The 72,089-nt window shown below is 39.1% G+C and overlaps 1 protein-coding gene and 2 pseudogenes across 3 annotated transcripts; all 3 read right to left on the bottom strand.

Moving 5' to 3' along the window:
• Positions 1-32,112: 32,112 nt before the first annotated feature.
• On the bottom strand, positions 32,113-36,174 carry LOC148694039 (uncharacterized; annotated as a pseudogene). Its single transcript, XR_015966866.1, has 4 exons — positions 35,116-36,174; positions 34,552-34,787; positions 33,638-34,372; positions 32,113-33,084 (listed from the first exon to the last, which is right to left on the bottom strand). The product of XR_015966866.1 is annotated as an uncharacterized LOC148694039 (transcript).
• On the bottom strand, positions 35,353-35,988 carry LOC148694040 (pentatricopeptide repeat-containing protein At3g12770-like). The gene has a single exon (XM_088700118.1). It carries the CDS (start codon positions 35,986-35,988, stop codon positions 35,353-35,355), a length of 636 nt encoding a protein of 211 aa, XP_088556244.1.
• A 9,998-nt stretch (positions 36,175-46,172) lies between the features above and the next one.
• LOC137739348 (pentatricopeptide repeat-containing protein At1g06140, mitochondrial-like) lies at positions 46,173-48,387 on the bottom strand (annotated as a pseudogene). Its single transcript, XR_015966306.1, has one exon. The product of XR_015966306.1 is annotated as a pentatricopeptide repeat-containing protein At1g06140, mitochondrial-like (transcript).
• Between the last annotated feature and the right edge of the window lie 23,702 nt (positions 48,388-72,089).

Here is a 72,089-nt window from a genome sequence, read left to right as displayed (position 1 = left end):
ATGCTTTATGAATCATGTACTATGGATTATATGTATGTTTAGATGAGTTTATCTTAATTTGCTCTAATCTTACAAGTTCGGTAGCCCATGCAATATGAGCTCTTTCAATTTGTCACAGGCATGAAAAAGTGCTGCAACTGCACTTTCACAAAATCCTTTCAAATATTGGTACGACTCAGTTGCAATTCTCACAGAACAAACCGAGCATGGTGAGGAGAAAGAAAACACATTTGTGGGGACCACTATCCTACCTTGTGCTGTTGGAAAGAAAATTAGATGAGTAAGTGGATGAATTTCCCACCTTATGCGTGCTTTTAAAGAAAATTAGTTGTTGAATTTTGATCCAACAACTACAATTATTATAACTTTTAAAAAAAATATTCTGTTTGTAACTGTTTGAATTAAAATCTAACGGTCTGTATGTGTTGGTCTGCAAATTAAGCCCAGGAGAGGACTCAAATCCTATTCCCTAAACCACAACATATGGAAGTCCACGGGAGCTGTCAGTGGGGCCATGTCATCATTACCAAATTGCGCTGACCAAGATTCGGAATTTTAACTTTCAATTGTCACGCCCACTTGGCAATTGCTTGTTATTAGACTTTGCTGAGTGATATTACAATCTAATCAAAATTCATTACATTATAAGTGTCAATTATAATATTTTATTATTTTATAATACTGTCATAATTATTTTCCATACTGATTAATAATTATAAGATTAATCCATAATTCATTTTTTTCCTCTTCTCCTTGTCCTTGTTCTAATGTGGTTACAATTGTAAAAACAAAATCAAGTGCGATAAGATATGCTAAATGCCAAAGTAATATAGAAGGAGATCCCAAATTAATTCCACAGGTGGATTTGTATATCTTGGAATTACAAGAGTTGTGTCTTATAACGTAAATGTGCAGTCAATTTGTGGAACATTTCTACAATATAATTTATATTTGTTATCTTTTCCCTAATAGTTTGTCTATATCGTATTAAAATATAAAAATTAATTTGATCACTGTTTGGATATGAGAAATTATAAACATATAAAAGCAATGTATGTAGAACATGTACGAAGTGTTTTTGTAATAAACATGTTTTTATGCATGTACAAGTGTGAAAATAAAAAGTCAATTGGTACTACAGTTTAGTGATATTTTTCTTCACTTATAAATTAGATGTCTTAGGTTCGATTCTCGTAAAAGGAGAATTTGAACCACATTATTATTAGCATATTATGAGACTTAACTTACTCTCTCACTCCCTTAGTATAAATAATATTGTTTGTTTAAAATTACGTAGCACACGGTCTTTATATGAAGTCAATAATATTTAATATAGTAATGCACTCATAACACAAATATTTAATGAGGACCTTAGGAAAGCATTTATGATACCGCGTAATGACTAAACTGACGGTCAACCTAGCAGTGAGGCCCACGAGACTTAGGAGAAGGGCCAAGAAGTCTAGAATTACCACGTTGAATCCCATGTTCGCCATTTGATGTGACAATCATCAAAGCGCGTTGTGGATTCGATCGCGAGGGCTTACATATTTTTTTTACAATTTTCACATATGTAAATTAATTATAATGAATTTTTCAACTATTTTGGTATTTTGTACGAAAAATTAATTACATTAAAAGATTCATAATAATTACTTTACAAGTGTAAAAAATGTGGAGAAACATGTAAACACTTATAATAGCATCTTCTATGCTTTGTTGTTGATTATATCGTCTATTAGATTTTTCAAACCGTAAAAACTCTAGTGAATTGTGTTTTTAGGGGAGTTAAAAATGGTTAATATTCATAATTGTTAATTTAAAAGTGCGAAAATGGTGAAAAATTATGATAATGCTCGTGATTGCATTCTCTGTGATTTGGCGATTGTACATGGTCATTTGAATTTTTGGTAAGAGCTGGAAATTATTAAAAAAAAATCATAATAATTAGTTTATAAGTGTGAAAAGTGTAAAAAAAAAAATATATATACAAAGGCTCATGATCGCATCTTACATATTTTAACGATAGTTAATCGTAGTTTACATTTTTTAAACATCAGTTCCACGTTGTCATTTTCCCTTTATGACAACTTGTGCATGATGTCATTTTACTCTATAACAACTTTTACATGTTGGCCCTTGATTTATCAAATATCTTTTCATATCCATTTCAATCTCACCTTTTATTTGTTTTGATTGACAAAAATAGAAAGAAAAAAAATACAATCATCCATAAATGGAAGCTTCATGAATTATATCTAAGATTTTGACACTTGTTCAAAATGAAAACGAAATCCAAAACTTAGTTAATGAATTCCGACTTTCTATCAATGAATAGATTAATACATAACCTCCAGAAGGGGAAAAAAAACTAGTCTAAAATAAAATCTAATGAAAACAAAAGGGGGAAAGGGGAATTCACTGAATGGATTGGCCTTCACTTCCTGACGTACCAGCACCTCCTTGTACCTGCAAAAAAGGAATGACTTCGCTAAAAAGTGACAAATAATAGCTTAATGAGGCTTGCCAAGTTCTTGGAATAAACCTAGAACAGTTTGCTAAAATTGGATGATTACAATTTATTTCAGATTGGTCAACTCTACATACAAGCAGACTGGTCAGAGCTCATATATTAGGATGCATACCAGACTAGATATGACCCAAATTTGAAAACAGAAGCTAAGCTATCAAGCATTTTGTGAATCCCAATTCTCCATCTAGAACATGTTTGATTACCCAATAAAATGCGAATGAAATATCAAAGACATTGCAAAAAATAGAGAATGAAAAGTATGATTATCCCTTGGAAATATTAGTAAAGCAGAGCTGCATGTTGGTCATGATCAACTGGTCTAACTCACATTTAATGACCAAATATACTTACCATAGGTAACATAATGTGCAAAAGTTAATAGCATCGTACATATAAAGCCTCATGCCTTTTGTTTTTGGCCAAATAAACAAATAGATCCTTGCCCGGGTTGTCCAAATTTTGGAAGAACTGTATAAAAAGAAAGGAACTTGTCAAAAAAAGAAAAAAAAAATTGTAAGTTTATACCGCCGTGTTAGTTTCTTCTTTTTAATTTTTGATTTTCTAGGGCTCAAGATGGAGAACAAAAATTTAGAAAGACCGTGCCCAAAGCCTCAATGTTTAGCAACTACAAATATTTACACTAAAAAGCCAAAGGTTTGTTAAGGTCGCCAACCATACTACCTTCAATATGCTTTCACTATTATTATTTTCTTCGTTATTGTCGTTGTTGTCGTCGTCGTTGTGACGAAGACTTCTCAACACGCTTTCATTTACTTATACTCTGCCGTGTGCGTTGGCAATACATTATCAGCTTGCAGGACATTTCCAAGAACGATACATCAGCGGCTCTGTTGCTACCATTTTTTATTAGAAAAGTTATAAAAGGTGTGTTTGGCTTTTCTTATTCACGACGCGTTAATCCGAAGGGGTATTTGAATATAGGTCAAATTGATAGGGCTCAATTGGGTGCAGTCCACTGTAAACCTGGTTCCTAGTATTTAGACTCTTAAGATGCATTTGTTTGCCCTCCTTAGTTCATCTTCAAAGAAAATGTCAAATTCTAAAAGTTAAATTACAATTGATGGTTGATATGATAATCTGAAACCTTATGTTAAATTTTGTAATTCTTCAACCGAATTGTCAAATGTTATTTTATTATTTAAATATAAATTGTAATTATTAAAAAAATGTTGAAATAAAAGTTTTATTGGTTGAAATGTTAGTGGAATAAGGAATCCACTATTAAAATGAATTAAAAATAAATTTGACATTGATGTCAGATTTGACATCAAATCACTAAACCTTCAAATCCAGTCAGCAAATAGCACTTTGGCTAGAGAGATTTTCGATGTCAAATATGCACAATGGCATTCCACCTAGGCTTTTGATATCTCCCTTAGGGATGCTCTTATCTTTTACTAGCTTAGATTGGAGTAGATATTAATGTAATCCGGTGCAACAAACACATCCTTATAACCTCGAACCATGTAAGCTATTTCACATCCCTAGTTTTTTTTATTCAACAGTTCAATTTTGTTTGAATTCAAAGAAATTGAAGAAACAAAATATTTATTTTGAATAAAGATAAAATTTCATTCTATTAATATGAAGTCAACATGGAATATTTGTTATGTCTAGTGAGAAAGGTAGTTAATATTTGTAATATGTGATCATAATTTTTTTTTTTTTTTTTTTTTAACTATGAGAAGTCATTGAGGACAAATCCATATGTATTGAAATGCTTTATGAATCATATACTATGGATTATGTGTATGTTTAGATGAGTTTATCTTCATTTGCTCTAATCTTACAAGTTAGGTAGCCCATGCAATATGAGCTCTTTCAATTTGTCATAGGCATGAAAGAGTGCTGCAACTGCACTTTCACAAAATCCTTTCAAGTATTGGTACGACTCAGTTGGATTTCTGTTTTGAAAACCCCCTAGTTCCAATTACCGCTCGATTTCTTTTCTGCTATTTCTAGTTTACTAAACTTATTTTGGTAAAATATTTTGCAGAAGTCTATTTTTGGGGTACCATTTCAGGAGAAATGAGGCTTTCTTCGATATTGAAAACCAAAAAGAAGGTTACGCAGAGTATATACCGAGCTGGGTCCATAATTTCTGACTGCTGCGAGCTGTTTGCTCCCGTTTGCACCAAGCAAACGCGCTCCCGTTTGCACCGCAAACGCCCAATCTCCTGCTGCGCCGTGTAAGGGAGCAAACTCCCAATCTCCTGCTGCTCCCGCTCTTTTGTAGATGAAATGAGAAAAATTTATAAGATTTGCAAGGAGGGGTGTTCCCCTCCTGCTGCTTGCTCGCCTGCTGTTAACAGCAGGGGTGTTCCCCTCCTGCTGCTTGCTCACCTGCTGTTAACAGCAGGGGTGTTTGAAAAAGTTTTACTCTCGTAGGGTTTTCACTCAAAACTGCATGCCCAGTTAAACATGGGATGCATGTATTTATATTAGCATCAGGATTACAACAAGAGTTTGAAAACCCTAGATACAAGGAGATACAAACAGAAAGAAGATTACATGCTCAGTGTTTGGCTTACAACAAACATCTGAAACTAAACAATCCTATAAACTAGGGACATTAGAAAAGATCACAGTTTGAACTAAAAAGGATTCCTCAAGTCGCGGGAATCACGCGTGGATCTTGACTTCGTCTAACACCCCCCCCCGCAAGCTAACAGGGGGGAAACCACTGGGAGCTTGGACACTAAGAATTTGAATCTAGACGAAGACAAGCCCTTGGTAAAAATATCAGCTAGCTGATCCTGCGAGCAAATATAATTAACAAGCAATTCACGACGAACAACCTTCTCTCGAACATAGTGATAATCAACTTCCAAATGCTTTGTCCGTGAATGAAACAAAGGATTCGAAGCAAGGGAAATGGAAGAGTGATGCGAGATTTATACGCGCATAAATTAAACCCTCTTTTTATCGATTGTAGTATATGTATAAGTAGGGATCGTTCTGGACCGGGGATTAGGAGGGATTGCAAATCACTTGGAAACTTACTCAAAAACGTAAAAACAATATAAAAAACTAAACTAGACTCAAAGAATACAAAACTAAACTTTAAAACACTAAGACAAACCAAAGAATCAAAACGCTTAGAAACATAAAATAAATGTATTTCTAACTAATCTAACACTTTAAAATAAATGGGGGATTGGTTTTGACGAATTTAAATAAAATGCACAGATTCAAATTAAAACAGAATGTAAAAACGAAATTGATGAAATAAAATGATGAGAAACTAGTTAGAGGGTTCCTTATCCACACATGAACATATGCATATAATGTAATTCCCAGTTATGACTTCAACAAACGATGAATGACAATGCTCCAAGTTAATTAGGTCCGCTTAAATTAACTTTCAGATTTCCCTAGATTCATTGAATTGAATGGGATACGCATTACAACCAAATTATTCTTAATCAAAGTCCCTAACCATGGAATACGCATGATAGAGACATTCAACAAAGATCATTAAGTTCAACGGAAATCATAAACATCGAATAGGCATTCATAACTATGGAATACGCATGTTAATCCCGCCTAGGGTTTACTAAACACAATCGTGACTAGCGATCTTTACTACTCATGAATATAAGTTCATAACGATTAGGTGAAATTCCCTTATATCCTAGCATCAAGTTTAGGCATGCAAATTAAGTGTCGACCCTCAACCCACATACATAAACAAGTTCTTAATCAAAACAGAAAAGTAAACCACATCTAAAGTTCATGAATTCATAACTGGAGTAAATCAAATCATAACCAACATATGTTCATGGCTTCAAATTCGCCTCTAACTAAAAAGAAATTAATGAAAACAAAAACAAAAGAAGAAAAAACTCATGGATGATGGAATAGAATGGATGAATGCTAGCTAAGGGGTTCATCTCCACATATGTTATAATTGCATAATAAAACGATTTCCAATTGCATTTCAATAAACCATGAAACTCAACGCCCCGGGTCAATTAGGTCCGCTTAAATTAACCGTCAAGTTTTCCTTAAGTTAATGAATTGGATGGGTTAGCGCAACGCAATTCACAACATTCTCCAAAAGTTCTTTACGTGAAAAGCACAATAAAGATACAATCAAAGATCATTAAGCATCATGAAAACTATAAGTGTTGACGAGGCATTCGTTACTATGGAATACGCATGAAACTTATGCCAAGAATTCATTTAACGCGATTGTTTATAAGCAACCTCCACTACTTGTGAATATAAGTTCGTAACTATTAGGTGAAACTCACTTATATTCTAGCGTCATATTCATGCATGAAAATTAAGCGCGCATTCTTAATAAACATTCATAAATAAGTTATCAATCAAACGGTTAAACAAATTGAATCCACAACTTATGAAACGCAATTAGAAGTAATCAAATCAAAATGCAAGCATAAACATATATTTCGAATCCCCCCCTAGCCAAGGGGGGGTTTAGTTCCTCATACAAAACAAAGAGAATTAAAATTAAACATTGAAATCAAAGAAACACCTAAACATTCCAACAACTCAAACTTGAATTGTATGAATGTTTAAGCCCTCTTCTCTTCCTCTTTATTGTAGCATAAGGTCTAAGGGATGTTGTTGGTGTGTTGAATGGATTGGGGAATGATTGAAATGGAAGAGGAATGGTGTTTGGATTATAAGGGAATGGGGACTCACGGCTAGGAAGAAGTGGATGTGTTTGTGGTGTGGTGTTGTGTATGAAATGAGATGTGTTTTGAATGGGGAGTGAATGAATGACAAATGAATGAAGTGTGTGTGGTTTATATAGGGAGAGATTGGGTGAGAATGTGGCTGCAATGCATGTGAAAAACAACTAGGAAAGTGGGTGGAAAGCTGGAATTGCACAAGGGGAATGCTGGAAAGGCAAGGGAACCCACGGCATTGAAGGTTTTGGTGCATGTGTTTGGTGAAATTGTTTGTTGGGAAAAGCTTTGTGAATTAGGTGGATTGTAGGTGGGTTATGATGATGAAAGCATGTGGAATTGCAAGGAGGAAAGGTGCAGAAAATGGAAGGGAAAGGCACGGCAACAATGGAAGTGTTTGGTGATGTATGCAATGATGAAGAGTGAATAAAAAATGCATGTAGGGTTAGCTAGGTTGGCTTTGTTTGGGTGCATGTGTTTGGTGGGAACAAAGGGGGAAGCACGGCTTTGATGGTGTTTTGTAATTGCATGTATGTGAATGTGATAGCTAAGGTGAATTATATGTGGAATAAAGATGGAGAAGGTGGTGTAATGATGCATGGTTGTAGTTTAAGGTGTTGAATATGGATTTGCATGGCCTTTGAAGTGATTGTGGGTTTTGGAATTGGAAGGAAATGCATGGCCTTGGGGTTGGTTTAAGAGAGAATGGGCTAGGCCCTTTGTTTTATGTCCAAAGTGAAAATAAGGCCTTCAAATTCGTCCAAACTTTGGCTCCATGGATAAGCTATCCAATCCATGCCCAAAAATGCTCCAAATAGCCTCAAAATGCACTTTCTTGCTCCCTAAGCCCTTAGAACCTGAAAACACACAAAAGAAGCATAAAGAACTAAAATAACTAAAGAAACATAACGTAAATGTACGAGAACAAGCCATTTAAGTCGCATGAATATGCTCCTATCAAAGAGACATTGTCACACCAAATCTGGGGACACACAAGATACAAATGCAGGTCTTTGAACAAAGAGCGTAACCATGAAAGCTCGGCTGCTGTGTAGGCTAACTGCTGGTACTCGGCCTCAGTGCTCGATCGAGACACAGTTTTCTGCTTTTTGGAGCTCCAAGAAACGAGATTGGATCCCAGATAAATACAAAATCCCCCAGTCGAGTGTCGAGTGTCAGGATTCCCTGCATAGTCCGCATCAGAATATGCTGAAAGTTGCGCAGATCCTGGTTTATACAGAAGACCATGACTAGGCGTGGCCTTCAAATAATGAAGAATCCGTTTCACAGCCATCCAGTGATGAGTAGTGGGGGCATGCATAAACTAGCATACTTGGTTTACAGCATAAGATAAGTCAGGACGAGTAATTGTGAGATATTGTAGGGCCCCAACCACACTACGATAAAGTTCTGGGTTGTCGAACGGATCACCAACATGTGCACTGAGTTTCTGACCAGAGACAGCAGGTGTTGAAATTGGTTTGGCCTCTGTGAACTTGGTACGGGACAACAAGTCCAACGCATATTTTGCTTGGCAGAGATGCATTGTCGTGCCATCATACTTGACTTCCACACCCAAAAAATAATTAAGGTGGCCTAAATCCTTCATCGAGAACAAGGTGCCGAGCCTCTTAATCAACCGAGTCATTTCATGAGAACTGTTGCCAGTGATTAAAATATCATCCACATAAATGAGAAGGATTAAGTAGACATCGGAATGATTGTAAACAAACAAACTATAATCACAAGTTGATTCCTGAAAACCAAGTTGGAGCAAGAAATCCAAGAATCGCTCAAACCACGCCCTTGGTGCCTGCTTAAGACCATAAATACTTCGCTGAAGCTTACAAACATGAGAAGGAAATTGCTTGTCAATAAACCCTGAAGGCTGTCTCATATATACTTCTTCACGTAAAAACCCATGCAAAAAGGCATTTTGGACATCAAGCTGCCTAACATGCCAACCTTTTGAGACAGCAAGACTGAGAACCAGGCGAATAGTGGTGTGCTTTACAATAGGACTGAAGGTTTCGGTGTAAACCACACCAGCCTTCTGATGAAACCCATTTGCCACGAAATGCGCCTTATGGCATTCAATCGTGCCATATGCACGGCGCTTCAGCTTAAAGACCCACTTATTTGGAAGCAAGTTCATGCTAGGATGAAACGGAACCAAGGTCCATGTCCCACTTTGCTGCAGTGCATTAAACTCCTGCATTAATTTAAATATAGCAATTTTATAAATTGTGTTAAATATAGCAATTTTATTTAATTTTTTTGTCGAATACATTAATTTAATTTTTCTAGGGTGATAGCAATTTGATTAGAAATATACAGTCTACGTGCATTGGGTATTTCTGTAGCAAGTGGCATTATTGAGAATAAGTTCCTAACTTTATGAATTGTTAAAAAAAAAAAAAAAAAAAAAAAAAAAAGAGGTTAACTTCATATGCTGTGACTTATTATATTTATTCATTCCAAAATAAAAACTCTACATTCATACATTCATTTTGTAGTAATATGTCAATGAATATCGTAATTTTTATATAAAAAAGAAAAAGAAAAAGAAGATTTGAATGAATTTCCAAAAGGAAAATTTGCTTTTTATTTTTTTAATTTGGGTAGTCCATATAGGCTAGAGTGGGTCTTGTGATGTCATGTAGCCATATAACAAAGATACTGACAAAAAAGTTGACAAATCTATGATCTTACACTAAAATCTTAATTTTTTGTACAAAGTTGTACCGTTTTAAGATTTTGTGTGGAGTTACAATTAAACACAAACTTGAGGGGGGCAAACTTAAATATACCCATTAATTAAACTATCCCATTTTGGTTTTGAGATTGAGATTCTTCTGTGCCATTCAATCTCATGTTCAGCTCCTTCAATTTGCGAATGACATAATCGAGCATGTCAGTTGCATTTGTTGTACTTGTACAAAGTCTTTTCAAGGTTGGATAAGACTTAACCATAGTTGTCACAAAGCATATGGCCCAACATGCGAGAGCAAACCACCCAAAATTTGGGACTAGGAGGAACGTTAGTAGAATCAAGGCAAAAGTTCCACACAAAAGGCTGATTCTGTTCATCAATTCATACAGATCTGAATTGTGGGAAGCTTGCAGTATCTTAACAATAGCCAAAGTCCCAGCATAAGCAAATAAATCGACAATTAATATAAAAAAAATGACGTAGTTTGTGTCAAATAGAGACTTCCGCAAGGCTACACATTTAACTTGTAGGAGCACGTCTAGCATGATGAGAAGAAAGAAAATACATTTGTGGGGACCACTATCGTTTCTTGTGCTGCTGGAAAGAAAATTAGATGAGTAAGTGGACGAATTTCCCTAGCTAATCATCTTGTACGTACTTTATTAGGAGTAGTAAAACCAAATAATTAGAGAGTAGAGAAAACGAAAGCAAAAGAAGATGCACTAACCGAGACCGAGCTGGGATTCGCCGAGAATTAACCGACGTTTCGTCGTCCATAACTTCTTTTGGGGAGATGGGGTGTCGGGGGAGATCGATGAAGTGTTGAAGTACGAAGAAAAGGCTCTTCCCAGATTTGTTTAAGTAGGCACAAGATATGAAAGATTCTCCTGTAAACAATTAGTTGTGGTAATTTGTGTAAATTAGTTTAGAGGCCAAGGGCATTATGTTACCGTAACGACGCTCACAACAAGGATTTTCGTCAGCACAATCTTATTGTCAACACAAGATATGAAAGATTCTCCTGTAAACAATTAGTTGTCGTAATTTGTGTAAATTAGGTTAGAGGCCAAGGGCATTATGTTACCGTAACGACCGTCAAAAGGATTTTCGTCAGCACATGCAACTGATTCTGAGGGAAAAACTTGTACGGATTTTGCATGGCATTGGAAATTTGGAATTTGCTAAGTAACGTTATAATTCAATCAAAACTCTCTATATGATATTTTATTATTTTACAATACTTTCATAATTATTTTTTATACTGATTAATATATATCATGAGATAATCTAATGGTTCTGTTTTGTTTTTTTCCTCTTTCTCTCTCGTTTTCTCCTAAATTTTCGCTACCGTCTTCTTTCCCATTCTTTGTCCTTTCTCTTTCTTCATAAGAATACGGGGAAAAAAACAACTAAGCCATTTTCTCCAACTATCATAAAATGTAAAAAAAAAAATCCAACACATATTTCACTTTTTTACAAAAGTTGTTTGTTCATTTTTTTTCATTTTTGAGCAACATTTCATTGCCCAACAGGCCACTTGCATATATACTCAAGTAAATTTGTTGATACATTTTCTAGAGATCCTTTGCTGAGAAAATTTAGGAAGAAAATATTTAACGGAGATTGACGATCAAATTTATGTATCAAATTTAGGAAGAAAATATTTAACGGAGAAAATATTTAACGAAGAAAATATATAAATAAATATATACCACAATCCAAATCTCCAGTGTCCATAAGCTAATCATCATCAGCACCTAAGGCGGCCGAGTCTATTGAGTGCCACAGTTCCGCAGCAGAAGACACCGCCATAGAAATATTACAAATAATGGAAAATTGTTGCAGTATTTTTTCTTCATCAATTGCATGATTTGTGAATTTTTCATATGTGTTTACTGCCTCGCCATGTACACAGTTGTTGAACAAATGAATGAGAACCACGAAGCAATTAAAAAAATTCTCTTCGGACTTTCTGACAATTCTGAAACTTTCGAGGTTGCTATGAAGTTTTGCTACGACGTCAAGATCGACCTGAGGAGCCAACCATCAATGATATGTAGAAAGAGGAGGGTAAATGGTGGTGTGGATATGAGTAGAAAAGAAGAATGCTTGTTGAGCAAAAAAATAAAATAAATAAATAAAGCTTATTATATATGTGATATAACTTCAAGGCATCAAATTTCTTTTAAATGATAAGGAAGAGGGAAGAGAATCCAAGTTTAAATTAAATAGCATGAGTTTGTGTTTGGGCCCAAAATATTATTGTTGGGCCGAGCAGCAGGATGTGCTCGGCCCAAGGTGATGATAAATACTATGGGCCGAATAATAAATCCCGGGCCAGCTGGCAGGGTCGGCCAAATCCTATCCTAAGTAGTCCGGATGAATAGAAAAGGTCGAGGAAGTCCTAGTGCGACCAGGATTCTCGACCGGCAAGGAATGAAGTCCCGAAAAGAAGGAAAATTCAGAATCCCAGTAGGAGAAGGTTTGTTCAAGTTAGAGGCAAAATGGGACAAGGACTCCCAATCCAAATCAGAATTGGTTTCAAGGAATGGAGCACTATAAATACAAGAAATCATGCAACAGAAAAACTTCTTCAAAATCAGCATACAATTGCCCTGCGCAAAACCTCTCAAACACCTTGAGATTTTTCCTTTTCTTTTCCTGCCGACACATCTTCAGTTTGGATAAACAGCATTGTGGAAGCACCCGGCGAGCATCTTCAGTTTGGATAAACAGCACTGCTGCCGCAGAATCAGCCGACCAAGAAGCACCTTCAGTTTGGATAAACAGCACTGCGTCGAGGTCGACCGGTTATCTATCTAAGTCTCGGTCGAGAAGGGTTTTCGAACCTTTGTTGGCAGAGGTCACCTTACTAGCCTTCTCGGTATAGTTAGGTGTTACGAATTGCATTACTCGGCGTACTGGACGCCGAGTGGTTTTATGATTGGATACTCGCAAGTGAGTTTCAGGGTTCGGCATTCCGACGGCCGAACTACGTTCACCATCAAGACATACATCACGTTTGAGTACCTGTGCCCATATAGTTTGGTCTCGATTCGACGTGCTTATACTCTTACGAATATAATCACAGTGATCCAATCGGGCTCTGACGATTTGTGAACTCCGCAGAATTAGCAGCCTTGTCTTCAGGCTGTAGAACCCAGAGACCTAGAGTGTTCCTTCCTCGGTCGTAATCGTAAGATAGAGAAGTCAACGACACGCTCAAAGCTACATCAACAAATTTTACTCCTCGGCCAAGCTCGGCCGACGAGTTGGCACGCCCCGCATTCGACAGAATGATGTAGTTAGCTTATTAGTTACTCGGCCTGCACGCCACGTAGGTTTTGTAATTTTTAGAGTCAACATTTTGGCACGCCCGGTGGGACCTTTGTGCTAAACCTTCGGAGTTCATGACCGTTGAAACACGGTCTACAAAGAAGAAAACAACCATGGGAAAGTCAACAACTGACTTACCAGTGCAAGGCCTTGGACAGGATTTGCACTCTACAAAAAATCCAATCATTGTTGCGCCGCTCGAGGCCACAAGTGTGACACGCCGAGAAAATGAAATTTGTCTCGGCGGACAACCTCACAACTCAGCGATCCCGAATCAAACGGCGGGCATGTTTGTAGAAGGGATCGTGGAAGATTGCGACGACGATGGTGGGGAAGGTTCCGATCCACCAACTAGGACATTCCTTCGGAGACGACTGGATGAACAATATCGTCAGGTCGAGCAGTCGATTGGTCAAAAGATGAATGATTTGCTAGAAACAATACGAAGTAATAACGATACACAGACCAGAATGCTTGAACTATTGGTTAGTAAAGCCTTCGAAGATGGCCAGGTCGGCCTACCTCGGCAGCTTTCGACGAATGTGCCAATACCAGCCGAGAGAGGGTCTGCCCGGCCGCAACCAATCACCTTAGAAAGAAGAGGTGGACCAGGAAATAGATCCGAGGGACCAAGTCAGGGAGAAGAAGCCGCTTCCGTAAACATGACCGAAGTCCAGAGAATGAATGATTCGGCCCTGAAGAAAGGGCCGAAGTTTCCAAAATTCATCCATCCATACCCGGCTTATGTAGAAAGGTTTGAATACCCTCGAGGATTTAAGATCCCTAATTTCAGCTTCTTCGCCGGGGAATCATCTTTATCCTCACTAGAACATGTGGCTCGGTTCACAGCGCAGTGTGGAGACGTCAATAGCGATTTCTACAAGTTACGGCTGTTTAATTTTTCACTGACAGGCTCAGCTTTCGCCTGGTACATTAATCTTCCACCCAACTCCGTGCAGAGTTGGGAAGAGTTAGTCGAAAAATTCCATGAACAATTCTATCGGCCAGGGATGGAGATGTCCGTATCGTCGTTGGCCAGGATGGCTTAAGCATCCGATGAATCTCCAATGGAATACCTAACAAGGTTTAAGTCGGCCAGGAATTGGTGCCGAGTACCACTCCCCGAAGTGGAATTCGTCAGGATCGCCCTCAACGGATTAGACGTGGAGTACAAAAAGAAATTCCTGGGGGCAAATATCCGAGATATGTACGAACTTGCTCAACACGTTGAACAATATGATTATCTGCTCCGAGAAGAAAAGATATCAAAGTCACCATCCCGGGGAACGTTGTATAAGAATCCCACGGTTAGCTATGCATCGGCCGAAAGTGAAGACCCTCAGTATGCTAGTGTGGATGCGGCCGAGATAGTAATAGACAAACCCTACGTTTGCAAGGCTTTGGCACAAGTGAGTTCCAAAGACACCAAAACCCGTTCGGCCGCTGAGGAAATGAGTAAGTCATCGAAAGTATACACTTTTGATATCACCAAAGCTGATGCAATTTTCGATCAATTATTGGCAGCAAAAATCATCAAGCTTCGGCCGGGACATACTATTCCTAAGGCCGATGAATTAAAGGGAAAGATATACTGCAAGTATCATAATTCTAATAAGCATGCAACCAATAATTGTGTTGTGTTCCGAGACACAATTCAAAGTTGGATCGAGAAAGGAAAGTTGAAATTTCCGGAAAAGCAGATAGCGGTTGACGTCAATCCTTTCCCTTCAACAACGATTGGTATGGTGGATGCTCATATCCCTAAAAACAAAGGTAAGGCCAAATACGTCCCGGTGCAGCATATCCATCAACGGAATTGTCGAACAAGACTAAAGCTTGATTTGTTTTCAAATGCACCACCTGTGGAACAATCAGGGCCACCCGTCGATGATCCTATGACGAGATCAAGTCCCGACGGAACTCATGAATCAACAGTTTTATGTGATCATTGTAAAACACCAGTTGAACCTGGGAAGAAGACATCTTCAACACCCCCCACGGCCCCTGTAACATCACCGAAGGGACTTGGTAACGGTCCACGACGTCAAGTGTTTGATCGACTCGGCCCACAAGTACGGCCGAAAGACCAGACCTCGGTCAGGCGGCGTCTGGATTTCGACGCACCTTTCTACAATGAGGATTATTACTCGCGCAACACCAACAGTTCGAGCTCACCAGCCGATCGTAAAACTTTCAAACCACCCAGGACATCGGATCAACGCTGGTACAGTTACAATTCTCTGACTGGCTTATATACGGCGCTGTCCAAATCCCAAAAACGTCGTCGTCAACGGATAGATTGCATGGCTCGGCGACGAGAAGCGCAGGCCAGCCCGGCTAACCATTGGCAACCAAAGAAGGCCGTGGAAGACATTAGCGAACGGCCAACCCCGACTATCATGACCGAGTTAGCCGAAGGGAAGAAAGTAACAACTACCGGTTTCGAAACCACCATTGAGGAATCTGAGAAACGTATTAAGATCCTTCTCCGGCCTGGGGAAACGAGAGCTCGTCTAGAGTACTTTAGACAAGAGGCCGAAAAGAGACTTTCTCCGTTACCACCGCGAAAGCCGTTTATTAAAATACGGCGCAACTTACACCCTCCATTCCTCGGTGAATCCCTGGAATACATGTGAGAGTTTCATAAGAAATACTCCGCCAATGACTTGTACGGATTACCCAAGGCGTGTCAGGAAGCCCTCGACTTAGCTTTAACTTGCCCTGATGCCGAGCAAATTATCCAGAAAACTTCCAACCCAGCAATTAAAGCTAGGTTCCAACATATACGGGAGGCTCGGGTCCTTGGTTTTGAGGTCAATCCCTATACAGACATCGACACCACCGAATTACCCTTTTCGCTTGAAGACCTCCAGCATTTACGCTATCATTTCGAAGTTTTCTCGGCTGTATCGCTTTTCGGCCTCACGGCCGACGAGGAACAACGGATAGCACGGTTGGATACATATCTAGACACCAGGAACGCCCGTATTGCCTATGAAGAACGAGCCCGTGTAGCCAAGGACCAACGTAAATCTTCGGCAGTCAACATCGTCGAGGGAAATAGCCCACCCGCACTCGATTTGGTTCCCACGTCTCAGATACCGGTTCTTACCAAGGAACTCAAAAGTTTAATCGAGGATGTTCCGCCAACTACTACTGAGGTTCGTTCTGCAGAAGACGACGACCACGATCCAATGGGTCCCTCGGTCCTCAAACATATAGAAATCAGTATGGTCCACGTCCTACCAGCTGAATTCCAGCCAGGTACCCACCAGTCGAATTTCTTGGACGGGGACGTAGTTGCCGAGGAAGCAACACAAGTAGACTTCGTCGCAAACGACGACGACAGAGAAAATCGAAGCGGGGACAACCTTAAGGTAGCTTTGGCCGAGCTATTTCCCCGCTCCCCCTCGGTTAATCTCCAACACCTGAAGCCGTTGTATGTCGCGGCTCACATCGAAGGATTTCCCATTTCTAAAGTGTTTCTCGACTGTGGAGCCACAGTCAACATTATGCCAATATCCGTCATGAAGGCTTTACGCCGTTCTGATAATGAACTCATTCCGTCAGGGATCACAATGAGCAGCTTCGTTGGTGATAAGTCTCAGACCAAAGGAGTACTCCCGTTGGAAGTTAGCATTGTCGGTCGTCAACACATGATGACATTCTTTATCATTGATTCCAAGACCGATTATAACGCATTACTTGGCCGCGACTGGATCCACCAAACCAGTTGCATTCCTTCATCACTCTACCAAGTCCTCATCTTTTGGGATGGCAAATCGGTCGTAGTCCACCCAACCGATAACCAACCATTTGAAACCAACATGATTCAGGCTCGCTATTACGATGATCACGTCGGCTACATCACCCTCCAAGGCCTTAACGAGGATGGGCGGCCGACGAGAATTTCGGTACAGAAAGTGATTGAGGTCGGCGCCGAGACTGTCCAACAGGATTCGGCGAGACTTGGTTTGGCAGATTTAGTCACCAATGCCGATGATTGAGCACACCACGCAAGAACGGCGTCAGGCCGCGGTTTCATCCACAATGGAACGTCTGCTGGCCTATTGGTACGCCATTACCAAGCAACCACATTCTGGCATCAATTTAATCGAATTTCTAGCCGAAGCAGATAACGGCCCCGTTCTATCTTTCGATAAAGTTCAGGCTGCGCCGGCCGAACTCGAAGACCATCGGCCTCAAGTCAAGGACCCGTTAGAAGAAGTTAACGTAGGCACGGCCGATGATCCTCGAACATTGTTTATTAGCGCGTTACTCCCACCGTCCATGAAGGTCGAACTCCGGAAGTTACTCCACGAATTTAAACATTGCTTCGCGTGGAGCTATCATGAAATGCCAGGCCTCGACCGAAACCTTGTGGAACATGAGCTACGCATCAAGGAAGGATGTAAGCCTTTTCGACAACCCCCTCGCCGATTTTCGACCGAAGTACAGCTCGGCATTAAAGACGAATTAGTTCGGCTTCTAAAAGCCGGGTTTATTAGGACCGCTCGGTATGTCGAATGGTTGGCCAATATCGTCCCAGTATTGAAGAAAAACGGTGCACTTCGCATTTGCATCGATTTCCGTAATCTAAATCTGGCCACTCCTAAGGACGAATATACAATGCCTATCTCAGATTTATTAATTGATGCCGCAACTAATCATGAGTTGCTATCTTTTATGGATGGCCATGCGGGTTACAACCAAATTTTCATCGTCGAAGCCGACGTCCACAAGACGGCTTTCCGTTGCCCTGGGGCACTTGGTACTTACGAATGGGTAGTCATGCCATTCGGCCTCAAGAATGCCGGCGCCACATACCAACGAGCCATGAATATGATATTCCACGACTTAATCGGTACAATCGTCGAAGTTTATATCAATGATGTGGTCGTAAAATCTAAACGCCGTCAAACGCACCTGGACGATCTGCGGCGAGCGTTCCTTCGCATGCGCCAGAACAACCTCAAAATGAACCCGGCCAAGTGTGCTTTCGGTGTTTCGGCCGGTAATTTCCTAGGATTTTTGGTGCACCACCGCGGCATCGAGGTCGACGAAAATAAAGCCCGCGCCATCATTAACGCCCCACCTCCGACGACAAAGAAACAGCTCCAGTCGTTACTCGGATAGATAAATTTCCTCCGTCGTTTCATCGCCAATTCGGCCGGTAAGATGAAGGCATTCTCTACGCTCCTAAAACTTAAGGATACCGACAAATTTGAATGGCGCGAAGAGCATTAAACTGCATTTACGCAAATCAAGGTGGCCCTTTCCACCCCACCCGTGCTAGTTCCACCCTGTCGCAACAAAACCCTTAAATTATACATTTCAGCAGCCGCTGAATCCATTGGTTGTCTCCTCGCGCAAGATAACAATGTCGGGCGTGAGCAAGCGATCTTTTATCTTAGCCGAAATCTGAATCCGCCAGAGGTCAATTACTCCCCTGTCGAAAAACTTTGTTTAGCTTTGTTTTTTGCCGCATCCAAGCTTCGGCATTACATGCTCCCATTAGTCACGCAGGTCATCGCCCAAACGGACGTAATTCGATACATGCTCACTCGGCCCATTGTCAAAGGCCGAATAGGGAAATGGACGCTCGCTTTATCCGAGTTCAGCCTTCAGTATATACCCCAAAAGGTCGTTAAGGAGCAAGCTCTCGCCGATTTCTTGGCCCAACACCCTTCCCCTTATAGTTCTGAGGGAGGCGACGTCGACATCGGTTTAGTCACCACACGCGATAGCCATTGGACTATGCATTTTGATGGTTCCAGTACTTCGACCTCGGCAGGTATCGGTATCGCCATTCAGTCACCTGACCACTGCCGATGGTATTTATCTCTCAAGTTAGACTTCAGCTGTACCAATAATCAGGCCGAATATGAAGCCCTCATTATCGGCCTCCATGTTTTACACGATCTGCGGGCCCCCCGCGTTCTCGTCCTTGGTGATTCCGAACTTGTGATTAACCAACTGAACGGCGTGTTTCGTTGCATGAGTTGTACTTTAGCTCCCTATCACATGGTCGCTACCTACCTGGCCGAGTCGTTCAAACGGATTATATTTGAACACATTTCACGTATCCACAACACAGACGCCGACGAACTCGCCCAGATCGCATCCGGAGCACAACTCACGGGGGGCAAACTAGGTCGAATTGTGGGAATTGTAAACACGGGTCAACGCTCGTACCCCGCCTTGATCAATCAGCAAACTCTCCAACGCGCGCACGTAATACGTACAAGGGTAATGTCGCTCCCATCCCTACTAGAACGAGGAGATCCCATAGAAGTATGTGCCGTCGAAGTAGAACCAGATGATTGGAGAAAGACGATGTTACGGTACCTCGATAACCCCAATGGGAAACACAACCGAAGAACGAAGGTGCTCGCCACGAATTACGTGTCGTATCAAAATGAATTATATCGCAAGGGCGAGGATGGTTTACTACTATTGTGCCTCGGCCCACACGAGGCTGCCCAAGCAATGGCCGAGGTACATGAAGGAATTTGCGGGGCACATCAGTCTGGACAAAAGATGCGTTGGTTGCTCCGACGACACGGTTATTTTTGGCCCAATATATTAAAGGATTGCATCGAATATGCACGGAGATGCGTATCATGCCAAATTCATGGACCCGTGCAGAGAGCCCCGGCCGAATTACTACACTCGGTTACTAAACCATGGCCGTTCAGGGGTTGGGCAATGGATGTAATTGGCAAAATCACAAGGTCATCGGGGGCAGCGAAACACGCGTGGATAATTGTAGCAACTGACTATTTCACTAAGTGGGTCGAGGCAAGGTCATACGCCGAATTAACTGCTAAAGAGGTATGCAACTTCGTAGAGGAGAATATTGTGACCAGATTCGGCGTGCCAGAAACGATCATAACTGATAATGGCACTATATTTACGGCCGATAGGTTTAAGGAATGCGCGGCAAGATTGAATATCCGACTCGAGCAATCTACGCCGTACTACCCACAGGCAAACGGGCAGGCCGAGGCAAGCAATAAAGTGTTGATCGGCATCCTTGAAAAAATGGTAAAAGAGAAACCTGGGTTGTGGCATTTGAAGTTAAATGAAGCATTATGGGCATACCGAACTTCACCCCGGTCGGCCACTGGAACCACTCCTTACGCGTTAACTTATGGACACGACGCTATGTTACCGGTCGAATTGAGTATAAGCTCGTTGCGAGTAATCGAGCAGAGTGATGTGTGCAGTATTGAATATAGTCAAGCGATACGACAAGAGTTAGAAGACTTAGAAGAAAGTCGAATCGACGCGGGTAACTTATTGGTAGCACAAAAGAAAATTGCCGAGCGAGTGTATAATCAGCGTGTAAGACAAAAAAAGTTCGGCAAAGGAGAATTGGTTTGGCAAACTGTGTTGCCTGTTGGGATTAAAGACCCCAGATTTGGTAAGTGGTCGCCAAATTGGGAAGGGCCATTCATCGTTCACAAAGTCCTCGGCAAGGGGGCATATCATTTAAGAGATCGGACGGGTTCAGTTCACAAATTGCCGATTAATGGAAAGTTTTTAAAGAAGTACTATCCAATTACATGGGAAATGCAAGAGTAAGACCATTGTATTGATAGCAAAACGACCATTGTATTGATAGCAAAATAACCATTGTATTGATAACAAAAGAATCATTACAAGAGAACAAATACAATGATTAAATTCCTAAGGGGTCGAGGGGAGGAAAGTCTCAATGGCAGCTTTTAGCTCCAGCCACTTCGCTTCGCCCAGGATGATCTCAGCCTGCCTGGTCTTCTTGTTGAATTGCAACTGCTGGACATGCCGGGCACCAACAGCGAAGGCCGTCAGCCGAGCCTTGTTGGCCTCGAAGTCCTTCTCAAGCTCGGCAGCAGCAGCAGACCTTTGCCGTTGAAGGTCAGAAATTTGACGCTGGAGGTCAGAAATCTGGCGATCAAACTCAGTTAGCTTCGCCTTCTTAGCTTTGATTGCCTCCATCTCAGCTCGGCCGGCCTCTTGCGCAACCTTGGCAGCCTTCAAGCCATCCTCGGCTTGAAGGGCTCGCTCGAAGATGTAGAAGTGTTGCCGAGTCCGCTCCAGGAGGTCGGTGAGAAAAGAGATATTCTCCGTGCTCAGGTGACCACCGCTGGCAAGGTCATTGAGACACTCTCCAACAGAGTCAAGGCCTTTGCATCGGAGAGCTTGGGAGGCATTGAGAGACAGGACTTCGTGCAGCTTCACGAAGACTTCGGCCTCGGGCACAGCGCCCGCCGGTTCGACGGAAGCAGCAGAAGAACCGGCCTCACCGGTCGTGCTCTGAAGAAGAGCGTCGAGCTCCACTTCCCACGATGGCTGCACATAAAAGGAGAACTTTGTGAAGGAAAGTAAAACGTCGTGATATAGTGCATAAAGAAAAAAGGGGATTGTTTTAGACCTGCCGAGAGGAGACTTCGGCCATGCCCTCTAGGCAATGACTCGAACCCAGGGAACTTAATGGCCGAGCCCAGTGCCTTAGACCGCTACGCAATTCACGCGGCCGATGGAGGTCATCTACATTTGATGGCCACGACGGCGGCCAGGAAATATAGACAACGCCCCTCGGCGCATAAAATTGCCGGTGAAATGAATGTTCGGGCACCTGACATTTAATAGTTTTTTTTTAAAAAAAAACATGTGTCACGAATAAAAAAAATCAATACAAAAGAAACGAGACTTACAAAGGCCGAAGAGACTTCCTGTGGAGGAATGGGAGGGTCTTCATCCTGCGGATGGATCGGCGTTTGGGCCGTGGCCTCAGGATCGGCCATAGGCCTCTTGCCACGATCCGCCGCAGGAGAAAGCGGTCGAGCGGTCGCCTCGACGACCGGAGGAGGATGAACGGGAGGAGAGTTGACTGGTCGACGGCGACGTTGCAGCGGGACTTCGTCACTCTCGCTCTCGACATCCTGAACAAAAAGAGAAAACATTTAGCATTACGACCAGAAACCTAAAGAAACAAGTGGAAGCAGAATTATACCTCCAAAACGACTGTTGGAGTCGAGGTTGCTTCGGCCAGGGAGACGGCTGGAGCGGGTGCGACGATTGGATCGGCCAGGGAGACGGTTGGAGGAATCGGGGTTGGAGATGCCGGGGCAGCCGGCACAGATGGAGAGCCGGCAGGAGCAGGCGTTCCAGTAGTGTCACTGGGGACGACATGAATTTCCTGGTCGCCCTTCTTCGCCAATTTCTTGACGCGTTTAGAAGGGCGAGGGGCCTCCTCCGCAGGCTCGGCCCCTCGGTGGGGGCGTTTGGCAGGGACCGTCCGCTCGGTGACAAGGGTCCTGTTCGTGGGCACCTTCTTTGCCCTTGCCACCGCGGCGACCACTTCGACCGTCCTCGACCCGCGCCCCCCTGAAGAGCAAAGTAATTAATAACAAAAATAATAAATAAAAAAAAGGAAAGAAAAGCGGAAAGACTACCTTGGGCTGACTCCTTAGGTTGAGCCGAGGATGTTGACCTGGGACGGTCGCCGAAGATCTTCCTCACCAGATCTTCGACCGAGGCGCCGAAGAAGTCGCCGGTGTACTCCTCCCACCAGTCCTCGAATGTGTTGGTTCCCAGCGATTCAGGAACTGTCGGTCGAAGCCGAAACTTCCTGCACTTCTCTTGGAACTCCTGGTCCGACGTCTTGCATTCCCTTTCAGAGGAACCGGTAAGAAGCCCCCGACTCAGGAGAGACCGAGAAGCAAGCAGGGGGACGGGGCAGCCTTGAAGATAACCGAGCTGCCGGGCGACAAAATGGGGGTGGTAGACCTCCCAGCTGACTCGGCAGGCATCGCAACCAAGAGGAAGGTCGCGAGCCAGAACGAACGACCCCCAGCACTGACGGATGCCCGCGTCCTCGGACTCGGCCCATGCTGCCGTAGGGAGCCTGAGCGAGGAAGGGTACTCCTGGCGCCGGCATACCAGGAACTCGTCATCCGAGAGGACGTCGAGGCTGAGGAAGTGTTTGAAGACCTCGTCGGCTCGGTGAGGTGGCGCCAGTCGAGAGGCCAGTTGAAGGCCGAGGGCGGCCGTTCGCTGGAAGGCAGGAACCTCCGGTTGAAGGGTGGAGAAGTAAACCTGCAACCAGAGTTGGAACACCCAGAGGGGTCCGTTCTGGTGCGGGTCAATCTTGCCAATGGTCGCCTCGGCCAGGCAACGGTAGAGGTTGGCGAGTATGGCTGGACTGAGCGCCAGTGAGCGACCATTAGCCAGTGCCTGGGCCACCGGCATATTCTCCACCAGGCATTTGTTTGACCTGGTACAACAGATGAATTTGTTGTACCAGTAGAAGAGGAAGGCCTCGTGCTCTCCCTTCCTAAGGCCTTCCTCGCCTCGGCCGGCGAAATGAAGGATGAGAGTGTTGTAGTTGAAGAAGTTCTTGTGGAGCTTCTGAACTTCTTCCCTTGAGGGCTCCCGATCGCCCCGGCTTAGCGTTTCGACGGCCCTTTCGTCGAATAGTGCCTTCAGGTCGAGAGGAGAAGGGTATCCGGAAAGGGCGGCGTCAATAGGAAGGCCGGTCGGGGAAGTCCCAAGGATGGCCGAGACGTTGAGGACTGTGGGGCCAACAGGGCCGAAGGGTAGGATCATGGTGTTGGTGGCCGAACACCATAAACTCAGGGCCGCCATAAGCAGCTCCTTATCCATGGCAATCTCCATGGTCGATAGAACGATGGCATTATAGATGCCGAGAACCTTCCATTCCTCGCCAAAGAATGCGCTCATTCGATCAACCCAGGCAGCCCAGGCCGTGGTGGTCGAGGGCCAGGCTCCCTGAGGCCGCGCCTGAATCCACTTTGACCAATCAAACCCCTGCAGCAGGGGTGTTAAACACTGCTCCTTGAGCAGGTTAGTGACAGACGACGGCACTGCGTCTCTGAAGAGGGGACCCAGAATCTGGTGGGTGATGGCCATGTCATTTTCGAATCGCAGCGTCTTGACGGCGCTCCGATCGATGAAATCTTTACACTTGTTGACTTCATCGGAGAGTTTCGAGATAAAGGAGGCCATTAGTAGAGATGATAGGAGATAATTTGGAAGAAGAGGATATTGCAGAGGGAAGAACTGGAGAAAATATTGCAGAAGGAAGAACTAGAAGTTTTGGTTTGAACGAACAAGGATGATGAATTTGAGATTTTGGGATTTCTGAAAGCGTAAGATACGAATGACAAAAGTGTGGGTATTTATAGGCTTTTCAGAGTGGAATTCGAAACGCCTGGAATTCGAAACGCACTGGAATTTGAAAAGCACTGGTTCAAATTGGGGGGAAATTTAACCGGGAAAGGTTCCAATCATTTCGGATATTTTGGGAACCTGCGAAGATGGTTTCGAGGAGTCGAAAATCCAGGATGCACGATTGCGTGCGGCGCCAGTTTTAATGCATTAATGAGGATAAGACGGTTCAGTTAGTGCACGGTTTCGAGGCCCATGATTGAAAGTTTTAAGTGCGGCGGAGAATCGACACGTGGCCACGCGTTGGGGGCAACGAGGAAAATGCAATCATGTCTCATAAATGTGCAGGAATAATGGTCATTAAGGAAGTAAAGTCCAAAAAAGCAATAAACGTTTTCGCTTCTTCAAGGCCGAGGCCCGACCAAGAGTTAACAGTCGGCGACCTCAGAAGCGAGGGGGCAATGTTTGGGCCCAAAATATTATTGTTGGGCCGAGCAGCAGGATGTGCTCGGCCTAAGGTGATGATAAATACTATGGGCCGAATAATAAATCCCAGGCCAGCTGGCAGGGTCGGCAAAATCCTATCCTAAGTAGTCCGGATGAATAGAAAAGGTCGAGGAAGTCCTAGTGCGACCAGGATTCTCGACCGGCAAGGAATGAAGTCCCGAAAAGAAGGAAAATTCAGAATCCCAGTAGGAGAAGGTTTGTTCAAGTTAGAGGCAAAATGGGACAAGGACTCCCAATCCAAATCAGAATTGGTTTCAAGGAATGGAGCACTATAAATACAAGAAATCATGCAACAGAAAAACTTCTTCAAAATCAGCATACAATTGCCCTGCGCAAAACCTCTCAAACACCTTGAGATTTTTCCTTTTCTTTTCCTGCCGACACATCTTCAGTTTGGATAAACAGCACTGTGGAAGCACCCGGCGAGCATCTTCAGTTTGGATAAACAGCACTGCTGCCGCAGAATCAGCCGACCAAGAAGCACCTTCAGTTTGGATAAACAGCACTGCGTCGAGGTCGACCGGTTATCTATCTAAGTCTCGGTCGAGAAGGGTTTTTGAACCTTTGTTGGCAGAGGTCACCTTACTAGCCTTCTCGGTATAGTTAGGTGTTACGAATTGCATTACTCGGCGTACTGGACGCCGAGTGGTTTTATGATTGGATACTCGCAAGTGAGTTTCAGGGTTCGGCATTCCGACGGCCGAACTACGTTCACCATCAAGACATACATCACGTTTGAGTACATGTGCCCATATAGTTTGGTCTCGATTCGACGTGCTTATACTCTTACGAATATAATCACAGTGACCGAATCGGGCTCTGACGATTTGTGAACTCCGTAGAATTAGCAGCCTTGTCTTCAGGCTGTAGAACCCAGAGACCGAGAGTGTTCCTTCCTCGGTCGCAATCGCAAGATAGAGAAGTCAACGACGCGCTCAAAGCTACATCAACAAATTTTACTCCTCGGCCAAGCTCGGCCGACGAGTTGGCACGCCCCGCATTCGACCGAAGGACGTAGTTAGCTTATCAGTTACTCGGCCTGCGCGCCACGTAGGTTTTGTAATTTTTAGAGTCAACAGTTTGATACATGTAACAATAATTCTATACTAGTGTGAATTCAATAAGTATACGAGTCTTTTTAACAAAATTAGTTTGATATATTAATTAATCTCATAATTTCAATATATTAATATCGAATTCAAATTCGATATGTTTATCACACTCAAAAAATAGCCCTTTGCGAAAGATTCCTAAGTCGATCGTCCAACGCTAGAACCTTCCTAGCTAGTTCCTGTTATTCTTCTATGAGTCAATAATATTTAATACAGTAATGCACTCATAACCCAAAACCAAAGACTCCGCTGACCAAGAAATTCATTTTTCATGAACGATATCATCGACTTTATCCCTAAGCCGGTCATTGACAATAGTGACGCTCTTCTTTTTCTTTAGGAACAGGCGACATCAACATTTATCATCGACTTGATTCATTATTTACTCAATGATTTGGCAATATTAAGATTTTTTTAGTATTAAATCTCATATCGAGAACTCAGAACAAGATTATGCATGTACTTTATATGGAGTTGTTTCACTTTCTATATATTGTACATCACTCAATTTATGTATTGTGCATAATTCATATTATTAATTAATTTTATGTTACATTTCGACTTCTTCATAAAATTATTACCAACCTCATACCTAAGAAATGAGTTTTAAAGTTTAAACTCTTCCTATTCCATTGTCCCCGCTCTTTCACCGTTTCACAGCTATCTTGTTGTTGGCTACAACAAACAAACAAATACCCATTTGGACAATTTTATTTTTGGATTTCTCTGTGCAATTTTCCAACAAATTAGGTGATGTCTCTAACTTCGCAACTTTCCTTAGAGTAATTATGGATGAATGACAATCGATTATATTGTAAATAAGCCTACTCAAGATAGTTGAGTTTATTATGAGTTAATTGTAACAGTTTTGTAAGTAGTTGGTGATTAGTTAGATAAGATGTGATTAGTTGTTAATACAAGTGAGTTAGTCACTAGTATATATACCAACGTGTAATCTTATTCTTTATGAAATGAAATCATTATTTTCTATTTAAGAATACAAGTGAGTTAGTCACTAGTATATATAAAAAGGACGTGGAAGTTAATACAAGTGAGTTAGTCACTAGTATATAATGATTTAGTCACTAATATATACCAATATGTAATCTGGTAGATGGCCACTCTTCATGATGCGTGGAAGTTGGATACTCAATTTCTTTTTTTCTTTGTCCAACAAAATAAAAAAAATGACGTTGGATGGCAAACAAAAAGAAATCAAGCGATAGCCTTTAGCATAAAAACATGAAATGTATTAGAGAATATTAAAAAAAAAAAAAAAAAAAAAACCTTAAAGATGTTTGTAAATAATATGAGAGATAATAACCTAACCTAACCCTAAAAAAAAATGTATTTTTAGAAATGTTTCTAAAAAGATTGAAAACGCTTTTAGAGAAAATATTTTTGGGCTCAAAAGCATTTGAAGTGCTTGCTAAAAGAAGCATCAGTTATGTGATTTTGGTAGAAAGCATTTCAAGTGTTTTTCCAAGATATTCACTTGTACTTTTACCAAAACTTGATTCTAAAAATGTTTTCACCAAAAACGATTTAAAAGCACTTTCAAAAGAGTTCATGGTCTTCCACAACTCTAGGCTTGCTAGAAATCATAATAGGAATCAAAATACAAAATTAACAAAATATACACTAAAATTAGCTGCCTCCGGTCATATAAAACCAAAGAGCTTGTCAAATTGAGGAATATTAGGTCAACCGACATTATCTACGCCAGCCCATGGCTCCAAGAATGTTTCAGGAACAGAAGATGACAATTTAGTGACATTGTACATCTTATAATATTTAGTCATTTGAAGTTTGAACTGGAGGAATGATATCATGGAAAGGTGCCTGCTGGCTACGTACTAATAAGAAATTTTGTTTGAGGAAAGAAAATGCAATTGTCAATACACGGATAAACTTGTGCATGCACCTTGTTAAACCGTAGTAGAACTCAATTAAGGAGGCTCATCAGTTTGTTTTTCGGGTTTCATTGTGAAACGTAGGATGACTATGTTCAAATAATCTTTCAATTTGTCAAATGTATGAACAACCGATGCAATTGCACTTTTATACAACATCTAGAGGTATAGACAGGTGTACTTAGATAAAACGTTCACAAAGCAAATGACCCAAAAGAAGAGGGTGACTGTCCCACTAAACCTGAAACAAGGACCACTTCTAAAATCAAGGCAAGAGTTCCAACAAGGGGGCTAATTTGTTCATGATTGATTATGCCAAATCCGAATTAGGGCGAGCTTGGACTTATAAACTAATAGGTTCTAACGTGTGGAGAAATTTATAAGAGACAACAATTTACAAATAACTAAATTATAACTCAACCTGCAACTAAATCGAAAACTAAAGACATAAATTTGAGAATTGAAGACTGAAAATTGAAAATTACTTCTCAACACAACATGACCAATTGTGGGCGGGAAATTTTTATTTGCTTTTTCTCCTGGAAAATAAAAATCGTAATATTATTTGAATGGTGGAGAATAAAGGATTGAATTTTACTCGGGGGCAGGTTGTCAAGTGTTTTTGGTCGACAAGAGAATTTAAAGGGTGATGAGAAACGAAAGCTCTCTCTCTCTCTCTCTCTCTCTCTCTCTCTCTCTCTCTCTCAAATTGACAAAAGGGAATAATAGTAAGCAATTTACTTCTCAACACAATATGACCAATTGTGGGCGTGAAGCTTAAGGAACTATGGAAGATGCCATGGTGGTGAATGAGAGCAAAAGAAACGCGGTAGTATTGAGCTACACTTACAACAAAATGAAAGCAACAAACGCACTTGTGCAGTGAACAATTTCAGAAAACTTAGAACAAAGAAAATTTTGCAACTAAGAATCATTTAAAACATGGTAAGTGGATAGTTGAGGGGTTTTTCCTTCAATTGAGCTTTGAAGTGTTTTTTTTTCTTTTACATAGTCCATTTTTATAAAAAGGAAACTAAACAATTATTTTGAATTTGTGATCCGAATGGAGAGGGCTAACATTAAGGTCTGCATCCATTGTCACAAAGCACATGCATTGTACTACAAAGACAGAAATTGATGAGATGAAATCTTATTAAGTGGTCTCCATAAACCAAGCCGATTAAGTGGTCTCCAACTTTCCAAGTTGTATCTTTCTCTTAATGTGTGAAAAAGGAGTAAATGGTTTTATTGTATATGAAAAATTTGTGAACGAGGATACACTACGCGTGTAAGTGGGGCCCCCGAAAAAATCCACAAACCAAGCCGATTAAGTGGTCTCCAACTTTCCAAGTTGTAACTTTCTCTTAATGTGTGAAAAAGGAGTGAATGGTTTTATTGTAGATGAAAAATTTGTGACAAATTATGACACAAATTTGTCACATATACACACTGTAAAAATTTGCAAGTTGCTATATATACACACGATCACATATATTCCAGATTCTGGAATTACAAACTATAAAAATTTGACACAAATTTTGTTTACAGAAGATATACAACTTGTGATATTGTTTGGGCCCAAAATATTATTGTTGGGCCGAGCAGCAGGATGTGCTCGGCCCAAGGTGATGGTAAATACTATGGGCCGAATAATAAATCCCGGGCCAGCTGGCAGGGTCGGCCAAATCCTATCCTAAGTAGTCCGGATGAATAGAAAAGGTCGAGGAAGTCCTAGTGCGACCAGGATTCTCGACCGGCAAGGAATGGAGTCCCGAAAAGAAGGAAAATTTAGAATCCCAGTAGGAGAAGGTTTGTTCGAGTTAGAGGCGAAATGGGACAAGGACTCCCAATCCAAATCAGAATTGGTTTCAAGGAATAGGGCACTATAAATACAAGAAATTATGCAACAGAAAAACCCCTTCAAAATCAACATACAATTGCCCTGCGCAAAACCTCTCAAACACCTTGAGATTTTTCCTTTTCTTTTCCTGCCGACACATCTTCAATTTGGATAAACAGCACTGTGGAAGCACCCGGCGAGCACCTTCAGTTTGGATAAACAGCACTGCTGCCGCAGAATCAGCCGACCGAGAAGCACCTTCAGTTTGGATAAACAGCACTGCGTCGAGGTCGACCGGTTATCTATCTAAGTCTCGGCCGAGAGGGGTTTTCGAACCTTTGTTGGTAGAGGTCACCTTGCTAAGCCTTCTCGGCATAGTCAGGTGTTACGAATTGCATTACTCGGCGTACTGGACGCCGAGCGGTTTTATGATTGGATACTCGCAAATGAGCTTCAAGGTTCGGCATTCCGACGGCCGAACTACGTTCACCATCAAGACCTACATCACGTTTGAGTACCTGTGCCCATATAGTTTGGTCTTGATTCGACGTGCTTATACTCTTACGAATATAATCACAGTGACCGAATCGGGCTCCGACGATTTGTGAACTCCGCAGAATTAGCAGCCTTGTCTTCAGGCTGTAGAACCCAGAGACCGAGAGCGTTCCTTCCTCGGTCGCAATCGCAAGATAGAGAAGTCAACGACGCGCCCAAAGCGACATCAACAAATTTTACTCCTCGGCCAAGCTCGGCCGACGAGTTGGCACGCCCCGCATCCGACCGAAGGACATAGTTAGCTTATTAGTTACTCGGTCTGCACGCCACGTAGGTTTTGTAATTTTTAGAGTCAACAAATATATACACCCAATTGAATCTGTAAAAATTTGGAACTTTGCAACTTGCTCTACGAGTAAATACGGACGAATGACAATCGATTATATTTAGTGAGAAAGGCAATTAATGTTTGTATTAATGTGATTATAAAAAAAATTCAGAACTATGAGAACTCATTGAGGACAACTCTATATGTATTGAATTACCTTATGAACCATATATATATGGATTTTGTGTATGTTTAAATTTTGCTCGAATATTTTATTTATTTATATAAAAATCACTTCATGGTTACTTCTCCAGAAAATGTTTATATTACTTATGATTGATACAATTTAACAAAACAAGAGAAACATCGTAGGAAACTAACTTTTCTAAGTAAAGAACTAATAACCACTACGAGATGACTTAGTGGAAAAGAGACGAATTACATGTTCGTATTCCATACGGCACGTTCTGAATTCTTGATGCTGGTGAATCGAACAATGAGTTTTAGAGACATAAAGAGGCTAAAATGCCTCTATAAATCTTTTTGGCTTTCGAAATGGTGCACTACGTCACCAACTAGTCCTTTTTTATTTTTATTATTTTTTTAAAAAAGTAACTTTTCTAAGCCCAGAGGGTTAACTGAAATGTTTGTATACATATATATGCTTATTTTGTTCGAAGTTTGGGGAACTCTCTCTCGCTCTCTCTCTCTCTCTCTTTCTACTGCAGTTATGGTTGAGTGTTGAGTGTTGAGTAGTAGTACTTAGTGGAGAGAGAGAGCTAAAGAAATGAGAAAGTGGTTTTTGTTGTGTACTTTGTAGATGTGTGATCTAGCAAAACAACATAACGTGGTATTTACTTATGGTCGATTTGGAATTCAGTTGTGGGTGGTTTTTGGAAGGAAGCAAATAGTCATCCAACTTTTTTTCTTTCATTAGGGAATATAATCTACCAGCTAACCGATCATCCTACTTTTGTCGTATTAAAAAATATAATTTCTTCACCAAAAATATATATATATATATATATATATATATATATATATATATAATTCACACAATTGTGTTTCATCGGGCTTTGGGTCTTGTGCGGCCCAAAGATGTTGATTTAGAACTTTTCGTAATTACATATGTAAATACTTTCTAAGGAAAACCACGAAAAGTCTAAAAAAAAAAAAAATTAGTTTTAATGAAAAATAACAAATAAAAGTGTAGTAAATAGTATCAGAGAAAGGTAAAAATGTGGTTTTTTGTTAAAAGTGAACAGTACCGAAAATATTTCATTAAAACTCCCTACTTTCTATGCTCTATACATTCGTTTTTTCTTTTTCTTTTATTTTTATTTTTTATTCAGACCTTTTCGAAATATCATTCGTGCACATGCATCTTAGTTAGCTACTGTTAACTTGGAATGATTTGTTCTTCTCGGTTTATTTGTCCCAGCTTATTGGATGAGTGAGAATGATTATAGGGATCAATATTGTCGTATTGTCTAGAACCAGACGGTCTGCAATCAGTTGTTCTCTACACGTACTTGACACAGGATCCTGAACCATATCACTCTTATCAAACGCAATTCTAGCAGAGTAGCCATTTTCAGCATCATGGCCATGCATTAACGAAGAGGAATCTGGAATAAGACCTTGAGAACGGCCATTTCTCAAATCGGCTCGGTTCACAAACTGCTTATAAAGGTTCTGTAAGGAATCTATATTCAGATGACGAGAACCTTCACTTTCTTTGGAAGATTCACCATTGCAAAGTGATACTGCTTCAAGCAAATGCAATATTCCTTGTCAGCTTTCTTGGTACCTCAGCTCCTGAAGAGAAATAATATTTTGTCCACAAGTCACTTCATGCAGATATTCATTCGGAAGAACATCGTTTACATCAATTGCAGACACATCCACCCGGTGACCCAAACTTGAATGGTTCTCCTGGCGGACAAGGCTCATTGAGGGATGACAAGCCTGTACTTCATTGGCCTCCAACTTTGCACGAAAGAAAAAACCGCTTTGGTGTGACACTTGATCTTTAAGACTGGGAGTTGATGGTATTGAATTACAATCTAGAAGTAATCTGTCCTTGATAATTTCTCGGCCTTCAAGCATCACGATTGAGGCCCTACTAGATTGTGTTGAGGTATTAACGGAAGTGCTTACTTGAATTGGTGTTAAGTTTTGGCTCAAGCTACATGGAGGTTTTGTCCAATTGAAAGATGACTGGGAAATGGCTGCATCAGATTGCAAGGCCATAACAGATGAACTTATATCGCTTTCAAATATTTCTATGCCAAAACGTGTCTTCTTTATTCGTTTTTCCGTTTTATCCTGAACAGATGTGAAAAGTTTAGCAGGCTCACAGGCTATCCTAGCTTCAGGTTATGATGATTCACATGGCTTATTAAAATCTTGAAGACTAAAACTTGCACCAGAAGAAATTGTCGTTTGCTCTGAAATGAAGCATATCAATGCGTTAGTCTAAAATGAAGACAACTGCAATCCTTTGTTAGCTTTTCAAGTCTTGCGCTTTGGTAGCAGCAAGGATTAAACTATCGATATCGGTGGTAGCCGAAATTTATGGACATATCGATAAATAAATCATTATCGGTGGAAATATTAACCAGAAACTAAAAATGGTGGATAGGTTCTTTAAAACATGAGAACTTTGAATAAACTTTATGAAATGTAATGACAATCAACAATGCAGACATTAGGCATTTGGATTTCTTTTTTGGCTAACAAGAATTATATTACTTGTACATAGCTAGTATATAGCTACTTAATTCTTAAGGGAAACTAGCAGAAACATTCATTAAAACAGTGGTTGGACTGAGAAGCAAATCATCGAAAAAGAGTCGGTCTTTCTTAAAAAAATGAATTCTAGAGACAGATTCCTAACGTGCACATGAAAATAATCAAACTTGTAATGAGGTATGATTGAACAATTATGGAATCCGAATTACCTATGGAAATAAACATGAAATAAGATAACTAGACCCTTACCAGCTTTGAGAGCAGTTGTTGACCATTCTTTTTGGAATTCATTCTTTAAATGCAGATCATGAACTCTTCCATCCTTCATGGCTTGTGGGTTTTCAGGGAATTTCTTTGCAAAAGACCACACCCCTTTGTATGCATTTGCAGATAAAACCTGCCTTTCTATCTCCTCTTTGGAGCTCAGGTGATTGCCAGACATAACGACAGAAGTTGAAGCAGACACTTTTTCCTTCTGAATAGGTTCATTCAGACCAGTCAAACCATTGCTTCTTGCCAAATGCAAATCAGAGCTCGATGCATTATTGTTACAGCCTGATTTGTCTGTTCCCAACCCCAAACCTCCATCTGGTTCTTCTTCGTCACTGAGGCATTCCTTGGCTGGAAGTTCAAGATTGAACAATTTTCTTCGAGGCTTCTTCCCTCTGGAATCCAAAGATTCATGGTCCTTCATCCCTACTCTACTTTGGCTGGGGACACCGCTGTTTTGCAGGGTTTGTCCAATAGAATCACAAGGAGATTGCCTGATACAAGTACTCAATGTAGATCGTCTACCATAACTGGAATCCACCAAGGGTAAATTAGAAAGATGCCAACTCCTTGTATTATCTCCAGTTGGAAGGCCAGATGATGAGAAAGTTGATTGTGATACCCCGTTGCTTTTTGATGTTTGAGCAGCTCTTTGCTTCTCATCTCGTTCATCAGGTCCTTTTGCCTTTCGTAAAGACGGTGGAGTTCATTGAGCTGAATAAGAAAACACAAAGGCAAGGGCGTTTTGCTATTAGCTAATGAATTTGAGCACTCAAAGTCCGACACTTTCTTACCAATATAAAGCCGTGGTTGTTCAATCTTCCTTAATACTATAACACTATTATCATATTTACAATTTAGAACTCAACATATATAGGTTCTAGAATATGCACCTGATGCTTGAATATTGACTCATGCTTCAGTATAGTTTGCCTCAACTGTTCCTTATCGCATCCGTGAAATCCATCAGTAACTGGCCTTGTCAAGAATACTTCATATTGTTGCCCATTCTTCAAGTTTCTGTTCTCGTGGAGTCGGGACCGGCTCCCATGGCTGACAGCGCTGCTTAGGTTCTGTATGGAATAATATCCCGGGAAATACATCTTCAACTGCACTTCAGTTCCCATTCCTGCAATTAACCCGAGAAGCATTGGCAAAATTCAACTTAGATACAGTGACAATTCAACTTAGCCTCAGTATTGTCAAAACAATCAGCAAAACCACATCACCAGATTGCATACTGAAACTGGACACAACCCACAACCCACTTTTACACACACATACTACATACATACATACATACATATATAATTATATATATAGTCAATTATACAAAGATATTCATAAAAGAAACAGACTTATAGATAGATAAATTATAATTTGTAATTTAACCTGCAAACTAAATCGAAAATTAAAGTCATAAATTTGAGAATTGAAGACTGAAAATTGAAGATTACCTCATATGGTTCCCTACAAATTCATCAAGATTTCCACCGACCCAGAAACCAACCGAGCTCCACCAAAATTCACAGCCACAATACAAAACAGCAACAACAAAGTAGGTAGTTGTAAACTAACATTAAACACTCAGAAAAAACTCAGATTACTGTCTCCATAGACAAGACAAGACACAGAGCAAATCAGAGCTGCTGGAGCAGAATCTGATGAGAGAATTAGAGAAAGATGCTTCCTCTTCAATTTCTCACATTCCAAACACAGAGAGATGAAAAGTGCTTAGCTTCAAACGGGATGACTTGTGTACTTCCTTTGGAAAGATGTTTCCTTTTTAATTCCCCCATACTCAGAGACCTCAAAAAACAACAAATGACTCGTTCATCGAACACTTTAGATGCATCATCAATAAACCCACATCTAGTATGCAACCCGATAAGCGACGAACCCACAAATCCATTTGAACTAAACCCAGACTTCAAAGCACCCCAATGAATCCCTCGTCCAAATCCCAAATCCCCCAACTCGATACAACTTTTCAAACCAAACGTAATGGCGCCGCTATCCAACCCGATATTCCACCGCCTCAAATCTACGTACCGCCAAAGAACTTCATCGAATTGACCGGCTCTGAAATACCCAACAAGGATTGCATTCCAGAGAGACAGATTCCCGTTGGCAATTCTGTCGAAAAGCCATCTGGAATCTGATAAAAGGTCGAACTTTGCGTTGCAATTCAGGAGCTTGCAGCCGAGAAATATATTGTTTCCGAGGCCGTGAGGGAAAATGCGAGCGTGGAGTTTTCTCAGTGAAAAAGCGTCTGAACAATTGTCCAAGAAAGAAGCGAGGTTTTCTGAAAGAAAGGGAGATTGACTCATTGAGGACGTGGGTCGTCGAGAATTGATGTGCAGAGAAATCTAATCTGGGTTTTGGAGGGCAATGATCCGAACCCGGATTTAATACGATTCATGACTATAAGCGATTGGTCAGATAGCAAGCATTATGATACCTCTCTCTCTCTCTCTCTCTCTCTCTCTCAACTAAGCAGATCGGTTTGTTTGAACTTTGGGGATTCTTCTTAGTTTTCATTCATAATTTATAAATTCTGTTAAATATAGCAATTTTATTTAATTATTTTTGTCGAATACATTAATTTAATTTTTTTGGGGGTGATAGCAATTTAATTTGAAATATACAATCTATGTGTATTGGGTATTTCTGTAGCATGTGGCATTATTGAGAATAAGTTCCTAACTTCGTGAATTGTTAAAAAAAAATGTTAACTTCATATGCTTTATGATGTGACTAATTATATATATTCATTCCAAAATAAAAATTATACATTCATACATTTATTTTGTAGTAACATGTCAATGAATATCGTACTTTTTATATATATAAACAAAAAGATTTGAATGAATTTCCACAAGCAAAATTTTCTTTTGATTTTTTAATTTGGGTAGCATATAGGTGATAGAGTGAGCTTTGTGATGCCACATAGCCATATAATAGAGATATTGACAGAAAAATTGACGAAACTATGATATTACACTAAAATCTTAATTTTTTGTACGAGGTTGTACATTTTTAAGATTTTGTGTAGAGTTACAATTAAACACAAACTTGAAGGGGCAAACTGAAATATACCCATTAATTAAACTATCCCAATTTGGTTTTGAGATTGAGATTCTTCCGTGCCATTCAATCTCATGTTCAGCTCCTTCAGTTTGCAAATGACATAATAGAGTATATAAGTTGCATTTGTTGTACTTGTACAAAGTCTTTTCAATGTTGGGTAAGACTTAACCATAGTTGACACAAAGCATATGGCCCAGCATGTGAAAGCAAACCACCCAAAATTTGGATCAAGGATGAACGTTAGTAGAATCAAGGCAAAAGTTCCACACAAAAGGCTGATTGTGTTCATCAATTCATACAGATCTGAATTGTGGGAAGCTTGCAGTATCTTAACAATGGCCAATGTCCCGGCATAAGCAAATAAATCGGCAATTAACATCAAAATAATGACATAGTTTGTATCAAATGGAGACGCCTGCACGGCTGTACATTTAACTTGGAGCAGCAAGCCTAGCATGGTGAGGAGAAAGAAAATACATTTGTGGGGACCACTATCCTCCCTCGTGCTACTGTAAAGAAAATTAAATGAGTAAGTGAATGAATTTCCCTAGCTAATCATCTTGTGCTTACTCTGCTAGGAGTAGTAAAGCCAAATAATTAAAGAGTAGAGAAAACAAAAGCAAAATAAAATGTACTAACCAAGCTGAGATTCGTGGAGAATTAGCTGATCTTCCGACGTCCATAACTTCTTAAGTTAATGGAGATATAGATTGTCTAATTTGAGTTCTTCAAAACTTTTGGAGATATGGGGTGTGGGGGTGATCGAGCAAGTGTTGGAGGAAAGGCTCGTCCTCTTTACTTTGATCGGTGCTTCTGCCACTTTATAGCCAACTCTTGTTGATAAATTTCCCACCAGCTTCGTGTACTTTTGTGGTCCCATCAATTTCGCTCCTTTGCTTAGAGCTGTGAATTTCGCTCCCAGAAAACGACCCGTGCAACAATTACACGTGTAAGCATTACATGGCGTTGAGCACTTGAGCTGCCTAAGATTTGGAGTTTCAATAATTAACGGTTGATTGACAATTTATTTCAGATTGGTCAACTCTACGTACAACCTGATCAATTATTAACGGTTGATTACAATTTATTTCAGATTAGGGCTTACATGGCGTTGCCTGCTTCACCTGGAGGAGGACTCCTAGGATGTTGCGGAGATGGAATATACATTTGTGTGCTGCCGGTAGAGATTTGTACCGACCACCCTCCTCACTACTGCTGCTGTATTATAAACAACATATAGGATTAAATGTGAAAATTACATGAAAATAAGTGGCATTGTACTATTAATGAATGGAAAAATATTAGGGGGACCATCTTTTTTAGACCACAATACTAATTAAGAACATGAACTTATTCATGACCCAGTTTGACATAAATATTATTTCTTCGCTCTTTTTTATTTGTCATTTCTTTCATATATCTACATATTTCTCCTCTATTTACTGCACACAAATATTAAAACGAAACATAATGAAAATGCCATTAATTCAATTCCACAAAAGCCTATCTAATCAAGTTAAAATGTCAAAACAACCTCCGATTCAATATTTTAGGCTTGCATGTCGTCTAATAATTTAGTGGATAGAGGATTGAGTTTTTCGCAACCGGGTTCGAAACTCTCTCCACTCTTAAATTATCGGAATAGTTCGAATTTTATCCTCTCCTTAATAGGGCCGGCTTGAAGGTGTGCCAAGTTTACGAGGCATAGGTCCTCCATTCTAAATTTAATAACCTATGTACTGTATTAGAAATAAACAAAGCCGTCATGGCTGAGTGGGCATGCGCTCGTTCTTCCAGTTACATGGCACGGGTTTGACTCCATTCTCGATCATATTTTTTTAATTATGAATTTTTTTTCTTGTTTTAAAGATAAAAATAAAATTTAAAAAGCATAAAATATGAAAATCAATTAAAAATAAAATTAAAAAGGAAGAAACCTCTAATCGTGAGCGTGCAAACAAGAAAGCAGCTCCCTTCCCCGACGAATTTTTTTTCTTGTTTTAAAGATAAAAATATAATTTAAAAAGCATAAAATATAGAAGTCAGTTAAAAATACAAAAAAAAAAAAAAAGAAGAAAACCTTAGTCGTAAACGTGCAAACAAGAAAGCAGGTCTCTTCGCTGATGAACCCTCCCAATTCTGTTTTTTTAATTCATTCCTTTTTTTGTTATTTATTAAAAAAAACAGACTCAACACTCTCTCTAATCTCTCGAATAGTCTCTGCACTCTCTACTCTCCTCCTCCCTCTGCCAACAGACTCAACACGTCGGCCGTCGACTCATCGACCACCACACCTCTATGACTCCTCCATATTCCAGATCCAGACTTCCACGGTTTCACCACGACCTCCAAATCGAAGCTTTTCTGATCTGAAGGTACCAAGATTCATGAAATTATTTAAGATTAAGGTTTTGAACTTTCATTTTGGGGATTTTGAATTAAAATTAGGATTTCTGTTTTTGAAAATCCCTTAATTTCATTTATCGCTCGATTTCGCAAAAGAAAATTACTAACCCAGCTGGGGTGGAGGATTAACCAAATTTCCGCCGGACATAACTTCTGATGTTAATGGGGAATGACAATTTCCCAACTTTTTCAGGGAGGAGGTTTTTTCTTTTTTTTTTGTTTGGGGGGGGGGGGGGGGGGGGTGGGGTGGGTGGGGAATCCCAATTCCCCGCTCTTTTGTAGATGAAATGAGAGCGAGACCCCAAATTTTCTTTGAAAATTGTTTGCTCTCCTGCTGCTTGCACGCCTGCTGTTACTGCTGGGTGGAGGGGGTATTTATAAGATTTGCAACGAGGGGTGTTGGAGAAGGAGCAGTCTCCCTCTTTTTTTTGTTCTTTTTTTTGAACGTTACGGTTATCCATGTTAACATATTATTTTAATTTTATATATATAAAAAATAAAATAAAAAATATGAAGAAAAAAAAGGAAAAGAAGGGAACGGAAAGAGTAAAAGAGAGAATGTCAGTCGGAGAAACCGTAAAGAAATCGTGAATTGGTAGGTGGCACTGAAGTAGGGCACCTTGTTATGATTTACTATAGTTTATGGATTCATGTTTGGGACTCGGATCTTCTTCGGAATTTTATCACTGCGGACTAATTGATTTTGGCCCTTATATTAACATCCTGCTGTTAGTATTTCATTTTTTGGATAATCCTACAGTTAGTAATTAATTTTGTTTCTTGGGTTAAAGCTTAAAATTTTTTGTTTTAATCCGATATTATTAAAGAATAAATTTATGATAATTTTTTTTCTTAAAGTAACTTGAAAAAAAAAAGTATGTACATTATCCTAATTTGATTTTATCAACATTTTAACATAAAAATATTTAGATTCCGATAAATGTTAAAAAATCATTAAACCGACACTATGAAACTCGTAAAACACTATGAAAGAATACGAAACACATGAAAGAATTTATTTTCTTTTAATTATTTTGGTCGTTGAATTTAATTTGGATCATTAGGTTTTTGTTTTTTTATCTTTAGACTTGTTTATATAAGATCTTAGTCGTTAGATTCAATGAATTTAGAAATATAAAACTTAAAATGAAATATATATATATATATATATGGTGGGCCAATGCATATATGAATACAATTAACTTGTGATATAGGTAGATAAATACAATTAATCTGTGATATAGGTTGATTATAAAAAAAAAAAAATTTATAAATGGGTTTTGGAACAGAAGAACAAAAAATAACAAAAAATAAAGCAATAATTAAAGAAATTATTTTTTATAATAAACCTTATCAACAAATAATACTCATTGATAATTAAATAATCTTAAATTTAAGGGATTGGGCTATTTTAATAAACTGGATTATTCTTAATAGGTTAAAAAAATTGAACTTATATCAAGTTTCTCCTTTATACAACTCTTCCATTCTAATCCTCTGAATTCTTGGCATTGAGGTAGGTCCCGTTCGAGCTTTTTTACTATTTTTTTTGTTAAACGATAAGTTTTGTCAAATTAAATGTTAAATTAACCATTAATAGGATTAAAACTCACACTATTGTTTAAGAGCTCGACATATTTTCATTACAGTTGCATGAATGACCACTTGCTCGAGCAGCTTTAGTTTAGTTTAAGGTTGCATGGATGACTTAGTGTACAGAAAGAGATACACCTTTGCGGAAACTTCCTGACTCGTTCCTCGAATGCCGAAGCGTGTGGAACTGTTTCAATGGACGATACTACCCTCCCAGCCTTCCGCGTACGGACATAAACACCACAAATTTCAATTGTTACGCCCTAAACGAACGATTTTATTATTTATTTGTTTTATATTGTTAATAAAAATCGAATTTTTCATAAAACTACTACCAACCTAAAAAATAAAACTACTACCAACCTAAAAGCTAAGCAACAAAATAAGTTTGAAATTTCAAACTCTTCCGATTCCATTATCCCCTCTCTTGCAAGGATATCTTATCATTGACTACAACAAAGTCCACAAAGTACTCATTTGGATTTCTGTGTGGAATTTGCAACTTTCCTTAGAGTAGATACGGATGAATGACACTTGGTTATATATATTTTTTTTTCTTTTTTTGTCAAATATTAGATTTTGATATATTAGTCATCGACGAGATTTGAACTCATACCGTCATGTAAAAACTCAACACATTTCCAGCAATTAGTAAAGGGCCACTTGCTTGGTTATATATAGTTAGAAAGTTGGTTAATATTTTGTAATAATGTGATCATAAATTCTTTTTCAAAACTATGAGAACTAATTGATGACAATTCCATATGTATTAAAATGCTTTATGAATAATGCTACGGATCATGTGTATATTTAGATGAGTTTATCTTAATTTGCTCTTATATTATATGTATTTAAAGTTGCCCCACAATAAAGATGCCACCGGAGATGTAAAAGATCCATTTACACATCTTCGCTGGATATATTTGCACTACAGTTGGCCTTATCAGCGTTCTAAAAATTTAATTGTGCATTTCAATTTTTTTATATTTTGAAAGAAATATACTTTATAAGAAGTCTAATTTTAGATTTTTAGAGTTCCATTAACAATAATATTAGGTTCTAATTAAATTTTACATTCTTAGGTTTCAGTATGATTGCAACATCATATAATATTTTTAAAACATTTCAACATCTTACTTTTATTTTCATATTATTTCAATTTCATACCTCCATTAAAAAATATGTTAATTACCGTTAAGTGGTAAACGGATTCCACATTTGTAATGACTAGCTGCCATCTCTGCGCCATGTGGGCAAACAAATTAAATTTTATTATTTTATTATTTCCTTAAAATTTTTATTAAAAAATAGTTCATCTTCTTCTTCCGTCCACCTCCCTCCGCCTTCATCCGTTCCCACCTTGTCCTCGACCTCGACACTAGTCACACTATCCCAGTTGAATGCTTCATTTTCTCATTAGTCCTAGTCCTTCTCTGTCCTCCAATCAACACAGCCCAGAATCAACATCATTTGGATAAATTACATTTTGCCTCCTCCTCCTCCGGCGTTCTCAGTTATCCTGTTGAATATATCATTGCCAACTCATCTCTGCCAGCTCATCAAAACAGTTATAAAGGATTGGATGATGTAACAGTTAGTTGAAAGAGTTAGTTAGTCCTCTAGTCAACTATATATAGCTATTGTAAACAGATAGTAAAGTTAGTTCATTGAGTTTAATACAAAAGCTTCATTCATTTCGTTCTCACATTTCTCTTCTCTCTGTGAACCTTCATTTCTTGATTTGGTAATTGTTCATCTCTGCTACTTCTCCAATGTAGTTAGCATGGTATCAGAGCCACCAGGCTCATGCCATTGATTCTGGTGGTTCCACTTCCGATTATTTTTCGTCTGTTTCTAGCTTCGTTCTTTCCAAATTTTCATTAGATGTTTGGATAAATTTCTAGGTGCTTCCGCGATCGTTGTTTTATTTCCGGGTTGATTTTTCTGGACTGTGATAAGAGATTTCTTTATTGAACATGATTGATTTTCACCGATCTTTACTTCTCATCGATTTTGGGGATCGATTTTCTTGTTTTGATACAGAGTCGGTAGGTAAGTACCCTGAGTCATGTTCACAAGGTGTTCGAAGGAAAGCCTTAAAGAAGAAGTGTGGTACCTGAATCTGTTTCTTGACGGACCGATTTCAATTCACGGTGTTCTTGGCCCATCATCCACTTTGGATTCGAGCGATGTTAATCAGGGTTGGGATATTATCCTATCGCCAGCCTGTGATTCCAATTCCAACATGATTTCTGATGTTTCTAATGCCAAGAACATGGTCGAATGGTCCCGGATCATCCTATTGCTAGGCTCGAAGGGGTTTGTTTCTTTCGTTGTCGGGCTGAACTTTGTTCTTGATCGTTGTTCAGGCATTTCTTATGATGCGATGGCTTCTTGGGCTTACAGGGCACTGTATAAGGCTACAGGTTCTTGAAAACTTGTGAATTATATCTTATTCTGTTTGTGTAGGACGATTTGCTGTTCTTGGTGAAGGTTCTTAGTGCTCGAATTTGGGTATTTCAACAAGGAAAAGATTTGTGCACTCCATTTGTTTGTTTGATTGTCTCAATAAAGAAGGCACGAAATCTTCTCATTTTTGATAATTTTGTCTGGGTTTGAATAATTGTTTTGATCTTCGGGGCTGTTATTCCGCTGTGATCATTGAGGGTTTCTTTCTGTTCGTCGGGGTTTTCTGGTAGTTGGTGGTTTGGTTAAGGTTCTCCAATTGAGTTTTCCGATCACGAGCTCGAGTCTCAGGTTTTGCTACTATATTCTGTATCCGTTTACTTAAATGCCAGAGTGAAAATTTGTTTTCTTCGATAAGGTTTCTTGTATGCAAGTTTATCTGTTAAGGCCGATGGCCATTTTCTGCGGGATTGTTGAAGGAATACAAAGGCCGATAGCCATTCCTTTTTGTTGTGTGATTAGTTCTTGGTTGTTTGTGATTTGTGCACTCCATAAGGCCGATTGCCAAGAGTGTGTTGAATGCAATTTGTTTCCTCCTAACGCCGACAGCCGGAGCGAAAAGTTATGTCTAAGAAATTGTGTGTTACTCCTTAAAGGCCGATAGCCGGAGTAACGTTCTTGACAAGTTTTGTTTGTTGTTATTGTGTGCAACTCCATTAAGGCCGATTGCCGGAGTGCAGTTCTTGTTCCCTTTCTTCATTGAAGGTCGATTGCCGAAGAAGGTTGTGTTTCTTGATTTCTGTTATTGTAATGCTTGTTGTTGGAATTTGTGAAAATTGAAGGTCTTCTCAGAATGTTGATTGTGAAATATTGGAAACCTTATCGCAAATAAAACAGTAGCTACAAAGTATGGATTTAAGTTTTGAATACCTATCAGTTTGAGGAAGGTGCAGATCATGCAGTTGAATGTGATTTGACTGTTACAGAAACCCATTAGAGAGTTGAGAAGAATTGGGTTTTTTGGTGCACTTATGGTGAAGAAATATGAAATTCGGAATTTGATATTGTTGTTGAGAATTTGAGAGGTGCAATGGTGCCGCATAAAGACTGTTGAAATTATACCACTCTCCACTCACTTTCCGGATACAAAACCAATGGTCCTGCAAGTGACAGTTAAATGCATTTTCAAGCTCAGGATCAATTTGCAGTGCGTCCATATTTTAGTGTTTGCTATTTGAGACACCTTTAAACACTAAGAACAGATGACTCATTGATGATGAGAGCAGGGCTAGGAGTACATGGACTAGAAGCACTTCATAGTTTTGCATTTGTCAAAGCACTCATTCAATCTCAAACTGGGAAACCCAGTTGAGATTGAGGGGGATGTTGAATATATCATTGCCAACTCATCTCTGCCAGCTCATCAAAACAGTTGTAAAGGATTGGATGATGTAATAGTTAGTTAAAAGAGTTAGTTAGTCTTCTAGTCAGCTATATATAGCTATTGTAAACAGATAGTAAAGTTAGTTCATTGAGTTTAATACAAAAGCTTCATTCATTTCGTTCTCACATTTCTCTTCTCTCTGTGAACCTTCATTTCTTGATTTGGTAATTGTTCATCTCTGCTACTTCTCCAATGTAGTTAGCATATCCTCCGCCGCTCTTGCTAGAATTTACCAGCTCAGCTCGCATCGGCAAGTTTCTCTTTTGCTTTGCTACTCATTTCTGCAGAAATTTTATGCTCTTGAAATTTGTTTGCGAAAGTTGGAAACTTTGCTGTGATGGAATTGATGTGTTTTGAGTGTGTTGAATTTTTGTGGATTTTGAGGGCATGGGTGGGTAATTTGTTGATTTTGAGGGCAGGTAGGCAGCTGCTGGTTTTGCTCTGTGGATTTCTGGGAACCAGGGCAGAGAATAATTGCTAGAGGAGAGCAGCACTTCCACCACTACTTCGGTTTCGGCTTCTTCGTTGCGGTCGTCGTCGGCCGAGAAGTACCCGAAGAGGTGGGTTCTTTTTGAAGGAGTTTCTTCATCGAAGCAAGTGGGGATGGGGCAAAAATTTAACTATTTCCTTACCCAAAAAAAATATTAAAAAGAAAATGTTGCATCTTCTTCTTCCGTCTACTGCCCTCCGCCTCATTGGCACTGCCGTTGGAGACGCCGTCTCTGCTGGCGCCATACACAGTCCACGCTCTTACTGTGCATGAAATAATTTTTTACCAAATTCCAACCCACCCAGCTTTGGTGCTCAACTTTTCTGTTAAATTCAAGGTGTTTTTGTCTATCTGGCGTTCCTGATTATTCTGTAAGTGGGTTTGTTCTTACGGGTTTTGAGAATGGTGCAACTACTCACAGAAGATCCAAGGTTTCTAATTCTACGTTCCAGCTCACCCAGATGCAGTGGCACGATATAATTCGAATGGTTTGTGCTTTTTTTTTCATCAGATTTCAACTATCCTTCAACCGAAATGCCAACTAGAAAAATTCTTCGCTCTTGAATCTCATATTCTGAAAGTGATTCACTTGCTTGGTTCGACTCGGCGAGTATTCTGGAGTCCGACTCCGACGACGAATTTATCAGTATACATGGAGGTATTGGCCATCGGCCTAAAACTACATATACGCATTCACACACAGTATATAGACATATTTTATGAGCTACTTACTGGAAAAGGATTTTGTTTTGTTTAGTTTTTAATTTTCTTCCCTGTTCTACAGATGGTTTTCCATTAGCAGGCAATCCATTTGGGAATATCTCAGGTGGCCAAGTAGTTCAGTTCGAAAGATCTGCACGCCTCGCGGATAATGGGTGTAAGTATGAAGAATACCAAAGCTATACAAAAATGGATGGAGGTCATTCAGATAAGTTCACGGGGAAGGATGACGAACTTCTAGCAATGAGGAAGAATATTCTGTATCATTTTTATGGAAGCTTTAAGGGACTTAGAGAGGATCGACGGGATTCTAATGAAAAGATTCAAGACAATATGCTTACATCTGGTTTGCCTCGATTTTTCGGTTTTTCTTTGCTCTAATGAGAATACTATTTCTGTTTATCAGGGATAAACGAAAGTCACCTGCTCCAAACTACAGTCTATATACTCCAACAGCCCAGCGTCTTGAGCTTCCCAAAGTAAAAGCGGACTGAAAATTGCCTTCACTCCTCATCGGACAATGTACATGTAAAGGTACTTTCAGAGAACTAATATATGTTGGTATGCTTTGTTATTTACCTTGTCCTCAACAGTTTCTTATGATATTGCCCTCCGTGTTGTTGCAGTTGCTTACTTATCCCACTGCAATATTCCTCGGTGATAGTGACGGAGATGGGATGAGTCTCGTCATGTATTTCAAAGTTTCTGAGAGTATGGAGAACAACGTCCCTCCTCAATTCCAGGACAGCATCAAGGTAACTTCATTCCGATGAACTTTTGCGAGATAAACTTGTACTTAACATTTGGATTATATATTGGTATACTCAGGTTTATGTGAATAATGTTTCAGAAATTAGTTGACGATGAAACGGAAAAGGTTAAAGGATTTGCCGTGCATCCCATATGCAAGGGATCATCGCGTTCAATGATGTTAGACACCGTTCAACTGCATGCTCAAATAGACTAGCTGCCATATTTAACTTCCCATACTTGGTATAAGTCATGACCGAAGAATTGGTGAGAGATGTATCGTTGTTCATATCAGCTCGATATATGCTTTGTTGTTTACATTACCAAATCCCGATATCTCACATTGTTAAAGATTTTCCTCGCATGGTCTAAACAACCACATTTTGCGTTCATGTACATAATTTGATTCGTAATTTCAGTAGTCAAGTCAAACCCGTACCTTAATACATGTCCGTGGATACACCTGCCTTTTCTTATGTATTTCAGGTCAGAAGTAGCAGAAAGTAAACTCAACAAGGAACCTAGGTTTGGTTTAATACCTTCTCCAACCATTTCGACAAAGGTGTCCACAGCTCCGCTAGCATAATTATTGTGGAGATAGCCCGTCATCATCACATCATAAGATATAGCATCCTTTTTCTCCATTCTATCAAATAGTTGCCTGGACTGGATCAACTTGTTTGATTTGGAGTATAGATCGACCAGAGAGGTGGCTGCCAATAGATCAAGCTGAATACCAGCTCGAATAATGTAACCGTGGATAGTCTTTCCTGGACGCAAATAATTCAAGCAAGCACAAGACAGAATCCCATTGGACAAAGTTATCAAATCCGGGACAAAATGTTCTTCCATCACTTGACAGAAAAGGCGGAAAGCCTCCAAGGGCTGTTCCATTTTAAGATAACCAGCAATCATCACATTCCAAGAACCAATAGTCTTTCTATCCATTTCGCCAAAAATGCAGGCTGCCCTTCTTGGGGATCCACATTTCTTATACATGTCCACGAGACTTGTTTCGAACCACCGATTCCTCTTCTAATAGCATAGCCATGGACCGAACGTCCTTCTTTCAGTGTCTCTAACTGCGACGCTGCCTGATGTAAGATAACAAGAGTGACCCGATTTGGATGCAATCCTTGCCTCGCAAGCGCGTTGATCTCCACTCTGAGCTTAACCAGTAATAATCGAAGTGTAGACAACAATATCTCTCTCAGTAATTTCATCGAACACTTCAGCTGCATCTTCAACAAACCCACATCTAGAGTACAAATCCATTTGAACTAAACCCAGACTTCAAAGCATCGCCATGAATCCCTCGTCCAAATCCCAAATCCCCCAACTCGATACAACTTTTCAAACCAAACAATGGCGCCGCTATCCAACCCGATATTCCACCGACTCAAATCTACGTACCGCCGAAGAACTTCGTCGCTCTGAAATACCCAACAAGGATTGCATTCCAGAGAGACAGATTCCCGTCGACGATTCTGCCGAAAACCCATCTGGAATCTGATAAAAGGTCGAACTTTGCGTAGCAATTCAGGAGCTTGCAGCCGAGAAGTATACTGTTTCCAAGGCCGTGAGCGAATATGCGAGCGTGGAGTTTTCTGAGTGAGAGAGCGTCTGAACAATTGTCCAAGAAAGAAGCGAGGTTTTCTGACAGAAATGGAGATTGAGGGCGTGGGTCGTCGAGAATTGATGTGCAGAGAAATCTAATCTGGGGTTTGGGGGGCAATGATCCGAACCCGGATTTAATACGATTCATGACTGTAAGCGATTGGTGAGAAAGCAAGCATTTTGATACCCCTCTCTCTCTCTCTCTCTCTCTAAACTAAGCAGATCGGTTTGTTTTCATTCATAATTTATTTATAAATTCTGTTAAATATAGCAATTTTATTTAATTTTTTTGTCGAATACATTAATTTAATTTTTCTAGGGTGATAGCAATTTGATTAGAAATATACAGTCTACGTGCATTGGGTATTTCTGTAGCAAGTGGCATTACTGAGAATAAGTTCCTAACTTTATGAATTGTTTAAAAAAAAAAAAAAAAAAAAAGAAAAAAAAAAAAAAGAGGTTAACTTCATATGCTGTGACTTATTATATTTATTCATTCCAAAATAAAAACTCTACATTCATACATTTTGTAGTAATATGTCAATGAATATCATAATTTTTATATAAAAAAGAAAAAGAAAAAGAAGATTTGAATGAATTTCCAAAAGGAAAATTTGCTTTTTAATTTTTTTAATTTGGGTAGTCCATATAGGCTAGAGTGGGTCTCGTGATGTCATGTAGCCATATAACAAAGGTACTGACCAAAAAGTTGACCAATTTATGATCTTACACTAAAATCTTAATTTTTTGTACAAAGTTGTACAGTTTTAAGATTTTGTGTGGAGTTACAATTAAACACAAACTTGAGCTGGGCAAACTTAAATATACCCATTAATTAAACTATCCCATTTTGGTTTTGAGATTGAGATTCTTTTGTGCCATTCAATCTCATGTTCAGCTCCTTCAATTTGCGAATGACATAATGGAGCAAGTCAGTTGCATTGTACTTGTACAAAGTCTTTTCAAGGTTGGATAAGACTTAACCATAGTTGTCACAAAACATATGGCCCAACATGCGAGAGCAAACCACCCAAAATTTGGGACTAGGAGGAACGTTAGTAGAATCAAGGCAAAAGTTCCACACAAAAGGCTGATTCTGTTCATCAATTCATACAAATCTGAATTGTGGGAAGCTTGCAGTATCTTAACAATAGCCAAAGTCCCAACATAAGCAAATAAATCGACAATTAATATAAAAAAAATGACGTAGTTTGTGTCAAATAGAGACTTCTGCAAGGCTACACATTTAACTTGTAGAAACACGCCTAGCATGGTGAGAAAAAAGAAAATACATTTGTGGGGACCACTATCCTTTCTTGTGCTGCTGGAAAGAAAATTAGATGAGTAAGTGGACGAATTTCCCTAGCTAATCATCTTGTACGTACTTTATTAGGAGTAGTAAAACCAAATAATTAGAGAGTAGAGAAAACGAAAGCAAAAGAAAATGCACTAACCGAGACCGAGCTGGGATTCGCCGAGAATTAACCGACGTTTCGTCGTCCATAACTTCTTTTGGGGAGATGAGGTGTCGGGGGAGATCGATGAAGTGTTGAAGTACGAAGAAGAGGCTCTTCCCAGATTTGTTTAAATAGCCACAAGATATGAAAGATTCTCTTGTGAACAATTAGTTGTGGTAATTTGTGTAAATTAGTTAGAGGCCAAGGGCATTATCACAACAAGGATTTTCGTCAGCACAATCTTATTGTCAACTAGGGCTGGGCACGGGCCGGGCCGGGCCCAATTTTGAAGGGACCGGACCGGACCTAGGTTCAAAGGGCACGGGGCGGGCCGGGTCGGGGATTACATTTCTAATATAAGAATCGGACATTACCCGGCCCGGTTGAAACGGGCCGGTTCGAGCCGGGTCCACGGGTCATTTTTTATTATTATTTTTTGGTTGTTTGAAAAAAAAAAAATTGTACGGATTGCAGATTGCAATCTGCACAAAAACTGCACAGATTGCAATCTGCACAAAACTGCACAGATTGCAAACTGCACAAAACTGCACAGATTGCAATCTGCACAGAAAACTGCACAGATTGCAATCTGTACAAAACTGCACAGTTTGCAATCTGCACAAAACTGCACGGATTGCAATTGCAGAAAGTCACATACTGCATTTATGCAGATTTTGCACAAATTCACCATTATTCACATCCAATCTAAATACAAAGTCCAACATCCAAGTTCATAGATTAACAATACATCCAAAATAATAATATTACATCTTCCAACATCTAAAAATCAAATCAACATACAAAATATCCGAAAATCCAAGACATCCAAATTCCAAGAATCAAATAATCCAAAACAACATAAACATGACATCCGCAATAAATTTCAAATTAACATCTAAAACCACATCCAAGTTCCAAAGCCCAAGTTCCAACAACAATCTTCATTGAATCTGTAAGCAAAAATAGAATATAAACATGACATTTTTAACGTCAAACATCATATTATCTATCCTCATTCAAATTGAATTATTGAAATTTAAAGTTTATTCATTTGAGTTTAAAATATTACCGCAATTCCTTTTCCTTTATTCGTTCGAGTTGCTTCAATTTCAAGAACACTTGATGAGATGGTTGAACTTGTAGATATAGTATTTGCTCTTTTTCTTTTATATTCTACAACAAAGAACAAACGTTAATTGTAAACCAATTAATATAAAGTTATAAACCAAACTATAAAAAACAAGATAATTACCTTCTTCACACTCTTGATAAAATTCAAGCTCCGCAGGACTTGCTTCATACTCAATGCTGCCAATTGGTTCACTTCTTATCCAATTTTGAAGGCACATCAATGACTCCACTGTTTGAGAAAGGAGACATGATCTACAAGGGTCAATTACTCTCTTTCCTCCACTAAATGCACTCTCACTGGCAACTGTTGACACTTGAATTGGCAGGACATCTTTCGCTATCAAAGCAAGTGTGGGATATGTGCTCCTCCCTTTCAACTTCCACCATTTCAAAACGTCAAATTGTGAACCATGTGGTACTTTCTCTACACTGTCAAGGAGATACCTATCCACCTCATGTGCAAGTGCAATATCCTCGGTATCTTCTAGTTCCTTTTCCCAATCATCCATGATTTGACTAAATATCATTGGATTTTCTGTTGGCACACTAGAATATGATTGTTTTACCCTTGAAGAAGAAGTGTCAAGAACTAAATCTTCTCTACCCTTTTGTTGTGTTTGTGAATCGAAAGCTTGACTAGTATATTCATCACACATTGTCTTCAACAATGTCTTCACTTGATTACTTTTTTGTTCAATCTCTTCTTCAAGAAGTTGTAATTGCTTTCTACACAAGTGCATGTAATGCCTCAGTTTGAACCTTGGGTCTAAGACAAGGGCAATTACAAATATTTGATTAAGGGACTCAATTGAACCAAAATACTTTCGATATTTGGCTCTCATGTTGAATGACATATCACATAGCACCACCTCTGCAGGTCTTCCAGTTTGCATATATTCAGGCAAAAAAAGTTTTTCAATCTCGTTTTCCACAGCAATGACATCATGAACAGCTGTATTAGATGTGGGATATTTACTTGCACTAACTTTCAAAGTTACAAGATAGAAGACCTTCAAAAATTTCACAAACACTTCGGCATTATCCCAATCTTCCTCCTTAGGTGGTCCAACCCTTCCTTTACCTGCCACTTCTTCTCCTTCATCATTAAACACCTTTTCACTGAAATAGGTGGTGTAGATATTGGCTTCATCATCTTCGATCATCCTTTCAAATGCTTTTTTAAACTTCAAGCAAGATTCTAGCATCATGTATGTGCTATTCCACCTAGTAGGCACATCCATAACAACTAGACCCCTACTATCCAACTTCTCATTCTCCACACATTTCTTGAAATAACTTAACCTTCGAGGACTTGATCTTACAAACCGCTCGGCATTTCTAAGAGCATCCACACTTGTATCTAATCTTTTCAACCCATGTTTCACTACCAAGTTGATAATATGAGCTAAGCACCTCACATGCATAAACTTGCCATTCATAATCACTTTACTATTAGGCCATTTCTGCATTTTACGAACAACATACTCAATTGCCACCTTATTAGCCGATGCATTGTCAACTGAAATGCACATTACCTTTTCAATCCCCCACTCAACCAAACATTGCTCAATCATCTTCCCTATTTCTTTGCCTTCATGACTTGAAATCAAACAAAAGTTTAGAATCCTATTCCAATCATCATCCACAAAATGAGCAGTTAGCACCATGTAGTTCAAATTTTGCACACTTGTCCATGTATCAGTAGTCAAGCTCACTCTATGATTGTGTATCTCTTTTTTTAATTGATCTTTCATGCTATCATACATACTGAATAACTCCCTCACGATAGTTCTCCGAGATGGAACATGCAATCTAGGCTGGACTTTGCACATCATCCGCCTAAACCCTTCACTCTCCACAATACTAAAAGGTACCTCCTCGATCACAATAAACTCAATAATACCTTCCACACTTTCTTCTTGGCTCCACCCTTTAGCAACAAGCATGTTTTTGACATCCCCAGAAGGTCCAGAACTGCCTAGAACCTTTTGCAACTCATCAGTTGGTTTATATGACTTGCAATGTTTATTGATATGTTTAATGTAAGTACTAGTTCCACCCCCACTAGTATCACATGCAAAAAGGGCGTTACAATGGTTACATTTAGCCTTCAATACTTGTACCTCCACCTTTTCTTTCTTTCCATCCTTTTCTACTTCTTGTATTTCCGAGACGGTACACTTAGTGACATGATCCCAAACCCAAGATCTCTCAGAAGAAGATCTCTCTAGTGAAGCTATTATAGTTGGTTGTTTTGTCTTTGGAATAGGTGGTGCTTTTCTTTTTCTGGAGGATGAGGGGTTTGGGGGAAGCATTGATGGTTTTGACTGTGTGGGTTGTGCTTGTGTTGGTTGTGGAGGACATGGTGATGTAGCCGTAGATGATGCTACATTAGTACTACTAGGGGTACTTTGACTTTGAGATTGAGACATTATGTAAAAATCTGTACAAATTAAATAATGGAACTATATTCATTAATCAAATAAAATAGCATAATCTCCATGTAAGCATAATCTACACATTATACATAAATGCTTATGAGATATTTTACATAAATGCAGAATTGCAGATACATACAACAATTAAATTAATAAAAGAGTCTACCAAATAAGCATTCGAAAATTAAATTGCAGATACAACAATTAAATTAATAAAAGAGTCTGCCAAATAAGCATTCGAAAATTAAATTGCAGATAATACAACAATTAAATTAATAAATGCAGAATTGCAGATACAACAATTAAATTGCAGATACAGAATTGCAGAATTGCAGAATTGCTCTACAGTACAGTCTACAACCTACAAGTTTATACTGTGAAGTTTTAAGATATGAAAGATTTATACATCTGTCCAACTGTATTACATTAGCATAATACACAAGTTACAGCAGCTTTAGTCCTAAACAGTAATTAGAAAATTAGTCAACAATTGGCATTTGAAAGATGAAGCGTCAGGCTTCAGTTTTTCAGCTGGTCAAAAGAACCTTGAAAAGAAATTTGAGTTTGAGTTTCTTTTTTGACTACTACTACTACCACGGTACCACTACCACCACCCTAAAATCTAAGGAATATAATGAAGAAAAGGCCTACAAATTAAAGGCAGGAAGCTTTAAAGCATTTTTAAAGTGTTTAAGTTTGGAAATATCTCAGATTCTCAATAATTCATTGTCAACTATTTCATGTTACATTCATGTACCCATAAAAGTTTCTGCCAAATAAGTCTCCAACTTTTGAAAAGCAAGAGTAATTAAATAATTGAGAAGATGCATGCGTTAAACAAACATAAAACAAATAAAAAGTTTAGGATTTTAAGAAGGGTTTTAAAATTTCTGAGGAGCAAAAAGCAGTTTGTTTTAATAATGGTGATGTGCTCCTCTATTAGCACTGTAATGCAATTATTAGAAACAGCTATTACCTAGTGGGTTTTGAAATACAGTATAAGAGACGGAAGTAAAAAAAGGATGTGTACTTGGAAGTAAAACAAAATACCCTAATCAGAGGTTGCAAGAATAAATGAACATCTGTAAGAGATGGAAGTTCATGAATTGAATTATTAGTGAGATTTATATAAAGATAAGTTGCTTCCCAGGAATTAGAAATGATCCACATATATGGTCAGAGCAAAGTTGCGCTTTTATGTAACACCAAAATGCACAGAGGGTAGGGAAAAGGGCACCAACCGTAAGGGTAGATTAAGTAAATCAACTTTCATGAAAGATAAACTGATACTCAGCCAAAATTTTCAAAGTGGTGACCATTGGCAAGGTTCTATTGCAACTAGTATGCTACTGAAAACCCATTCAATGAGAAAACCTAGAACAATAGGTACAAAATTGACTTACGGATAAATTTGTTTTTCATGTGAAGAGATAATATACACACAAGTCTGTGGAAGTCACTACTATTGGATTTGATTTTTCTATTATGGTCACACTATATATGGTTCTAAACTAGTAGACCCAAATGATTAAAGGGTTATTGGTCATAGAAATTGACATGTGAGAGTGAGAGTAAGATGGAGATGATACCTGACAGTCAGATCAGTGTGTATTCCAACAAGAAGAAAATCCCCAAGCTCTCGTGCTTTCCTTAAGATCTATATGAAAAAGATGTCCAGGTAACCAAAAGGTAAGTTTTTTTTATCCCTTAATAGCTTATCAAATCTACAGAAAAATTTGGAAAACAAAAGAAAAACAGACAAGAAGACCGTAATAGCATGAATATAATCAATCAAAAAGCTTATGCAATCATATCGCAGCAGTCCATAATCATATAATCAATCAAAAAGCTTATGCAATCATAGCCCCAAAAACCCTAAATTCCCAAATAAAAAACCCACGTAATTCCTAAATCAATTGAAAAGCTTATGCAAAAATCCTAAATTCCTAAATCAGAAACCCTAATTCATAAATTACCTAGGAATTTGCAGGATGATGGTAGTGTTCTCGATGGCGAGGTTGGTGTGAATCGTGTCGTGGTGGTCGGAACTTGCGATTGGGAGGATTGAAGGAGAGTCAGGACTCAGGAGACGATCCTGCGATGGTGATGGTGGCTACCCGATGTAATGTCGACAGTCACTGATTCACTATGAGTCTCAGCAGGGAGTCGAGTCAGTGGAGAGGAGAGGAGATTTGGGGAGTGGGGTTTGACTCTGAGACGATCGAGTGAGGTCTGAGACGAGAGAGGAGAGGAGATTTGGGGAGTGGGGTACTGGGGTGTCGAGTGACAGTGGGGTGTCGAGTCGACTGTGGGAGTCTGGCAGGCAGAGACAAAGTGATCAGATTAAATCAACGGATCAGATTAAATCAACGGATTTTTGGAAGGTGGAAACGGTTCGGGTCGGGGACCCGTTTCCTCAGCAATTAGGACCCGTCCCGCCCCGGAAATGACATGGACCCGACCCGCCCCGCCCCGTTTCAGAATTTTAAAAACAGGACCCGCCCCTAACCGCGGGTCCAGGCCCCGTTTGCCCAGCCCTATTGTCAACACATATGAAAGATTCTCCTGTAAACAATTAGTTGTGGTAATTTGTGTAAATTAGGTTAGAGGCCAAGGGCATTATGTTACCGTAACGACCGTCGCAAGCATTTTCAACAGCACATGCAACTGATTTTGAGGAAAAAAACTTGTACGGATTTTGCTTGGCATTGGAAATTTGGAATTTGCTAAGTAACGTTATAATTCAATCAAAACTCTCTATATGATATTTTATTATTTTACAATACTTTCATAATTATTTTTTTATACTGATTAATATATATCATGAGATAATCTAATGGTTCTGTTTTGTTTTTTTCCTCTTTTCTTCTCTCTCGTTTTCTCCTAAATTTTCGCTACCGTCTTCTTTCCCATTCTTTGTCTTTTCTCTTTCTTCATAAGAATACGGGGAAAAAAATAACTAAGCCATTTTCTCCAACTATCATAAAATGTAAAAAAAAAAAAAAAAAAATCCAACACATATTTCACTTTTTTACAAAAGTTGTTTGTTCATTTTTTTTAATTTTTGAGCAACATTTCATTGCCCAACAGGCCACTTGCATATATACTCAAGTAAATTTGTTGATACATTTTCTAGAGATCCTCTGCCGAGAAAATTTAGGAAGAAAATATTTAACGGAGATTGACGATCAAATTTATGTATCAAATTTAGGAAGAAAATATTTAACGAAGAAAATATTTAACGAAGAAAATATATAAATAAATATATACCACAATCCAAATCTCCAGTGTTCATAAGCTGATCATCATCATCACCTAAGGCGGCCGAGTCTATTGAGTGCCACAGTTCCGCAGCAGAAGACACCGCCATAGAAATATTACAAATAATGGAAAATTGTTGCAGTATTTTTTCTTCATCAATTGCATGATTTGTGAATTTTTCATATGTGTTTACTGCCTCGCCATGTACACAGTTGTTGAACAAATGAATGAGAACCACGAAGCAATTAAAAAAATTCTCTTCGGACTTTCTTGACAATTCTGAAACATTCGAGGTTGCTATGAAGTTTTGCTACGGCGTTAAGATCGACTTGAGGAGCCAACCATCAATGATATGTAGAAAGAGGGGGGTAAATGGTGGTGTGGATATGAGTAGAAAAGAAGAATGCTTGTTGAGCAAAAAAATAAAATAAATAAATAAAGCTTATTATATATGTGATATAACTTCAAGGCATCAAAATTCTTTTAAATGATAAGGAAGAGGGAAGAGAATCCAAGTTTAAATTAAATAGCATGAGTTTGATACATGTAACAATAATTCTATACTAGTGTGAATTCAATAAGTATACGAGTCTTTTTAACAAAATTAATTTGATATATTAATTAATATCATAATTTCAATATATTAATATCGAATTCAAATTCGATATCTTTATCACACTCAAAAAATAGCCCCTTGCGAAAGATTCCTAAGTCGATCGTCCAACTGTAGGGAAAATTTTTAGGTGTGACGGGAACACCATGACACGTGGTGTTCCCTCACACATTAGGATTTGACATTTTTAATATCTTTCAATTTTATATTTCAATAAATATAAAAAACTAAATCCTAATGTGTGAGGGAACACCACGTGTCATGGTGTTCCCGTCACACCTAAAAATCTCTCCAACTGTAGAACCTTCCTAGCTAGTTCCTGTTATTCTTCTATGAGTCAATAATATTTAATACAGTAATGCACTCAGAACCCAAAACCAAAGACTCCGCTGACCAAGAAATTCATTTTTCATGAACGATATCATCGACTTTATCCCTAAGCCGATCATTGACAAATGTGACGCTCTTCTTTTTCTTTAGGAACAGGCGACATCAACATTTATCATCGACTTGATTCATTATTTACTCAATGATTTTGCAATATTAAGATTTTTTTTAGTATTAAATCTCATATCAAGAACCCATAACAAGATTATGCATGTACTTTATATGGAGTTGTTTCACTTTCTATATATAGTACATCACGCAATTTATGTATTGTGCACAATTCATATTATTAATTAATTTTATGTTAAATTTCGACTTCTTCATAAAATTATTACCAACCTCATAGCTAAGAAATGAGTTTTAAAGTTTAAACTCTTCCTATTCCATTGTCCCCGCTCTTTCACCGTTTCACAGCTATCTTGTTGTTGGCTACGACAAACAAACAAATACCCATTTGGACAATTTTATTTTTGCAATTTTCCAACAACTGCGCAACTTTCCTTAGAGTAATTATGGATGAATGACAATCGATTATATTGTAAATAAGCCTACTCAAGATAGTTGAGTTTGTTATGAGTTAATTGTAACAGTTTTGTAATTAGTTGGTGATTAGTTAGATAAGATGTGATTAGTTGTTAATACAAGTGAGTTAGTCACTAGTATATATACCAACGTGTAATCTTATTTTTATGAAATGAAATCATTATTTTCTATTAGAGAATACACGTGAGCTAGTCACTAGTATATATAAAATGAGGTGGAAGTTAATATAAGTGAGTTAGTCACTAGTATATAATGATTTGGTCACTAATATATATACCAACATGTAATCTGGTAGTTGGCCACTCTTCATGGTGCGTGGAAGTTGGATACTCAATTTCTTTTTTCTTTGTCCAACAAAATAAAAAAAAAATTTAAAAATGACGTAGGATGGCAAACAAAAAGAAATCAAGCGATAGCCTTTAGCATAAGAACATGAAATATATTAGAGAATATTAAAAAATAAAAACCTTAAAGATGTTTGTAAATAATATGAGAGATAATCACCTAATCCACAAAAAAAAAATTGTATTTTTGGAAATGCTTTTAAAAAGACTGAAAATGCTTTTAGAGAAAATATTTTTAAGCTCAAAAGCACTTGAAGTGCTTGCTATAAGAAGCATCAGTTATGTGCTTTCGGTAAAAAGCACTTCAAGTGTTTTTCCAAGATATTCACTTGTACTTTTATCAAAAATTGATTCTAAAAATGTTTTCACCAAAAATGATTTAAAAGCACTTTCAAAAGAGTTAATGGTCTTCCACAACTCTAGGCTTGCTAGAAATCATAATAGGAATCAAAATACAAAATTAACAAAATATACACTAAAATTAGCTGCCTCCGGTCATATAAAACCAAAGAGCTTGTCAAATTGAGGAATATTTGGTCAACCGACATTATCTACGCCAGTCCATGGCTCCAAGCTCCATATTATTCCATCTAACCATATCTTATCTATTTGGTATTATGGAAAGTAAATGTTTCAGGAACAGAAGATGACAATTTAGTGACATTGTACATCTTATAATATTTAGTCATTTGAAGTTTGAACTGGAGGAATGATATCGTGGAAAGGTGCCTGCTGGCTACGTACTAATAAGAAATTTTGTTTGAGGAAACAAAATGCAATTGTTAATACACGGATAAACTTGTTCATGCACCTTGTTAAACCGTAGTAGAACTCAATTAAGGAGGCTCATCAGTTTGTTTTTCGGGTTTCATTGTGAAACGTAGGATGACTATGTTCAAATAATCTTTCAATTTGTCAAATGTATGAACAACCGATGTAACTGCACTTTTATACAACATCTAGAGGTATAGACAGGTGTACTTAGATAAAACGTTCACAAAGAAAATGACCCAAAAGAAGAGGGTGACTGTCCCACTAAACCCGAAACAAGGACCACTTCTAAAATCAAGGCAAGAGTTCCAACAAGGAGGCTAATTTGTTCATGATTGATTATGCCAAATCCAAATTAGGGCGAGCTTGGACTTATAAACTAATAGGTTCTAACGTGTGGAGAAATTTGTAAGAGAAAACGATTTACAAATAACTAAATTATAACTCAACCTGCAACTAAATCGAAAATTAAAGACATAAACTTGAGAATTGAAGACTGAAAATTGAAAATTACTTCTCAACACAATATGACCAATTGTGGGCGGGAAATTTTTATTTGCCTTTTCTCCTGGAAAATAAAAATCGTAATATTATTTGAATGGTGGAGAATAAAGGATTGAATTTTACTCGGGGGCAGGTTGTCAAGTGTTTTTGGTCGACAAGAGAATCTAAGGGCTGACGAGAATCGAAAGCTCTCACTCTCTCTCTCTCTCTCTCTCTCTCTCTCTCACACACACACACACAAATTGACAAAAGGAAATAATAGTAAGCAATTTACTTCTCAACACAATATGACCAATTGTGGGAGTGAAGCTTAAAGAACTATGGAAGATGCCATGGTGGTGAATGAGAGCAAAAGAAACGCGGTAGTATTGAGCTACACTTACAACAAAATGAAAGCAACAAACGCATTGTGCAGTGAACAATTTCAGAAAACTTAGAACAAAGAAAATTTTGCAACTAAGAACCATTTAAAACATGATAAGTGGATAGTTGAGCTTTGAAGTGTTTTTTTTTTCTTTTACATAGTCCATTTTTATAAAAACGAAACGAAACAATTATTTTGAATTTGTGATCTGAATGGAGAGGGCTAACATCAAGGTCTGCATCCATTGTCACAAAGCACATGCATTGTACTACAAAGACAGAAATTGATGAGATGAAATCTTATTAATACATTCATTTGCGTAATACAATCACCATGTATTGCCGCTTAATTATCTGGCTCATAATTTTGATCTCCAAATTAACAACATTGTTTAAACGATAATCTCTAACTCAAAACAGATCCCTCGTCTTTAATAGAAAAGGTGGCATAAAAAGCTGACCAAGAAGTACAAAGGCAATAACAAGTATTTTATTAATTAAAGTTTTAAGTGGTAGAAATGAGTATTAAGGCTCCCCGTTCTGGTTCTGGGGTTCTTCGGTGCCCTTCAATCTCATCATTAGCTCCTCCATTTTGTCACGGGCATAACCAACAGCTGCAATATAGAGTCTTCTTAGGGTTTGGTAGGACTTGGTCGCAATTATCACAAAATATACGGCCCAACATGCAAGAGTAAACCATCTGAAATCTGGAACGAGGAGGAGCACCAGCAGAACCAACGCAAGAGTTCCAAACAAGAGGCTGATGTTGTTTATCAATTCATATATATCTATATTGTTGGAAGTTTGGAGAATATTTGCAGTCGCCAATGCCCCCATATAAGCAAATAAATCAGCAATCAACATCACAACGGTGTTGTGGTCTGTGACAAATGGAGACGGCAAATTTCCCGTCGCTTGCTTCACCTGGAGCAGGGTTCCTAGCATGGCAAAGAGAGAGAATATATATTTGTGTACTGCCTGTGGAGAATTGTACGGACCAACCTCCTCCCTAGTGCTGTATTATATACAACATATAGGATTAGATGTGAAAATTACATGGAAATAAGTGGCACCGTCCACAACTAAATTTATTTGATCAGAAGGTGTGTGTTACAGGATATCTGGAAACCAAATTTATTTGATCCATAACTTGAACCTAGAAATTGGAGACGAAAAAGAAGGTTGTGCACAGTATCGTCATAGGTTAACAAGATTGTGTACTGTTTCCGTTATGCTATACAATCTGTTTGTGGCTAAATCAAGAGGCGAGTAGATGCAACATTCTTTGTATGAGTAGACTTTCACCGAACTGAGAGGCCGGCGGCGTGCGTGAATGAAAGAGTTTAACAGAATTATGGATGCAAAAATAAACAAGTAAAAAGATGATAACTAAGTAAAAAGAAAGCAAAAGAACATGTACTAACCCATCTGCGTCTCGTGGAGGATTAGTCCCACGGTGCATCATTTCTGGTGTTAAATTGAGTTCTTCTGAGCTTTTGTGGGGAGGAGGGTTGGGATGGTGCAGGTGTTGGTTAATGCCGAGAATGGTTTTAGACAAAGCGTTGTCTGCTTATAAAAACATACAGTTGATCGAGTGTAGCAATGGATCTATAGGATTGATGTATAGGATTGTACCCATCCGATCCCGAACCTATGAGGTGGCCCATTAAAATCATGACAGATGTTATATAAACTTTTACACAGGCCACTACTACCGTACTACCCTAATATCAAAAGCATTTCCACTTAAATCCATAACGAAACACAATATTTTTCCCTTTAAACACACATTTCCCCTTAAACCTATCCAATTTACTCAGGAGCTCCTACTTTCATCTAATAACAACGCTTTCATCCAATAACAACTTGATAAATGTAAAAAAAAATTAAAATTTGAATTAATGGACACTCGTCAAGTTTTTATTGGGTGACAGCAAGAGCTCATTTTTGCTTATCATATACCTACCTAATCATCTGATACTTGTTCTTTCATTTAACTTTAGTTAATTTTTACATTAAATATTATTTTTTCAATTTAAAAAAAAAATAGTCAAAGTTAAGTCAAAAAATACGTATGAAATGATTAATTTATAGTAAGCATAAACCCGGGAAGAATAAAACAAAGGAGTAGGAGTGGGATCGGATACCTTTTGCAATTCCACATACAAAACCCGCGGAGGTCACTACGCGTGTAAGTGGGGCCCCCGACAAACAAAACCGATTAAGTAATGTCTCGAACTTTGCAACTTGCTTGACGAGTAAATATGGACGAATGACAATTGATTATATTTAGTGAGAAAGGCAGTTAATGTTGGATTTGGATCCTCTTGATCAATCATCATGAATCGTTGAATTTTATTTAACGATTACAAATATTATAACTTTAAAAAGATCCCCCTGTTTGTAACTGTTGGATAAAAATTCAACAATTCACGATGATTGATCAGGAGAATCCTTTCCATTAGCTCAGGAGAGAATCCAAATCCGTTAATGTGATTATAAAAAAAAATTCAGAACTATGAGAACTCATTGAGGACAACTCTATATGTATTGAATTACCTTACGAACCATATATATATGGATTTTGTGTATGTTTAAATTTTGCTCTAATATTTTATTTATTTATATAAAAATCACTTCAAAGTTACTTCTCCAGAAAATGTTTATATTACTTATGATTGATACAATTTAACAAAACAAGAGAAACAGTGTAGGAAACTAACTTTTCTAAGTAAAGAACTAGTAACCACTACGAGATGACTATGTGGAAAAGAGATGAATTACATGTTTGTATTCCACATGGCACGTTTTGAATTTGATTCTTGGTACTGATGAATTAAACAATGAGTTTTATTCCATTCTTATTACTGAAAGTAGGTCCCCTGCTTTACTCAAGTTCATGCGACGAGTTTTGGAGTTATTATATATGCATCCTTAGATTTCATGCAACGAGTTTTGGAGTTATTATATGTGCAACAAGTTTTGGAGTTATTATATGTGCAACGAGTTTTGGAGTTATTATATATGCATCCTTAGATTTCATGCAACGAGTTTTGGAGTTATTATATATGCATCCTTTGCATCCTTAGATTTCATGCAAAGAGTTTTGGAGTTTTGGAGTTTTGGAGTTATTATATGTGCAACGAGTAGGTCCCCCTGCTTTACTCAAGTTAATGCGACGAGTTTTGGAGTTATATGCATCATTAGATTTCATGTAATGCAACGAGTTTGCCTTCACCCCACAGCCAATCACTCACAGCCAGCAACACTGTATAACTAATTTATCTTTAAAAGAAATTTTGAAAAATTAAAAAACTAAAACTATACAAAACTAAAATAATAAAACCAGTTTCATCGGTCCAGTTTAAGGCGGTGAGAGAAACCAAGAAAGTCCTTACTCACGAGTAGTGTTTAAAATTTCTTCACTATATATGGAAGTTTCTAAAAAAATTAGAGAAACATACGGAAGTGGAGATGAAGTTTAAACTTCACCTCTTATCGAATAAACTTTAAATTTGGGGTAAAATTAACATATGTTGTTGATATTTTTAACACATTTGTTAAATATTAGATAAACTTTTATATTTCATCCAAATCAATGTTTAACAACCCCTAATGTTTCATTTTAAATTTTCATCATTTCCATTGAAAGTAACTGATATCGATATTCAATATATTCGTCGATATTAAATTTTTAGTTTTTAAAAATATAGAAGTGATCTTTTACCACAATGATAAAAATGTGTTGTGTCATTGTATGACAACGTGAATCCAAATCACGTCAATTACTAATCTGATATCTAACTTAATAATATTATCGCTCAACTAAAAAAAAAAACCAAAAAAGCCAAAATTTACAAAAATTAACTAGAGTTGAGTCGGAGGACCCATAACGGCGTAGAAAGTGTGTGGTAATTCCGGTGAATATACATCACTGTCAACGTGGGTTATGACACGTCTATTCAACTTGGCAACTTGCGCTTTATTTTATTATTTTATTGTACAAAAGATAGCCCTGGCGAAAACAAATTCTATATGTGTCATCCAAAAATTTGATGCGAGAATTATACGCACACAAATTAAACCCTCTTTTTATCAATTGTAGTAAGTATGTAAGTAGGGATCGTTATGGACCGGGGATTAGGAGGGATTGTTAATCACTTGGATTTGACTCAAAAACGTAAAAACACAATATAAAACACTATACTAGACTCAAAGAATGCGAAACTAAACACTTAAAACACTAAAACAAACCGAAAGACTCAAACAACACCCAAAACACTCAAAACTGCCTTAAAAACACTTTCTGGGCAGTTTTGAGCACCTTGAGTACTTTGGACGAATTTTGGGAAATAAATTGATTCAAAACACTTAGAAACACAAACTAAGACACTTTCTAACTAAATTGGACAATAAAGTAAAGGGGGATTGAGGTTTTGACGAAATTAAACTAAATGCACAGATTCTAATTAAAACAGATTGTAAAAACGAAATTGATGAAATAGAATGATGAGAAACTAGTTAGAGGGTTCCTTATCCACACATGAACATATGCATATAATTTGATTCCCAGTTATGACTTCAACAAACGATGAATGACAAAGCTCCAAGTTAATTAGGTCCGCTTAAATTAACTTTCAGATTTCCCTAGATTCATTGGATTGAATGGGATACGCATTACAACCAAATTATTCCTAATCAAAGTCCCTAACTATGGAATACGCATGATAGAGACATTCAACAAAGATCATTAAGTTCAACGGAAATCATAAACATCGACTAGGCATTCATAACTATGGAATACGCATGTTAATCCAGCCTAGGGTTTACTAAACACAAACGTGACTAGCAATTTTTACTACTCATGAATATAAGTTCATAACGATTAGGTGAAATTCCCTTATATCCTAGCATCAAGTTTAGGCATGCAAATTAAGTGTCGACCCTCAACCCACATACATAAACAAGTTCTTAATCAAAATAGAAAAGTAAACCACATCTAAAGTTCATGAATTCATAACTGGAGTAAATCAACTCATAACCAACATATGTCCATGGCTTCAAATTCGCCTCTAACTAAAAAGAAATTAGTTCCACATGTTTAACATAATTGAACAACAAGTTAAATTAAACATGAAAACAGAAACAAAAGAAGAAAGAACTCCAAACACTCCAATAGTTGCAGATTGTAAAGATGAATTTGATGGAATTGAATGGATGGGAAGGCTAGCTAAGGGGTTCATCTCCATACATGTTATACTTGCATATAAAACGATTTCCAATTGCTTTTCAAGAAACCATGAATTCTCAACGCCCCAGATTAACCGTGAATTGCACTAATTAACCCTCAGATTTTCCTAACGTTATTGAATTGGATGATTGCATACGACAACCCAAAGCATTCCCCACAAGTTCCCCATATGAACTGCATAATAGAGATACAAGCAAGAATCATTAAGTTCTTTGAAAACCATAAGCATTGACGAAGCACTCGTTACTATGAACTGCATGAAACTTATGCCAAGAATTTACTTAACGCAATTGAGCTCATCAACTTTTACTACTTGTGAATATAAGTTTGTAACGATTAGGTGAAACTCACTTATATTCTAGCGTCATATTTATGCATGAAAATTAAGCGTGCACTCTCAATAAACATACATAAATAAGTTATCAATCAAACAGTTAAACAAATTGAATTCACAACTTATGAAACGCAATTAGAAGTAATCAAATCATATTGCAAGCATAAACATATATTTCGAATCCCCCCCTAGCCAAGGGGGTTTAGTTTCTCATGATTACAAAACAAAGAGAATTGAAATTAAACATTGAATTCAAAGGAAAAGAAACACCTAAACATTCCAACAACTCAAACTTGAATTGTATGAACGTTTAGGCCTTCTTCTCTTCCTCTTTGTTGCTGCACAAGGTCTAAGGTGAGGTTTGGGGTTGTATTTGTATGTGGAATGGAATGGGGAGTGGTGGAAATGGAAGAGGAGTGGTGGAATTAGGGGTGAATGTGCACGTCACTTTGGATTCTAAGGGGAAGATGCTGGAAGTGAAGGGGAAGTGCACGGCACAAGGGATGTGTTGGTGTGTGAATATGGGAATGAATTTCTGAATGTGTGGAATGGTTTAAATAGGGAGAGAATGGTTGAAAGAGCATGTGAATGACAGCTATGAGGGAATGATTAAAGTGCATGTGGGTGGAAATGCATGTGGATTAGCTGGAATGAAGGGAGTAATGCACGGCAAAGGGGAATTTTCTGCAATGGCTGAATGGTTGAATGATTAGAGTGCATGTGGGTGAATGTGTGGCTGCATGGGTGAATGATTAAAGGGTGCATGTGGGTTTGCAAGGGGGAAAGCTGGAAATGGGAGGGTAGGCCACGGCAATGGTGAGGATTGTGGTGCAATGATGAAAGAACAATTGCATGTGGCTGAATTGGTGGTGAATGATTATGAATGATTATGAATGCATGTGGATAAAAGAGGGGATATGGCTGCAAGGTTAAAGGGCTAGGGTTTAAGTACATAGAATGGGCCTAAAATAGGATGGTTTGCATGGCAAGGGAAAGGGAGAAGGGATAAGCCATGGCAAGGTTATGTAATTGGGCTAGGGCCATTGTTTTGTGTCCTAAAATGCCTCAAATTCGTCCAACACCTTGGCTCCAAACATAAGCTATCCATTCCAAGCCCAATTTTGCTCCAAAATGCACCTTTTTGCTTCCTTAGCCATATGAACCTAGAAACACACGAAAATGGCATAAAGGACTAAAATAACTAAAGAAACACAACGTAAATGCACGAGAACAAGCCAATTAAGTCGCATAAATATGCTCCTATCATCGGCCACGGTCTCCACTGGTTCGGCAGAGGCAGCAGAGGAACCAGTCGCGCCAATGGTGCTTTGAAGAAGAGCATCGAGCTCGACTTCCCACGAAGGCTGTATAGAAAAGAAAATTTGTAAGCAGAAAGAAAATTATATGGAATGCATAACAGAGGGAATATGTTTTTAAACCTGCCGAGAGGAGACTTCGGCTATGTCCTCTGGTTCATTACTCAAACCTAGAGAACTTAATGGCCGAGCCCAGTGTTTAAGACCGCTTCTCAATTCACACAGCCGATGGAGCTTATCTACATTTTATGGCCACTGAGGTGGCCAAGAAATATAGATAACACCTTTCAGCAAGTAGAATTATCGGTGAAATGAACGTTCGGGCACCTGACAGTTAATATTTTCCTGGGTTCACACGCGTCATGATAAAATTAATGAAGAAAAGGGGAACGAGCCTTACAAAAGCCAAGGTAACTTCTTGTGGAGGAATGTCGAGGTTTTCATCTTGGGGATGAAGCGGCGTTTCTGTTGTCACCTCAGGCTCGACCAAGGGTCTTTTCCCTCGATTGGCCGCGGGAAGATGCTGTTGAAAAGCCACCTCAACCACAGGGGAAGGATTGACGGAAGAAAGGTTGGCTGGTCGAGGGTAACGCTCTAGCGGAATTTTGTCACCCTCGTCGCTCTCATCGCCCTGAAATAAAAAGCTGTTACGACTTGAAAATCTGATAAATGAAGATCTTTAGCAATAAAATCATACCTCTTCCAGAATGGTCGTCGGTCATTTGATGAGGGATCCCTCGACGGGCGCAGCCGTCTCTTTCAAAATAGGCGCAACAGCCGGCTCCAAAACTGCAGGTGGAGCGGCAACTGGTCCAACCACGACCCCAGGGATCTGTGTGGTCGGGTGATGGGATGGCATTGGAAATTGTTCCGTCAAGGCCTGAACAACCAGAACGGAATGAGAGACACTAGGATTAGTCACTTTTGTGGTCTGGCTGGAGATAACGTGAATCTCCCATTCCCTTTTCTTCACCAATTTCTTGACGTGTTTTGGAGGTCAATGAGCTCCATCTCCCGTCTGGACGTCTTGACGGGGTCGTTTGGTCGGTGGGGTTTGTGCAGCGATTTTAATTTTCTTAGAAGAGGGGGCCAATTTTTTCTTGGCCGCAGCCGCGGCGACCACGTCCGTTCGTTTTAGTATACAACCACTGAAGAGAGCGAAATCAAGTTAGTAAAATTGAGCAAGCACATGAGATATAAAGGGAGAAATGATAATATACCTTGGGTCGTTTATTTGGATTGGGCGGCATGAGCTTTTTTGGGTCGGTCGTCGAAGATTTTATTGACCACTTCTTCAACCGAGACACTAAAGAAGTCGCGGGTGTACTCTTCCCACCAATCCCCAAATGTGTCAGTACCAAGAGATTCAGGAGCAGTTGGTTGGAGTCGAAATTTTTTACACTTTTCCTAAAACTCTTTTTCTGTATCTTTGCACTCCCCCTCAGAGGAGCCAGAAAGACGCCCTCAACTTAAGAGAGAGCGAGAAACGAGTAGGGGTACGGGGCAACCTTAGAGATAGCCAAGCTGCCGGGCAACAAAGTGAGGATGATAGACCTCCCAACTGGCTCGGCCAGCGTCACAGCCGAGGGGAAGGTCGCGTGTCAACACGAACGACCCCCAGTGTTGACGAAGATCAGTATCTTCAGTCTCATCCCATGCTGACTTCGGAAGCCTAATTGAGGCGGGGTATTCTTGGTGCTAACATACTAAGAATTCGTCGTCAGAAATGACATTTAGGTCGAAAAAGTGTTTAAAGACTTCGTCAGCCCAGTGAGGAGGCGCTGGTCGATAGGCCAATTGGGGGCCGAGTGCTACAGTAGATTGCAAGACGAGAACTTTTGGCCGAAGTGTGGAAAAATAAACCTGCAACCAGATTTGGAATACCCAGAAGGGTCTGTTCTGGTACGGGTCGATTTTGTTAATGGTTGTCTAAGCCAGACAACAAATGAGATTGGTGAGGATGGCCGGACTAAGCGCCAATGAGTGACCACTAGCCAGGGCATGAGCCATCGGCATGTTTTCGACCAAGCATTTATTCGACTTGGTACAACAGATAAACTTATTGTACCAGTAGAATAGGAAAACTTTGTGCTCGCTTTCCGCAAACTCGCTTCCCCACAGCCATCGAAGTGGAGGATGAGGGTGTTGTAATTGAAAAAGTTCTTGTGCAATTTTTGAAATTCTTCTTTTGAATGTTCTTGACTCTCTCGGCTGAGCGTCTCGATGGCCCGGTCATCGAATAGTGCCTTAAGGTAGAGATTCGATGGGCACCCAGAAAGGGCAGCATCTATTGGGAGACCAGACGGGGAAGTCCCAAGAATAACTGAGATATCAAGGATGGTGGGGATGAAAGGGCCGAAAAGAAGGATCATGGTGTTGGTGGCCGAGCACCACAAACTCAGAGCCTTCATAAATAGCTTTTTATCCATAGCAATCTCCATAGTCGAAAGCTTGATGACGTCGTAAATACCAAGAGCCTTTCATTCTTTGCCGAAGAATTTTTCCATTTGTTCGACCTAGGCTGCCCAGGTTGCAGTGGTCGAGGGCCAAGCTCCTTGGGGTCGTGCCAAGCACCACTTCGACCAATCAAACCCTTGTAGCAAGGGTGTCAGGCACTGTTCCTTGAAGAGGTTGGTGATGCACGATTGGCACTGCGTCTTTGAAAAGTGGCCCCAGAATTTGATGAGTGATGTTTAGGTCACTCTCGAAGTGTAGCGTTTTGATGGCGCTCTGGTCGATGAAATCCTTACATTTGTTGCACTCGTCAGAGAGCTTTGAGATGAAGGATGCCATTGATGAAGACTCAAAGATTCGTGTGGGTTTGAAAGGGGTTTGTGAGAGGTGAGCTTGAGATTTTTTGGCGAGAGGAAGTTTCAAAGTTTATGAAGGCGTAGAATGCAAATGAAAGAAATTCAGGTATTTATAGGCATTTTAGAAGGAAGATCAAACGTTTGATATTCAGAAGCGCTAGATTTTCAAATTTGAGGAAAAAATCGACCGGGAAATGGCCAATCATTTCGGATATCTCGGGAATCTCCAAGGATAGGATCGAGGTTTTCAGGGATTTAGGACGCACAATTGTGTGCAGCGGCGAATTTAATGCATTGATGAGGAAAAGACATTTCGACGGGCACACATTTTCGAGGGCCATGATTAAGAGTTGTTAGGGTTATCGGAGAGTCAACATGTGGCAGGACATCAGGAAAAATAGAGATTGTGCAATCATATTTCATAAATGCGCATGGTAAAGGTTATCGAGGCAGTTAAGTCTAAAGGAAAAAGATGATTAAGCTTTTTCAAGGTCGAGATTCAATCGAGAATTGGCGATCGACGACCTCAGAAGCGAGGGGGCAATGTTTGGGCCCAAAATAATATTGTTGGACCGAATGTAGGTTTATGCTCGACCCAAAGTTGTTTCAAATATACTGTGGGCTGCTTGGTGATCCCAGGCCATTCAGCAAGAATGGTCGAGTCCTATTGCGAGAAGGAGTAGTTCGAATAAGCAAAGGGGTCGAAGAAGTCCTAGTGCAATTTGGATTCTCGACCAACAATGAATATAGCCTCAAAAAGGGGGTAAGTTCAAAGTCCTAATAGGGGTAGAATTGGTCGAAGTAGAGTCGGAATAGAACAAGAAGTCCTAATTCAGATATAATTTTGACTTGATCTCAATGAGGATTTGGTGCTATAAATACAAAACATCATGCAACAATTGAGGGACCGCCAATTCAACACACAATTGCCCTGCGCAAAACCTCTCAACATCTTGAGATTTTTCATTTTCTTTTCTCCGCCGACACATCTTCAGTTTGGATAAACAGCACTGTGAAGGCAACCGGCGAACACTTTCAATTTGGATAAACAGCATTGTTGCCGTAGAATCAGCCAACTTGGATAAACAGCACTGTTGCCGTAGAATCAGCCGACCGAGGAGCACCTTTAGTTTGGATAAACAGCATTCCGTCGAGGCCGACTGGTTACCTATCCAAGTCTCGGTTAAGAAGGGTTTCCGAATCCTTATTGGCAGAGGTCATCTTATTAGCCTTCTCGGTGAAGTAAGGTGTTACGAATTACGACATTCAGCGTATCGGACGCCGAGTGATTTTATGATTGGATACTCACAAGTGAGTTTCAGAGTTCGGCATTCTGACGGCTGAACCACATTCACCATCAAGACATACATCACCTTTGAATACTTGTGTCCGTACAGTCTGGTGTCGATTCGACGTGCTTATACTCTTACGAATATAATCACTGTGACCGAATCCGGTGCCGACGATTTGTGAACTTCGCAGAACTAGTAGCCTTGTCTTCAGGCTCGAGAATCCAAAAGCCGAGATTTGTTCCTTCCTTAGCCGCAGTCGCAAGATAAAGAAGTCAGCAACGCGCTCAATGCAACATCAACAAATTTTACTCCTCGATCGTGCTTAGCCGACGAGTTGGCATGCCCCGCATTCAACCAAAGGACGTAGTTAGCTTATTAGTTACTCGGCCTGCGCGCCACATAGGCTTTGTAATTTTTAGGGTCAACACTTATATTGACTACCATGTCACCATCTATATGGATTGGATTGGGTTAAGATGAGATTGCCATGTCATTACTTGCATATTGGATAAAGTGAGTTAGAGTGACTTGGAGTGTAAGAAAGGTGGTTATGCTTTTATAAAAAGATAGAATTGTGATCATTTTGTACAACTGTTCAATTGATGAAATATACAGAAGTCTATTTCTTCCTTTGTATGCTTTTTCTTCTGTACTTCATTTCTGCTCCTCATACATCTTGATACTACTATTAATTGAATCCGGGTTCTTTCTATATTGCTTAATGATGAGGCCGATGCCAAGTTGCTTGAATGTGATGAAGTATATGTCTTTGTTTCTTGCTGATTGATAAGGCCGATGCTAATTGAGCGATTCTTTGTTATTACAACTAATTGTTTAAAGAAGACCGATGCCACACGACTGTGATGATCATTCCTGTTATTACAACCTGATGTGTTACATTAATTCGTGAATCCAAATTTCTAGGAGTGATTTTTTGGGTGTCAAATTAAGTTGGTCGTAATTAAGGCATCCCACCTGTTCATCCTCCGTGCGGCGTGCCTGTCATCTGCTCACTCAATACATCAAAGGCATGAGAAACTGCAGTTGTGTACAATATTTGCAAGTCTTGGTGCAACTTAGTCACCACCCTCACAAAATAA

This window comes from Pyrus communis, chromosome 9, assembly GCF_041283825.1.
Source record: "Pyrus communis isolate YQ-2024b chromosome 9, ASM4128382v1, whole genome shotgun sequence".
NCBI classification, from domain to species: Eukaryota; Viridiplantae; Streptophyta; class Magnoliopsida; order Rosales; family Rosaceae; genus Pyrus; species Pyrus communis.
The sequence above is the reverse complement of the archived record's forward strand: the minus strand, read 5'-3'. Positions and strand labels throughout refer to the sequence as shown.

Coding starts and splice junctions, on each gene's coding strand:
- LOC148694040 (XM_088700118.1), bottom strand. CDS start 35,988: ATGAGTCAATCTCCCTTTCTTTCAGAAAACCTCGCTTCTTTCTTGGAC.